Source organism: Helianthus annuus, chromosome 9 (assembly GCF_002127325.2).
Source record: "Helianthus annuus cultivar XRQ/B chromosome 9, HanXRQr2.0-SUNRISE, whole genome shotgun sequence".
Taxonomy (NCBI): Eukaryota; Viridiplantae; Streptophyta; class Magnoliopsida; order Asterales; family Asteraceae; genus Helianthus; species Helianthus annuus.
Genome location: NC_035441.2, coordinates 81,601,037 through 81,673,125, shown reverse-complemented (window position 1 = coordinate 81,673,125; position 72,089 = coordinate 81,601,037).

Genomic DNA, 72,089 nt, shown 5'->3' with positions numbered 1-72,089 from the left:
TTAATCAAGTATTCAGGGTCATTAATTTGAACTTGAAAACTTGAGTGGATTTCTAAAACTGATTGTATTAGTGTTTATTGTTTGAAAAGATAGTTTGTAATATTATTGATTGAGTAACAGGTTTGGACGATATTTCCCAACGGAGGAAAATTGCAAAAGCTTGAACCAGATATCTCAAGATTCCAGCATAATGAGAGGGGGAGTCAGTGAGAGGGGGAGTCTGGATCAAGAGCTAATGGGAAGCTTGTAGATAAAGCTAGAAATCAGTCCGGGAACCTGAGAAGAATGCTTAAAGATAGACAGAGTTGGTAAAAAGACAAAGACTAAAGACTACGGATCTGAAGATGCTAAAAAGACTACGTCAACATCCAAGGGGGAGTCTGTTGATGCACGGAATGTCTGTTGACTGCGTCTACAAAAAGTCTGAAGTCGAGATTGGTCTATAGGGGGTCAAAGTGTAAATATTGAGTGATATAGACTTAGGACTGCTTATGTGTCAATGTAATGATGTAGAACCGCTTTTGTGTCGTGGTTTAGTCTGGAACCGCTTTTAGGACATAAGGGAGGATCGCTTATGTGACAAGGTGCTGGATCGCTTATTGGACTGTCACATAAGCGATCCATGATCACTATAAATAGGGTTGAGCAGTTCATAATGTGTAATAGTGTGTGTATGTGCTAAGGTGCCGAAACTCTGCTGAAATTTTATCAGAAAGCAATACAAACACAAGGAATTGAAAGGATTAGCTGTTGTTACTTTACTTACGTTGATTCCGCCTTCGTATGTGAAGATGAACTACTTCGACTGACTTTTCGGGTCATAGAACGGTCCAACAATCCAAACCAACAAGTTAAAAATAAAAACAAAAGCAGAAAATAAAAATAAGCCAGGAAAAGTAAATTGATCAACACTTCGGTACGCAGGCCGGGAATTGTTTGATAGAAAGGGAAATTAACCTGTGGGCTCACCAACCGTCCACTCCTACTCCTTCTTCACCCTCCTAGTCCATGTCTTCATCACTGTCATCACCTCCTCCCCCATGACCCGCCATATACTCCCGGATGCTCCTGATGTCATCTTGGATATCGGTGATGTTTCTTTCAATGGCTCCGACCCGGTGGTATGTGTTGTTGGCAAGGTTGTAGGTGTTCCTGGTGCACATAAGGTTTTCCTGCAAAAGATCATGTAAACTCTGAAAGTTAGGAAAACCACCTCCTTGTGAGGAGGACTGCCCGGGATCACCGTGGGGTTGGTACTGGTATTGGGGAGGTGGAGCGTGAAGGACTAGCGCCTCTTGTGGGTTCCATGCATGGCCTTGCATCCTTTGAAAGCTTACCGATTCGTCTTCCGCCTCATAGATTAGGTTCATGGCGCGACAAATGTGCACATCAACCCGTCCTGACCATGGGCTCCTTTCAGAAGATCTAGGAATGCACGTGAAGTGCTTGAAGAGGCGGTACACCCATCCCCCATAGAAGATAGGGGTTGGTGCATGAGCAAGCCGGTTCAGATGCATGTTCCGGAGTAGGAGGAATGGAACATCGAGGGGTCTTCGGGTGTGAATGCAGTGGAGGACTACCAAATCTCTTAACCCAACAACGCCGCTGGAGTAAGTGAGGAGCCTATGAATGTAGCGATAAAGCGGATCCCTCAGCTTAGTACTCTTAGTGCTGCTCGGATTGTAGAACCCATCACCAATCTGAGCTCATGTGGCTTGGCGTTCATTTTCATCCAACTCTCGCATTCCCCCGGTGTTTTCTTCACTTCCCGAATCCTCTTCTGAGTACAGCCCCACTATTGCCCCGAATTGCGCCATAGAGATTGAGTAGCTAGTCCCACCACATCGAAATGCAACCCCCTCATTGTCGAACGGGTCACACCTTGAAGTGAAGGTGAAGGTACTGTAGAACTCCAAAGTGCATTCGTGTACCGATCGAATTCGAGTGGTTAGGGCAACCCTTAGTGGTCCGGTAACAAGGTTGTTGAACCGGTCAAGTTGGTTCACCATGGCTAAGAGGTCCGTGCATGCTTTCCTTGGGTATTCTTCGGGTCTTGTTTGAAGTATGTCATATCTAGCCCTAGCATCGAGCTCATTTGCGTTGAATCTTGTGAACTTCTGCGACATCTGAAAGAATACACCAAAAGTTAGCACGAAACAATGAGATTTTCGAAAGAAACTGCAAACAGTGAGCTGGACACGGCCCCTTGCTCGGCGGGCACGACCCCGTGTCCAGGCGTCTGTTACTCCAAAACTTCATTTTTCGACCCGGTCCCGAAAATCTTAAAATTTTTTGGCCAAGTAGGTACGGTTTCCCCCGAAGATGAAACCCCAAGTGCCGTTTTTCCCAAAACAAACCGTTACCCCTTCAATTTTATCTTTTTTAGTTCAAAAACAACGGTTTGGGGTTTTCGTGAGAAATCGGGCAAATCTATCAACAATACAAGTGTATTTACTTCCCATTACACTAATCTAAACTAATGCTAACAAATTATAACAAAGATTTGAGGTTTGATCCGGATGAACTTTAAGAACCCTAGATTTTCCCCAAATTTTTGATGTTTTAACTAAATGCAAATAACTAATCTAACTACTAATGATGATAGAATCATACCTTGATGTTGTTAGAATGAGAGGAGACGTCGAAAATCTGCGGAAAATCGCCTGGACCAGAGCGTTTTTCGGGGAAACGGGGCGTGTGGAATGGTGTAACTGTTGTGAAAAGAGGGTTTTATCCCGACAGTTGCGCGGACACGGCCCCGTGCCGAGCAAAGTTTTAAATTTTTTTTAAACTAGTGCACGTGTGAGTGCCCTGTTTTCCCAGAAACTTGGTTAGAAGACTTACCGAATTCGATGTTCACCCACTTGTTCGTAACATACCAGGTATGATGTGGATTCCTTTTATTCGTTGACCGTTTGGAGCGAGATCTCCTCCTCTTCATCCTCAATGGATCCTCGATAGAGCTTTAGCCGTTGGCCATTGACTTTGAATGGAATTCCATTTCGAGATTTAATTTCTACTGCACCGTGAGGAAAAATATGGGTGATGGAAAAATGTCCTGACCACCTAGATTTTAGTTTACCCGGAAATAATCGAAGTCGTGAATTAAACAATAGAACCAGATCTCCCACTCGAAATTCATTAGGTTTAATGTATTTTTCGTGTAAATTTTTTATTCTTTCCTTATAAATTTCTGAGTTAGAGTATGCATAATTCCTTAGTTCGTCTAATTCATTTATTTGACAAAATCGATTTTTACCTGCAATATCTAAATCTAAGTTTACATTTTTTATTGCCCAGTAAGCTTTGTGAGCTATTTCTACCGGCAAATGACAACTTTTTCCATAGACGAGCTTATATGGGGTTGTGCCTATAGTGGTCTTATAAGCAGTACGAAAAGCCCATAAAGCATCATCTAATTTATCGGCCCATTCCTTTTTATTTAAACCTATGGTTTTTTCAAGTATTCGTTTTAAACCTCTATTAGTCACTTCGGCTTGTCCGTTTGTTTGAGGGTGATATGCTGTTGAGACCCGGTGATAGACCCCATATCTTGCTAAGATTTTTTCGAGTTGATGGTTACAAAAATGGGTACCTCTATCACTTATTAATGCTTTAGGTGTTCCAAAACGAGAGAATAATTTTTTCAGAAATTGTACCACTACTCTTCCATCATTTGTTGGAAGTGCTGCGGCCTCGGCCCATTTAGACAAGTAATCGACTGCCACAAGTATATATTTGTTTCCTTTTGATGGTGGGAAAGGTCCCATGAAATCGAGTCCCCACACATCAAAAATTTCACAAACGAGAATGCCATTTTGTGGCATTTCATTTTTGGAAGAAATATTACCTGATCTTTGGCAAGCATCACATGTCTTAACAAGATTTTTCGCATCTTTGTAAATGGTCGGCCAATAAAATCCTGAATCAAATACCTTTCGTGCGGTACTAGCGGCACCATGATGTCCTCCATATGGACCTTCATGACAATGGCGGAGAATTCTTCGTGCTTCGTTGCCATGTACGCACCTACGGATGAGTTGGTCAGCACACATTTTGAAAAGATAAGGGTCTTCCCAAAAGTAATGCTTTACATCAGCAAAGAACTTCTTTCTTTGGTGATGTGGCCATCCTTTGGTGACTATACAGCTAGCTAAGTAGTTAGCGTAGTCGGCATACCATGGTTCTTGTCTACATTCCACCATTTCCAGGGACTCTGTTGGGAATTTTTCGTTGATTTGCTCGTCCCTGGTTGCTTCCAAAGCTGGGTCTTCTAGGCGTGAAAGATGATCTGCTGCTGTGTTTTCTACTCCTCTTTTGTCTTTGATTTCAATGTCAAATTCTTGGAGGAGTAGAATCCACCTGATCAAACGGGGTTTTGCGTCTTGTTTCTTGACGAGGTATCGGATGGCTGCATGATCTGTATAGACTACAGTTTTAGAAAGAACAAGGTAAGAACGAAATTTATCAAAAGCAAATACCACAGCTAGTAATTCTTTTTCAGTAGTTGTGTAATTTTCTTGTGCATCATTAAGTGTTTTACTAGCATAATAAATTGGGTGGAAATGCTTTTCTTTTCTCTGTCCCAAGACAGCTCCAACGGCAAAGTCACTTGCATCACACATGATTTCGAAAGGTAGTTTCCAATCGGGCGCTATCATGATAGGTGCATTGACTAGCATATCCTTGAGGGTTAGAAATGCTTGATTGCAATCCTTGTCAAAGATGAAAGGCGCATCTTTTTCAAGTAATTTTGTTAGAGGTCTTGAGATTTTTGAAAAATCTTTGATAAACCGTCTGTAAAATCCGGCATGCCCTAAGAAACTTCTGATTGCTCTAACGGAGGATGGTGGAGGTAATCGAGAAATTGTGTCAATCTTTGCTTGATCAACTACCATTCCTTCGCTCGAGATCTTGTGACCGAGTACTATTCCCTCTGTTACCATGAAATGGCATTTTTCCCAGTTAAGGGTGAGGTTAGTTTCCTCACATTGGGATAGCATTCGTTCGAGGTTATCGAGGCATTGGTCGTATGAATCTCCAAAGATAGAAAAGTCGTCCATGAAGACTTCCATTGTCTTTTCTATCATATCATGGAAAATGGCCACCATGCAACGTTGGAATGTAGCAGGGGCATTACATAGACTAAATGGCATGCGTCGATAAGCAAAAGTTCCGTAGGGGCATGTGAAAGTTGTCTTTTCTTGGTCTTCAGGTGCTATTGGAATCTGGAAGTAACCTGAAAAACCATCCAAGAAACAGTAAAATTTATGACCGGATAGTCGTTCTAACATTTGATCAATGAAGGGCAAAGGAAAGTGGTATTTCCTTGTTGCTTCATTTAATCGTCTATAGTCTATACATACTCTCCATCCTGTGACGGTTCTCGTTGGTATTAATTCATTCTTTTCATTAGTTATTACCGTCATACCTCCTTTCTTTGGGACTACTTGGACTGGACTTACCCATGGACTATCGGAGATAGGATAAATAAGTCCGGCGTCAAGTAGTTTGATGACCTCATTTTTAACCACTTCTTGCACATTTGGATTTACTCTCCTTTGTGGTTGTATCACTGATTTGTAGTCATCATTCATTAGAATTTTGTGCGTGCACATGGAAGGGTTTATTCCTTTTATATCTACAAGCTTCCAAGCGATCGCATTTTTATGTTTTTTTTCAAAAGTCTAATTAATTTTTCTTTTTCTATACTATTTAATTTAGACGAAATAATTACAGGAGAACCACCATCTTTGTCTAGAAAAGCATATTCCAAACCTTTTGGAAGTTCTTTGAGCTCAAGGGGTGGGTCTTTAGGAGACTCCTTATTTTGGGGCTCATCTAGATTAAGAACTTTAAAGGTTTGTTCTATGGCGACCTCTTCTTCAACAAAGTGGTCAATTTTTCTCATTATATCAGGTGGCTCATCTTCATCTTCAATTAGGGGGTCATTATTGCCAAAAGGATATTTCATTGAACGCTCAAGATCTATGCTCCTTTTGAATGCCCCTAATTGAAGAGGTAGATTATTAAACTTCCGGTTTTTCAAAGCTTCATGAGTTTTTACAAAAGGTCTTCCCAACACTAGAGGAGCGTCATCAAGGATGACAAAGTCGGTTGGAATAACCAATTGATTTGTTTTAACCAAGACGTCCTCCACTACACCGATTGACTTAATTACTCTCCGATTGGATAGAAAAATGGGTATTTGAAGTGGGGCAATATCACTAATACTTAATTTTTCGAAAATGTAATTAGGCATTATGTTAACACAAAGATCCTTATCAAAGGTGACGTTACTAATAAATGAGTTTTGAAAAAAACATGGAACCGGTGTAATGTTAATTTCAAAAGGGTCTTCTTTTATTAGCGAAGTTTGATCATTAGTTAACTTAACACTTACCATTTCTTCAATTTTAGTGTTAGTGTTTAGCTCCTTTAAAAACTTAGCATGAGTTGACACTAAACAGTGATTTTCAAAAGAAGGTGACAAGAGATTAGTTTCCTCAAAATTAGACTCTTCTTGAATTTTAACGTTATCGACCTCACCTCTTTCGTTGTTTAACTCATGTGTCGGTTTTTCACTTATTTGTTCTTCCATTTTTACATTTTCAACTATCTCTACGTTATTATTACAATTTAATTCTTCTCTTGCGCGGGACTCTTCTTCCCTTGCGCGAGATTCTTTTATACAACGTTCGATAGTTTTAATGTGTTCTATTATCCTATCGGCTATGTCAGTGATAGAGTAAGGATCGGGATCCTCAAAGCTTGAATCCGGTTGTTCGATCCTTGGTTCCTCATAGTACCCATATGAAGTAGATGGTTCACACCATTGTCCTTCATCGTAAGCATATGATGGATAAGGGTCGTAATTTTGTTCTTCATAGTACTCATATGAGGTGGGTTGTTCACGCCATGGTTCCTCATAATAAGTATATGAAGGTGGTGGTTTATATCTTGACTCCTCAAAGTATGAGTATGAAGGTTCATACCTTGGTTCATCAAAATGTGAGTATGAGGGGTAAGGTTCATACCTTTGGTCTTCATAGGATGTGTATGAAGTCGATGACTCGTACCTGGGTTCCTCATAATAGTTGTATGAATTGGATGGTTGAAATAAGTTACAATATTATACCGAGTGCGGGTCACCACAATTAGTGCAATAGTCTCTCATGTAATCATCCTCCTCATAGGTGTAGTTGTAGCCTCCTGAGTATTCATCCATAGGAATCACTTAACAGAACACAACTGAGTCTCGGGACCAGAAAACAGAAATAAAGACGGAAACAGAAGCTGGACACGGCCCCGTGTTTAGTGGACACGGCCCCGTGTTCAGGGTCTGTATCTGGGCGTTTTAATAAAAGTTACTGGTCTCGTTGAGCACGGGGGCGTGTTTAGTGAGCACGGCCCCGTGTTCAGACTTTGTATCTGGGTATCTAACTAAAAAAATGCAACACGGCCCCGTGTTCAGGCTACCGTAAATGCAAACTGAACTAAAATACTGAAAAAAGTGCGCGCGTTTTAAAAAGGTTTTGAAAAACTGATAGGCCGTCGATTTTAAGCTTTCTTAAAATCCTTGTGTCCCCAGCAACGGCGCCAAGAACTTGATGTGCGTAAGTGTGTATATATTTTAGATGTATATTTTAAGCCCTTTTTACACTTTTAGCCAAGTTTTAAATTTATAAAACACGATATTTACTAACACTAAACACACAAATGGGCAAGTGCACCCATCGTGGACGTAGTATAGTGTTGGTAAGATACCGAGGTCGTCCAAGGACACAAGAGCTTTTAGTACCGGTTTATCCTCAACGTCTAATCAAATCAAAATGTTAGAAAAGGTTTTTAAACTAAGAAAATAAAACTAACTAAAATGCTAAAAAATAAAATAAAAATAAAAACAGATAGACAAGATGAATCACTTGGATCCGACTCGTGTGTTAGTGTAACCTTTGATTATTTTCGCACTTTTGCACTTAGTTAAGAGATTATCTTAGTTATTGTAGTAGGCCCCTCTTTTGAAGGCGACGTTACCCTCAACCCAGTAGTTTGAGTCAGCAAGGTTACAATCCTAAAGGGTCGGATTATTGAAAGATAATTAATTAAGTTATTAATGCATAATGTGGTAGGCCCCTCTTTTGAAGGTGACGTTACCCTCAGCTAAGTAGTCTGAGTCAGCAAGGATGCAGTCCTAAGTAGCTGGGTTAAAGTTTTAATAGTAGTTTAACTTATGAGGAGATCAAAGAGTTTGGACCCCCGCCATCCAATACCTTTAGGTATTGAAGGAGGTCCTACTAAATTTGACCCAGGTCCTTTGCAGGATCTATACACTGAACAATGGCAAGACTCTCACCAAACCGTTCCCTTAAACCCCGACCAGGTGGCCAACATACCTCCATATAGACCGTGGAGATATGAATGGTGAAAATCTTTTATTTTATATAGACAGTAAAATAATGCCAAGACACCACGGACAAACGATAAGGAAGAATCACCTTTAACATAAGAAACTAGTAATTAAAGTCAATAATACAAAACCAATTAAAAAGTGCAAAAGATTAAAAATAAAAAGTATTACACTAAACACTTGTCTTCACCAAGTGATGTAAGAGACTTAGGCAAACATGGCCTTTGATTGTCAAGAACTCTTACGATCAATCTTGGATCCCGAGACAACTCACACACTCTATGATGGACAATGGATGATGGTGGTGGATGATGGTGTTATGGTGGTGGTGGGTGGTGGGTGAAGTGTGAGAGAGGTGGTGTGCCAAGGGATGAGTTGAAATGGCTCCAAACACTCCTATTTATAGGTTGAACAGAAGCTCGGGCACGGCCCCGTGCCCGCTGGGCACGGCCCTGTGTCCATCCTTGCCTCTCTCTTCATTAATTGTAATTCGCAATTACAATAAATGCGCCTGCAGGAAGTTGACCACGCCCCCGTGTTCGCTGGGCACGACCCTATGGTGGGCAGTAGAAGCTTCTAAAGGTTTGTCTTTTCTGCTGCTACTTGGGCACGGCCCCGTGCTCGCTGAGCACGGGGCGTGTTCAGTCTTCTGCTTTCTTAGTTTTGCTTGGGAAGATGCTGTCGTGGGGTCGGGCATTCCACTTTTGTTCCTTTTCTTGTATTTATGTTAGATTTAGCTGTCTTTTTGCTTCTTTTGTTAATTTGAGCTCATTTAATCCTGAAAATACAAAAGGAAGACAAAAGCACACTTTTTCCAACATTAGTACTAAAAAAGGGTTAGTTTTATGCCACAATTGATATAATTTATATGTTGCATTTTGCGCATATCAAATACCCCCACACTTGAATCTTTGTTTGTCCTCAAGCAAAACTCTTTATAATGTGGCTTTATTCACTCCCAAATGGAATGGGTAGAAGAGAAGGTTTTTGGGCTTGTCATAGAGTGTCGGGATTTCCAAGATTCTTTATTGAGGTTTTATTTTTATTTATTTACAATCCTATTCGGCATGATTTATTAAGAACGTTTCTTAAGATAAATTACTCAACACTCGGCCGAAGGTGTATTTTTAGTGAATCACTCGAGAGGGCATGGAACTTACTCCTACCATAAGTTTGCCAAGTAATCAATTCTCCTCCTTTTTAACTATATACCTTTGTAAATATCAAGAGGACTTTATGGGTGAAGGGTTAGGCTTGGGCTAAAGGTGGGTGGTTGAGTTAGTGGCTAGTAAAAAGGGCGAAAGGCGTAACAAACGTCGGTTTGAAAGACTTTTTATTTTTTTTCATATTTTTATTTTATTTTGATGAATTGTTTAAACAAAGTTATTTTTGATAAAATTTGTTTGTTTGTTTGGTTTCATCAAGATAAAATAATAATAATAATAATAATTATTTTATTATTATTATTATTATTATTAATTTTTTTTAAGTCATAAGAGAACCGAACGTGGTTACAAAAAAAAATTAAAAATAAAAAGGTTTAGGTGGGTAAAAAGGGTTGTTTTGGGTTAAGAAATGAAAAGGTTTAGGCTCAAAGGGGTTAACTTGGGGGATTTTGGGTAGGTGATAAAAAAAATGAAAAATAATGGTGTAGAATGAAAAAGGGTTAGTCCTAATGCCTCTATCATTTACTTACTCGGGTTTAAGTTGGTAAGGACCGGAAATGTATTGTTGTGGCAAGTTCTAGAGTCGTACGAACCAAGCGGCTATTCACACAAGAAACGAAAAATTAGCATTTAGTGTAAAGATATATTTTTATGCTCGTTAAAGGCTCAAAACTCACTTTTGTGGGAAAAAAGGTTTTTTTATGTGATCAAGTATATATAATCAAATTTTAACTAGGTTTGTCATGCCTTTTCATAATTTTCTTATGTTGGTTCTTTTTATCACGACGCTATCGGTTGTAAACTTGTAAAAATATAACCTTTTTTAGAACTTGAATCCCAACTTAAACTTAGACAAGTAAAAAAAAATGAAAATTTTTGGAAAAAAATTGGGGTGATTAGTGGTTCCAATAGAGTTTTGTGTAAGGCTTGTTATTAGGACTTGCAAAATTCAAGGTTTTAGCATCCCCCCACACTTAAATTACACATTGTCCTCAATGTGTCTCAAAAATAAGTTTCTAGGTTGATTGAATGTGTAAAATGGTGTTAAAAGCAAAATTTTATGTTACTGGCAGTCTGGACACGGCCCCGTGTTGGTTGGACACGGCCCCGTGTTCAGGTGCCAGTAACGAAAACTAATAGAAGTTGAACACGGGGGCGTGTTGGCTGGGCACGACCCCGTGTTTGGTAAAAATCTGCAGAAAACTTAAACAAACAGCAGGTCTGGGAGGTGGGCACGGGGGCGTGTCGGCTGGACACGACCTCGTGTGGACTGTCTGCAAGGCTGAAAAATAGGTTTCTTTCTCCGGTTTTCCTGTCCTGGCGTTAGTATACTAATGTTTAGCACTCTAAGCCTTGTTTGTACCTGTTTTATCAGTAAATACCACACCAAGCAATACCAAGCGTCCTAAATTACCATGTTAAGCATCCAAACCAACAAGTTAAAAATAAAAACAAAAGCAGAAAATAAAAATAAGCCAGGAAAAGTAAATTGTTCAACACTTCGGTACGCATGCCGGGAATTGTTTGATAGAAAGGGAAATTAACCTGTGGGCTCACCAACCGTCCACTCCTACTCCTTCTTCACCTTCCTAGTCCATGTCTTCATCACTGTCATCACCTCCTCCCCCATGACCCGCCATATACTCCCGGATGCTCCTGATGTCATCTTGGATATCGGTGATGTTTCTTTCAATGGCTCCGACCCGGTGGTATGTGTTGTTGGAAAGGTTGTAGGTGTTCCTGGTGCACATAAGGTTTTCCTGCAAAAGATTATGTAAACTCTGAAAGTTAGGAAAACCACCTCCTTGTGAGGAGGACTGCCCCGGATCACCGTGGGGTTGGTACTGGTATTGGGGAGGTGGAGCGTGAAGGACTAGCGCCTCTTGTGGGTTCCATGCATGGCCTTGCATCCTTTGAAAGCTTACCGATCCGTCTTCCGCCTCATAGATTAGGTTCATGGCGCGACAAATGTGCACATCAACCCGTCCTGACCATGGGCTCCTTTCAAAAGACCTAGGAATGCACGTGAAGTGCTTGAAGAGGCGGTACACCCATCCCCCATAGAAGATAGGGGTTGGTGCATGAGCAAGCCGGTTCAGATGCATGTTCCGGAGTAGGAGGAATGGAACATCGAGGGGTCTTCGGGTGTGAATGCAGTGGAGGACTACCAAATCTCTTAACCCAACAACGCCGCTGGAGTAAGTGAGGAGCCTATGAATGTAGCGATAAAGCGGATCCCTCAGCTTAGTACTCTTAGTGCTGCTCGGATTGTAGAACCCATCACCAATCTGAGCTCATGCGGCTTGGCGTTCATTTTCATCCAACTCTCTCATTCCCCCGGTGTTTTCTTCACTTCCCGAATCTTCTTCTGAGTACAGCCCCACTATTGCCCCGAATTGCGCCATAGAGATTGAGTAGCTAGTCCCACCACATCGAAATACAACCCCCTCATTGTCGAATGGGTCACACCTTGAAGTGAAGGTGAAGGTACTGTAGAACTCCAAGTGCATTCGTGTACCGATCGAATTCGAGTGGTTAGGGCAACCCTTAGTGGTCCGGTAACAAGGTTGTTGAACCGGTCAAGTTGGTTCACCATGGCTAAGAGGTCCGTGCATGCTTGCCTTGGGTATTCTTCGGGTCTTGTTTGAAGTATGTCATATCTAGCCCTAGCATCGAGCTCATTTGCGTTGAATCTTGTGAACTTCTGCGACATCTGAAAGAATACACCAAAAGTTAGCACGAAACAATGAGATTTTCGAAAGAAACTGCAAAAAATGAGCTGGACACGGCCCCTTGCTCGGCGGGCACGACCCCGTGTCCAGGCGTCTGTTACTCCAAAACTTCATTTTTCGACCCGGTCCCGAAAATCTGAAAATTTTTTGGCCAAGTAGGTACGGTTTCCCCCAAAAATGAAACCCCAAGTGCCGTTTTTCCCAAAACAAACCGTTACCCCTTCAATTTTATCTTTTTTGGTTCAAAAACAAGGGTTTGGGGTTTTCGTGAGAAATCGGGCAAATCTATCAACAATACAAGTGTATTTACTTCCCATTACACTAATCTAAACTAATGCTAACAAATTATAACAAAGATTTGAGGTTTGATCCGGATGAACTTTAAGAACCCTAGATTTTTCCCCAAATTTTTGATGTTTTAACTAAATGCAAATAACTAATCTAACTACTAATGATGATAGAATCATACCTTGATGTTGTTAGAATGAGAGGAGACGTCGAAAATCTGCGGAAAATCACCTGGACCAAAGCGTTTTTCGGGGAAACGGGGCGTGTGGAATGGTGTAACTGTTGTGAAATGAGGGTTTTATCTCGACAGTTGCGCGGACACGGCCCCGTGCCGAGCAAAGTTTTAAAATTTTTTTTAAACTAGTGCACGTGTGAGTGCCCTGTTTTCCCAAAAACTTGGTTAGAAGACTTACCGAATTCGATATTCACCCACTTGTTCGTAACATACCAGGTATGATGTGGATTCCTTTTATTCGTTGACCGTTTGGAGCGAGATCTCCTCCTCTTCATCCTCAATGGATCCTCGATAGAGCTTTAGCCGTTGGCCATTGACTTTGAATGGAATTCCATTTCGAGATTTAATTTCTACTGCACCGTGAGGAAAAATATGGGTGATGGAAAAAGGTCCTGACCACCTAGATTTTAGTTTACCCGGAAATAATCGAAGTCGTGAATTAAAGAATTGAACCAGATCTCCCACTCGAAATTCATTAGGTTTAATGTATTTGTCGTGTAAATTTTTTATTCTTTCCTTATAAATTTCTGAGTTAGAGTATGCATAATTCCTTAGTTCGTCTAATTCATTTATTTGACAAAATCGATTTTTACCTGCAATATCTAAATCTAAGTTTACATTTTTTATTGCCCAGTAAGCTTTGTGAGCTATTTCTACCGGCAAATGACAACTTTTTCCGTAGACGAGCTTATATGGGGTTGTGCCTATAGTGGTCTTATAAGCAGTACGAAAAGCCCATAAAGCATCATCTAATTTATCGGCCCATTCCTTTTTATTTAAACCTACGGTTTTTTCAAGTATTCGTTTTAAACCTCTATTAGTCACTTCGGCTTGTCCGTTTGTTTGAGGGTGATATGCTGTTGAGACCCGGTGATAGACCCCATTTCTTGCTAAGATTTTTTCGAGTTGATGGTTACAAAAATGGGTACCTCTATCACTTATTAATGCTTTAGGTGTTCCAAAACGAGAGAATAATTTTTTCAGAAATTTTACCACTACTCTTCCATCATTTGTTTGAAGTGCTGCGGCCTCGGCCCATTTAGACAAGTAATCGACTGCCACAAGTATATATTTGTTTCCTTTTGACGGTGGGAAAGGTCCCATGAAATCGAGTCCCCACACATCAAAAAATTCACAAACGAGAATGCCATTTTGTGGCATTTCATTTTTGGAAGAAATATTACCTGATCTTTGGCAAGCATCACATGTCTTAACAAGATTTTTCGCATCCTTGTAAATGGTCGGCCAATAAAATCCTGAATCAAATACCTTTCGTGCGGTACTAGCGGCACCATGATGTCCTCCAAATGGACCTTCATGACAATGGCAGAGAATTCTTCGTGCTTCGTTGCCATGTACGCATCTTCGGATGAGTTGGTCAGCACACATTTTGAAAAGATAAGGGTCTTCCCAAAAGTAATGCTTTACATCAGCAAAGAACTTCTTTCTTTGGTGATGTGGCCATCCTTTGGTGACTATACAGCTAGCTAAGTAGTTAGCGTAGTCGGCATACCATGGTTCTTGTCTACATTCCACCATTTCCAGGGACTCTGTTGGGAATTTTTCGTTGATTTGCTCGTCCCTGGTTGCCTCCAAAGCTGGGTCTTCTAGGCGTGAAAGATGATCTGCTGCTGTGTTTTCTACTCCTCTTTTGTCTTTGATTTCAATATCAAATTCTTGGAGGAGTAGAATCCACCTGATCAAACGGGGTTTTGCGTCTTGTTTCTTGACGAGGTATCGGATGGCTGCATGATCTGTATAGACTACAGTTTTAGAAAGAACAAGGTAAGAACGAAATTTATCAAAAGCAAATACCACAGCTAGTAATTCTTTTTCAGTAGTTGTGTAATTTTCTTGTGCATCATTAAGTGTTTTACTAGCATAATAAATTGAGTGGAAATGCTTTTCTTTTCTCTGTCCCAAGACAGCTCCAACGGCAAAGTCACTTGCATCACACATGATTTCGAAAGGTAGTTTCCAATCGGGCGCTATCATGATAGGTGCATTGACTAGCATATCCTTGAGGGTTAGAAATGCTTGATTGCAATCCTTGTCAAAGATGAAAGGCGCATCTTTTTCAAGTAATTTTGTTAGAGGTCTTGAGATTTTTGAAAAATCTTTGATAAACCGTCTGTAAAATCCGGCATGCCCTAAGAAACTTCTGATTGCTCTAACGGAGGATGGTGGAGGTAATCGAGAAATTGTGTCAATCTTTGCTCGATCAACTTCCATTCCTTCGCTCGAGATCTTGTGACCGAGTACTATTCCCTCTGTTACCATGAAATGGCATTTTTCCCAGTTAAGGGTGAGGTTAGTTTCCTCACATTGGGATAGCATTCGTTCGAGGTTATCGAGGCATTGGTCGTATGAATCTCCAAAGATAGAAAAGTCGTCCATGAAGACTTCCATTGTCTTTTCTATCATATCATGGAAAATGGCCACCATGCAACGTTGGAATGTAGCAGGGGCATTACATAGACCAAATGGCATGCGTGGATAAGCAAAAGTTCCGTAGGGGCATGTGAAAGTTGTCTTTTCTTGGTCTTCAGGTGCTATTGGAATCTGGAAGTAACCTGAAAAACCATCCAAGAAACGGTAAAATTTATGACCGGATAGTCGTTCTAACATTTGATCAATGAAGGGCAAAGGAAAGTGGTATTTCCTTGTTGCTTCATTTAATCGTCTATAGTCTATACATACTCTCCATCCTGTGACGGTTCTCGTTGGTATTAATTCATTCTTTTCATTAGTTATTACCGTCATACCTCCTTTCTTTGGGACTACTTGGACTGGACTTACCCCTGGACTATCGGAGATAGGATAAATAAGTCCGGCGTCAAGTAGTTTGATGACCTCATTTTTAACCACTTCTTGCACATTTGGATTTACTCTCCTTTGTGGTTGTATCACTGATTTGTAGTCATCATTCATTAGAATTTTGTGCGTGCACATGGAAGGGTTTATTCCTTTTATATCTACAAGCTTCCAAGCGATCGCATTTTTATGTTTTTTCAAAAGTCTAATTAATTTTTCTTTTTCTATACTATTTAATTTAGACGAAATAATTACAGGAGAACCACCATCTTTGTCTAGAAAAGCATATTCCAAACCTTTTGGAAGTTCTTTGAGCTCAAGGGGTGGGTCTTTAGGAGACTCCTTATTTTGGGGCTCATCTAGATTAAGAACTTTAAAGGTTTGTTCTATGGCGACCTCTTCTTCAACAAAGTGGTCAATTTTTCTTATTATATCAGGTGGCTCATCTTCATCTTCAATTAGGGGGTCATTATTGCCAAAAGGATATTTCATTGAACGCTCAAGATCTATGCTCCTTTTGAATGCCCCTAATTGAAGAGGTAGATTATTAAACTTCCGGTTTTTCAAAGCTTCATGAGTTTTTACAAAAGGTCTTCCCAACACTAGAGGAGCGTCATCAAGGATGACAAAGTCGGTTGGAATAACCAATTGATTTGTTTTAACCAAGACGTCCTCCACTACACCGATTGACTTAATTACTCTCCGATTGGATAGAAAAATGGGTATTTGAAGTGGGGCAATATCACTAATACTTAATTTTTCGAAAATGTAATTAGGCATTATGTTAACACAAAGATCCTTATCAAAGATGACGTTACTAATAAATGAGTTTTGAAAAAACATGGAACCGGTGTAATGTTAATTTCAAAAGGGTCTTCTTTTATTAGCGAAGTTTGATCATTAGTTAACTTAACACTTACCATTTCTTCAATTTTAGTGTTAGTGTTTAGCTCCTTTAAAAACTTAGCATGAGTTGACACTAAACAGTGATTTTCAAACGAAGGTGACAAGAGATTAGTTTCCTCAAAATTAGACTCTTCTTGAATTTTAACGTTATCGACCTCACCTCTTTCGTTGTTTAACTCATGTGTCGGTTTTTCACTTATTTGTTCTTCCATTTTTACATTTTCAACTATCTCTACGTTATTATTACAATTTAATTCTTCTCTTGCGCGGGACTCTTCTTCCCTTGCGCGAGATTCTTTTATACAACGTTCGATAGTTTTAATGTGTTCTATTATCCTATCGGCTATGTCAGTGATAGAGTAAGGATCGGGATCCTCAAAGCTTGAATCCGGTTGTTCGATCCTTGGTTCCTCATAGTACCCATATGAAGTAGATGGTTCACACCATTGTCCTTCATCGTAAGCATATGATGGATAAGGGTCGTAATTTTGTTCTTTATAGTACTCATATGAGGTGGGTTGTTCACGCCATGGTTCCTCATAATAAGTATATGAAGGTGGTGGTTTATATCTTGACTCCTCAAAGTATGAGTATGAAGGTTCATACCTTGGTTCATCAAAATGTGAGTATGAGGGGTAAGGTTCATACCTTTGGTCTTGATAGGATGTGTATGAAGTCGATGACTCGTACCTGGGTTCCTCATAATAGTTGTATGAATTGGATGGTTGAAATAAGTTACAATATTGTACCGAGTGCGGGTCACCACAATTAGTGCAATAGTCTCTCATGTAATCATCCTCCTCATAGGTGTAGTTGTAGCCTCCTGAGTATTCATCCATAGGAATCACTCAACAGACCACAACTGAGTATCGGGACCAGAAAACAGAAATAAAGACGGAAACAGAAGCTGGACACGGCCCCGTGTTTAGTGGACACGGCCCCGTGTTCAGGGTCTGTATCTGGGCGTTTTAATAAAAGTTACTGGTCTCGTTGAGCACGGGGGCGTGTTTAGTGAGCACGGCCCCGTGTTCAGACTTTGTATCTGGGTATCTAACTAAAAAAATGCAGCACGGCCCCGTGTTCAGCGAACACGGCCCCGTGTTCAGGCTACTGTAAATGCAAACTGAACTAAAATGCAGAAAAAAGTGCGCGCGTTTTAAAAAGGTTTTGAAAAACTGATTAGGCCGTCGATTTTAAGCTTTCTTAAAATCCTTGTGTCCCCAGCAACGGCGCCAAGAACTTGATGTGCGTAAGTGTGTATATATTTTAGATGTATATTTTAAGCCCTTTTTACACTTTTAGCCAAGTTTTAAATTTATAAAACACGATATTTACTAACACTAAACACACAAATGGGCAAGTGCACCCATCGTGGACGTAGTATAGTGTTGGTAAGATACCGAGGTCGTCCAAGGACACAAGAGCTTTTAGTACCGGTTTATCCTCAACGTCTAATCAAATCAAAATGTTAGAAAAGGTTTTTAAACTAAGAAAATAAAACTAACTAAAATGCTAAAAAGTAAAATAAAAATAAAAACAGATAGACAAGATGAATTACTTGGATCCGACTCGTGTGTTAGTGTAACCTTTGATTATTTTCGCACTTTTGCACTTAGTTAAGAGATTATCTTAGTTATTGTAGTAGGCCCCTCTTTTGAAGGCGACGTTACCCTCAACCCAGTAGTTTGAGTCAGCAAGGATACAATCCTAAAGGGTCGGATTATTGAAAGATAATTAATTAAGTTATTAATGCATAATGTGGTAGGCCCCTCTTTTGAAGGTGACGTTACCCTCAGCTAAGTAGTCTGACTCAGCAGGGATACAGTCCTAAGTAGCTGGGTTAAAGTTTTAATAGTAGTTTAACTTATGAGGGGATCAAAGAGTTTGGACCCCCGCCATCCAATACCTTTGGGTATTGAAGGATGTCCTACTAAATTTGACCCAGGTCCTTTGCAGGATCTATACACTGAACAATGGCAAGACTCTTACCAAACCGTTCCCTTAACCCCCGACCAGGTAGCCAACATACCTCCATATAGACCATGGAGATATGAATGGTGAAAATCTTTTATTTTATATAGATAGTAAAATAATGCCAAGACACCACGGACAAACGATAAGGAAGAATCACCTTCAACATAAGAAACTAGTAATTAAAGTCATTAATACAAAACCAATTAAAAAGTGCAAAAGATTAAAAATAAAAAGTATTACACTAAACACTTGTCTTCACCAAGTGATGTAAGATAGTTAGGCAAACATGGCCTTTGATTGTCAAGAACTCTTACGATCAATCTTGGATCCCGAGATGACTCACACACTCTATGATGGACAATGGATGATGGTGGTGGATGATGGTGTTATGGTGGTGGTGGGTGATGGGTGAAGTGTGAGAGAGTTGGTGTGCCAAGGGATGAGTTGAAATGGCTCCAAACACTCCTATTTATAGGCTGAACAGAAGCTCGGGCACGGCCCCGTGTCCATCCTTGTCTCTCTCTTCTTTAATTGTAATTCGCAATTACAATAAATGCGCCTGCAGGAAGTTGACCACGCCCCCGTGTCCGCTGGGCACGGCCCCGTGGTGGGCAGTAGAAGCTTCTAAAGGTTTGTCTTTTCTGCTGCTACTTAGGCACGGCCTCGTGCTCGCTGAGCACGGGGCGTGTTCAGTCTTCTGCTTTCTTAGTTTTGCTTGGGAAGATGCTGTCGAGGGGTCGGACATTCCACTTTTGTTCCTTTTCTTGTATTTATGTTAGATTTAGCTGTCTTTTTGCTTCTTTTGTTAATTTGAGCACATTTAATCCTGAAAATACAAAAGGAAGACAAAAGCACACTTTTTCCAACATTAGTACTAAAAAAGGGTTAGTTTTATGCCACAATTGATATAATTTATATGTTGCATTTTGCGCATATCAAGCGTATCGTGGATCAATATGGGTCGCAAAAGGTGCTCGGTCGAACAGTACCGGTACTGGATCAGGAAGTGGTGCAACAACAGGATCCTCTATCAAGGGTGGAGCATCAACATGAGCATCATCAACGTGATCATCCACCAACGGTGGAGCAATAATAGGATGATCGTCAATAGGTATATCATCAACAAAAGGAGCAACAGCAGGTGCATCGGCGTGAACAGGGTCATGCTCTAATGCGGGGTCAGGAGCAACGACTGGCTCAGGGGCCACAGCAGGCTCCGAATCATCAAACTCCATGTCAAAATCAGCTGGATCAGCAAACAAGGGATTGGCAGGGGCTACAGGATCCTCCAGGGGCTGGTCTAAGTGTATGAACTCAATATCATGGTCAGGATCAAAACCAGGTGGAAAAAAAGGATCGGGATCATCATCAACATCGTGATCGAACTCAAAACTGTGTGCGGGAGCAGGTGCAGCTGATGACGCCATGTCAGGGTCGGCGTCGTGTGAGTGGTGCTGCACTCACTGAGTGTGCGAAGGTGCGGACGCCACAGACTCAAAGGAGTCTAGAACAGGTGAATGAACAGGAGCCTCCTCTGCAGGAGCATCAGCAATGAGTAGGATATCATCAGCAGCAATAGGGACCTCACCCTCAAGGTCATCCTCAAGTGGGTCCTCCTCAAACAAATCGACGTCATCGTCGGAAACAATATCGAGGGGCATATCAACAATCGGATACGCAGCAAGGGTACAGGAGCAGGGATCACCGCGAGTGGTAAATCCCCAGCGAGATGGCCATCAGCAGGCTCGGCTATGACGTCAGGCAGCGCAAATGGCTGGAAGTCGTCATCGTCTGTGCTGGTAGTATCGGAAGTGTGGACCTCGTACTCCGATGAAACTCTGTCATCTGATATTATTGCGATGGGATCTGTAGTGTCTGAAACTCCAGTATCTGATGAAGGCATGATGTCTGTAACACAAACACACATATGCACAAACAATCAATCATATAATCAAATAATCATGTTAGTCACCAATAAGCAAGCAATCATTTCTTCCTAGTCCCACTAGACTACCCTCCCAGCCTCTCAGACTGAACCTCCTAGTCTCTCAGACTACCCTCCCAGTCTCTCAGACTGGACCTCCTAGTCTCTCAGACTACCCTCCTAATCTCTCAGACTAGACCTCCTAGTCTCTCAGACTAACTCCCTGGCCTCTCAGACCAAAACCTCCTAGTCTCTCAAACTAACTCCCTGGCCTCTCAGACCAAAACCTCCCCTATCTCACAGATTGGCCCCTCAGTCTACTTGACTGAACCTCCCAGCCTTTAGGGCTGACTCCCTCAGTCTCTAGGACTGAACTCCCCATAGTCATGGTGACTGAATCATAAATTTGGAAAAAGTGTTCATACTTTTTGTTTGTAAAAATGTTTTGTACCATGGATCTGGACGTAACGTATGCAATGTAAAAATGTTTTCATGAGAGCCCTAGTGATCATAGTCTAGACTCGAGAAGGAATCCTAGTTCGCTATGATCAAAGCTCTGATACCAAGCTGTCACACCCTGGCTTTGCGGAAGCGTGGGTTTATTTGGTGTGACTTCTTAATACCATAGCTTAATCACAACCAAGCTATATGAAAGTAAAACCATGATGATCATCCATTGATTCAAGTTTTAAAAGTAAAATACGACAACATTGTTTTCAAACGTCGACACATGCAACAAAAATACAACACAACAAAATAAAAACATTGTTCATAGGACGCAACCACAAACATGAAATAAACATAGTTTAAGACTTGTGACTCGTCCAGGAAAAAGTCACAACCCCTAAACTTGGATAACATCACTTCTCTACGCAGCATGAAGACATAGCATACCTCGCCAGACCCCTAATTCCCTGAAATACATGTAAGTTGAAAAATCAACAAAAGTTGAGCGAGTTCATGTAAAAGTGAGTATGTAAAAACCTTTGTAACATGTTTGTATGTATGAAAATCCCTGGTATGTAGCAAATAAGGAAAAATGAGATCACCATTGGTTTGCAAGGCCAATGATATGTGTGAAGTGCTGTAGGAAGACTCAAACCTAGCGATTTTTGCGTCGGGCTCAAAGTCACCCCGAGGTCCGTACAGTTGGGCCTAGAGTTGGGCTCGCTACAACTAGATAGATCTACCGCTAATGACCCTCGGTCCTACAATGAGGATTAATGGCCTCTAGTTTCCGCCTACCCATTCACATGATCTAAGTAGTAACCCTCCTTACGCTAACCATACCATGTATAAAAGTATCCGTAATCATTGTAACATGTATTCCACCCCCGAAGTATAAAAACTGAAAACAGTTAAGAGAAAAGGGGGACATGAACTCACAGAAGTGCGTCTCGAAATAATCCATCCCAAAATAACCTGCTGCGTGACAACCTACACGTACTAACTTCTATTAGACGGACGGCCGTGCCTTGGCTTAAGGTTTAACGTTTTTGGGAAATAGTTAGACAACTATTTCGTATTTACACTTCTTAATTATTTTGTAAATATATTCCTTCCCAAGGATGGGGGTATTAATACATGTGTGTGTTTTTTATAATTCCGAAAATATATTCTTAAGTCTCACTTGAAAATATATTTTAAATCACTTATCTAAAATATTCTGATTCCAAAATATACATATTTTTCCCAAAAATATTATATTTTATCTCATACAATTTCCCAAAATAATACTTTTATCAAAATACATATTTAAGAGTATTTTCCGAAAATACATAAGTTACATTTTAAGGTTCGCGTGGTAATAACAGTACCGGTGTAACTTAAATATTTATTTGTGAGGGCGTTGGTATTATTTTGGAGTCGTATTTTCATGATATTACAAGTAATATTATTTTTAGGGTAATATCTAGTTCACAAAATAATCATATCATCACACAAGCATTTTACTATGAAATATATATTCTGAATATATATTTAACAAGTTTTATTTACGAAAATCCATCTCCGACACTTGGTTATTTTGTAATAAAAATCATGGCGAAATTGTTTGGAAAAACAAGTCAAAAATATATTTATGAAAACTTGTCACAAAAATATTTCTAAGTGTTATATTTCTAGAAAATTTTCGCCAGAGTTTCCTCTGTAACTGGAGGTGGCCACGCTTACAAGTGTATCATTTTCTTTTCAAAATTCAATCAGACAGTTTATCAATCATCATCATACATCATTTAAACATCAAACTTGACAAATCAAGTCTAAATCACAAACTCATGAACATGCAAGTTGTGTAAAAATATGTAGTAACTTTTCTAACATATTTAGTGGATCTCGTCATCTTTAAAAATAAAATTAGTTTCATGAAAACTTTATTTTTAAAGAACTTGTAGTCTTACAACTTCTAGTCAATATTTGTCACACCCCCAAAATCCCACACGCGGAGTACCACCGCTTGGGAGCGTGACTGACCAGGATCAAGCCATCAATCATATCAAACATAGCATTTAATAATAAAAGTAATCAATGTAAATCATCATGACATGATTGATGTTCCAAAACCAAACATCGTTTAAATAGCGGAAGCATAGTATGTAATCTCAAAATAATTATACGAGTTATGAGTTCAAATAAAGTTCACGATCCGTATCCCACAACGACCTGCTCCTCCCTGTGCAAGCTCCATAAAGTACCTAAGGTCCTGCAAGGTATGCAGCAAATAATCAACAAACTAGTTGAGCGAGTTCACAGAAAGTAAGTTCATAACGTAGTGTATAAGTATAGCTAGTGGGGGCTTCCCATACTAGTGTGTACTAAAGGTGGGGGCTTCCCAAACCTTGTGTTCATATTACTGGTGGGGGCTTCCCATGTTTATCCTGGCTAATGAGGGCTTCTCATTAACGGTACTTACTAGACTAACTTCTGACCATGTGTTCTTCTTTACCGAGAACAGGAAAACGTACAGGGTCACGTAGGCTTTACGTGACGTGCCCTTCCCCGAGGACAGTGGTACGCGTGGGGGCTACGTAGGCTTTACGCAGCGTGGCCTTCCGACCTGGAAGCCAGTAGATGGTATTGGGTTACGTAGGCTTTACGTAACGTGTCCTCCCGACCCGGGAGACAAATGGCAAATAAACTGGGTTACGTAGGCTTTACGCAACGTGTCCTGACTAACCTGAGGACGATGGTCTATAGTCTAGAGAATGCGTAAGTACGAGTAACTCTTTTAACAATAACATATCCAACCCAATTCCCAACCCGGGAATCCCATGCCTTGGCTGTGTGAACTCACCTTGGTTTGCTCGGCAGATACACAAAGGAAAGAGGGTTCTTGAACTAACAGTGGTCAACCACGTCCTAATAGGGTTACCACACAAGTCAGGTTCGGTTCAAGTAATTCACGTATATATATCATAGCAACACGTAATGCACGTAAACAGTCAATCATGTCGTAAACATCACTTGTGATTTGAATGTCTAACCCAAACTATACCCGGTCCAGAATTATACAAGTCCAATCATAAAGGTCTCGGCCCAAATAATATACGCAGTCCAATAGCAAACAGTCCACAAATTCGATCGTTGGGCCTAATAGATTGGGCCCGTGATAATGAAGGCCCAAACAGTGTACGTGCATTAACTCGTCTCGAGTCGCAACCGGCGATCTCGAGTCGCAACCGGAGATTACGAGTCGCAACAGTTGGTTACGAGTCGCAATGGTGATCTCGGTTCATCATGGTCTGGTTACGAGTCGCAACGGGACTCGCAACCGTGGTTACGGTTCATGCTGCTGTGGTCTCGAGTCGAGACTGTGAGATTTCGACTCGCAATCTGAGTCGCAACCGTGTGTGTAACTGGTTTCCATAATTCCTGCATTGACTTATCCGTGATTCTAGCAAACATCTAAGGCAGTTTCGAAATCAGATCAATCACAGAAATTTATCAACAGTTTCATATCAACAATAGATCATGTTCATAGCATTTTCATATTATTAAGAACAGTAACAATCCATTCAAACCCCATGCAATCGGAATACCACACAAGCCTTATACCGAATCCTTAACTATCATGCATCCTAGCCGATTAACAACATATTCTCGGCAATTCAATCAGTAATCAGCCCATGAACATCATTAACTTATGAACCGTATCATCATACTAACATGCCACTTAAAACACATGTGCAAATAGAATCATCACAGCCGGTTACAAACATCAATACGAATCGAATAACAAATCACTCATGCAACCTATTACGTATGTAATCATGATCACCCTTTACAGAAGTCGATTCACAAGAACACAATCAACATACACACAAACAATTTCAAACATGACAAGTACTAACCGAATTAGAGAAGAAGAGAGGGTGATCCGAGTTGTGGAGGCTCCGAGTTGTGGAGGCTCTTGCCGTCGGGTTCCAAGCAAACGAGAGGGAGATAGAGAGCAAGTAGGGTTGTGTGTGTGGTGTTTTGCAAAAGTAGTAAAACAAACCCCTAGTCCCGGTTTTGTGTTGCGAGTGGGGAAGTGGGCCGAGCCCATCCGGTTATCTAATGGAGCCCGATTTCAAAGTGTGGCCCAAAGGGCTTGTGTGACCGGTTATAATGTGCAATCGGGTTTTAGCGTGTGGTTTGGGTTCGTGTACACACAACATACATACACACATAAGGCACATAACATCATAACATTCAATAGCATCAAAGTTTGTAAAATCATAACACGTTCACGTATGTTACACAATGATAGGTCTAAAGTTCGAGTTGTCACATTATCCCCAACTAATTGGAAATTTCGTCCCGAAATTTGGTATGCACTCACTGAGGAAGCTAGGTAAACTGCATTGTTCACTGATTTTCCTGGGGTGTCACATCCTCCCCCCGTTGATCTGGAATTTCGTCCCGAAATTCCGAAGTAGTAGCTTCAGCCTCAGTAGTGGTAGCATTGGTTTCGAATAACTGGGGGTACTTTTCTGTCATCCTGTCTTCGCGTTCCCAGGTGTACTCTGGACCACGTTTGGAGTTCCAACGAACTCGAACAAGAGGGATTCTCTTGTGTTTGAGGACCTTCACATCCCGGTTCGTGATTTCAACTGGTTCCTCGACGAACTGCAACCGCTCGTCGATCGTGAGTTCCTTAAAAGGAATGATGAGGTTTTCATCTGATAGGCACTTCTTTAGGTTCGATACATGGAAGACATTGTGAACTGCCCCGAGTTCAGCTGGTAGGTTCAACTTGTAGGCTACCTTGCCAATCTTTTCTATGATTTCGAATGGTCCGACGTACCGCGGATTTAGTTTGCCCCGTTTGCCAAAACGAACCACACCCTTCCAGGGTGAAACTTTCAATAAAACCCGGTCCCCGACCTCAAATTCCAATGGCTTTCTACGCTTGTCCGCGTAGGCTTTCTGACGGTCGCGTGCTGCCGCCATGCGTTGTCGTATCTGTGCTATCTTTTCCGTGGCGTCCACTACAATCTCTGGACCCGTAATCTGACTATCCCCCACCTCTGCCCAGCAGAGGGGTGACCGGCATTTACGCCCGTACAATGCCTCGAATGGAGCGGCTTGAATGCTGGTGTGATAACTGTTATTGTATGAGAACTCCACCAAAGGGAGGTGCTTTTCCCAGCCGTTGCCGAAATCGATAACGCATGCCCGAAGCATGTCTTCGAGAGTTTGAATCGTTCGCTCAGACTGCCCATCCGTCTGAGGATGATATGCTGTGCTCATGTCTAACCTTGAGCCGAACGATTTATGCATCGCTTGCCAAAGTTCTGACGTGAATCGTGCATCGCGATCCGAAATGATAGATGTGGGCACCCCGTGCCTCGAAACAACTTCTTTAAGATAGACGTCTGCGAGAGTGGAGAACTTATCCGTTTCCTTTATAGGTAGGAAGTGTGCAGACTTGGTGAGTCGATCCACGATCACCCATATGGTATCATTCCCACGCTGGGATCTAGGTAGGCCTGTAACAAAATCCATGGAAATTTCTTCCCATTTCCACTGAGGTATCTTAGGCTGTTGAAGTAGGCCAGCTGGTTTCTGATATTCAACCTTGACTCTCGCACAGGTCAAACATTTTCCAACGTACGTAGCGATGTGGGCCTTCATGCTAGGCCACCAATAAGTAGTGCTGATATCGTGGTACATTTTATCCGACCCTGGATGTACCGAGTAGCGAGACTTGTGAGCTTCGTCCATTACAAGTTCGCGTAGACCGCCATAAAGTGGGACCCAAATACGGCCCGTTACATAGTAGGCGCCGTCTGCCTTCTGTTCCATTCGCTGTCGTGAGCCGCGTAAGGCTTCAGCCTTGGCGTTTTCTGGTTTCAGTGCTTCTGTCTGAGCAGCTCGTATCTGTGCTGGAAGGCTAGACTGAATCGTAAGCTGTAGCGCTCGCACGCGCCGTGGTAGAGTGTCTTTCCGACTAAGGGCGTCAGCCACCACATTGGCTTTGCCTGGATGGTACTTGATAGCGCATTCGTAATCGTTCAGTAATTCAACCCATCTTCGTTGACGCATGTTCAAATCCTTCTGCTTAAGAATATGCTCGAGACTCCTGTGATCGGTGTATATCGTGCACCTGGTACCGTACAGGTAGTGTCGCCATATCTTAAGCGCGAAAACAACAGCTCCCAGCTCTAAATCGTGCGTCGTGTAGTTGCGTTCATGAACCTTGAGTTGACGAGAGGCGTAAGCGATAACCTTGTCGCGCTGCATTAACACACATCCAAGTCCCCGAATGGATGCATCACAATAAACTACGAAGTCGTCTGTGCCCTCTGGCAATGAGAGGATAGGTGCACTGCAAAGTCTATCCTTTAGGTGCTGAAAAGCAGTCTCCTGGGGCTCTCCCCAACGATAAGTAACACCCTTCTGTGTCAGTAACGTAAGCGGCTGAGCAATCTTCGAAAAGTCTTTAATAAACCGTCTGTAATAACCTGCCAGACCCAAGAATTGGCGTATTTCTGTCGGCGTACGCGGTGCAGGCCAGTTCCTGATCGAATCTACCTTGGATGGATCGACATGGATCCCATCCTTGTTCACTACGTGGCCTAAGAAGTGGACTTCACGAAGCCAGAAGTCGCATTTAGAAAGCTTGGCGTACAACTGTTCCTTCCGAAGGAGTTCCAATATAAGGCGAAGATGCTGCTCGTGCTCCTCCTGACTCTTGGAGTAGATCAGGATGTCGTCAATGAATACTATGACGAACTTGTCAAGATAGGGTTTGCAGACCCTGTTCATAAGATCCATAAATACAGCAGGCGCGTTCGTTAATCCAAATGGCATGACAAGAAACTCGTAGTGGCCGTATCGAGTTCTGAAGGCTGTCTTGGAGACGTCCTCATCCCGGACTCTCAACTGATGGTACCCCGACCTCAAGTCTATCTTCGAATAGTAGCACGACCCTTGCAACTGGTCGAATAAGTCGTCGATGCATGGAAGAGGATAACGGTTCTTCACCGTCACCTTGTTGAGTTCACGGTAGTCGATGCACATCCTGAACGTACCGTCTTTCTTTTTCACGAAAAGTACTGGAGCTCCCCAAGGCGAAGAGCTTGGACGAATAAAGCCCTTTTCTAAGAGCTCTTGCAGCTGTTTTGACAGTTCCTCCAATTCCGATGGAGCTAGACGATATGGTGCGCGAGCTATGGGTGCTGCTCCTGGAGCGAGCTCGATCTGAAATTCGACCTGACGATGAGGCGGTAAGCCAGGTAAGTCTTCAGGAAACACCTGAGGAAAATCACGTACGACTGGTATATCCTCCAGTCTCTTTTCTTTTACTGAAGCATCTGAAACAAGAGCCAGAATGGCCGTGTGACCCTTACGTAAGCATTTCTGAGCTTTCAGGAAAGAGATGATTCCAACCACGGCACCACTCTTGTCGCCTTGAACTTCTAGAGGTTCCTGACCCGAACGAGGAATGCGAATAACCTTCTCGCTGCATAAGATTTCTGCCTGATGTTGGGATAACCAATCCATCCCAATCACGACGTCGAAACTACCCAAAACTATGGGAATGAGATCGATAGAGAAAGCTTGACCAGCTAGGATAAGATTACAACCCTGAACTACGTGCGTGGCTTCTAGACTTTTACCGTTAGCTAACTCTACTACATGTTTGGTGGGTAAAAGTGTTGGTGCACGTTTTAGCAGTTGACACATTTTCACAGACATATAGCTTGTATCCGCACCCGAATCAAACAAAACAGTAACGTAAATATTGTCGAGGAGAAACTTACCCATAACCACGTTGGGATCGTTCACTGCGTCGCCTCGACCTAGTACGAATGCACGACCACGAGCTTCATTGCCGTTGTTGTTGTTGTTGCCCTGGTTGTTGTTGTTGCGATTCTGGTTCAACTGAGGACAATCGCGTTTGAAGTGACCTTCAGCCCCACACTGGAAACATCCCCGGTTTCCACGCTGTGGCTGCTGTTGTTGCTGTTGGTTCTGTGGAGCTGGTTGCTGAGGCTGCTGATTCTGATTCGCAGGACGAGGGCTCCTACAGTCTTTGGCCTCGTGACCCATCTTAAGACACCTTTGACAACGACCATTGCTACATGGGCCGTGGTGATGCCTGTTGCAGTTGTGGCACCTAGGTTGACTACCCTGATATCTCCTCTGTCTATGACCACCAGAGGATTGCTGACTGGGACTCTGATAGTGATCGATCTTCTGCTGCTGAGCTTGTGGCTGAACAGTCGCTGAACCTTTACTCGAATCTTCATCCCATTTCCTTTTACTGTCACCAGATGTAGCAGGAGTAATTGAGGTGGTGACGTTAGCAGTAGCATTAACACGCTTGGGCAGTTTATTCTGATCCACTGCCTGATCGGTGATTCGGTGAGCGAGGCGCTGAATTTCCTGGATGTTTTCGAGGTTAGCCGACGTCACGTGGCTCTGAATCTCTGGCGCCAATCCCTTGAGATACAACTCGATGCGCTTGTAGGGAGGGTCCACCATAGTAGGACACAGAACGGCCAGCTCGTTCGACCGTTTAGTATACGCTTCGATTTCTGATCCAACCATTTTCAGGTTATACAGCTCGTCTTCCAGCTTGTGAATATCTTCACGCGTACAGTACTCACGCTTGATGAGTTCCTTGAAATCGTTCCATGGGGTGGCGTTAGCAGCTGCCAACCCTAAGATTTGAACTTGGGCGTTCCACCAAGTTAACGCTATTCCTTCCAAAGTGCCAGTAGCAAACTTGACCTTGCGAGCCTCAGGGCACTCGCACATTTCGAATACTGATTCTAACTTTTCAAACCAATGGAGGAGTCCCACTGCCCCCTCAGTGCCACTGAAAGAATTTGGACGACAGTCCATGAAGTTCTTGAACGTGCAGACAGGCTGCTGCGCGTGTTGACCTATTGTGTACGAATAGGACGAAGTTAAATACGAGAGTTAATGTAGGATCTAAAGATCCTAGTGTGTGCCTATACTGCAGGATATACTACCTGCTTGAGCTGCTGCAACTGCCGCAGCAACTTGAGCTTGAACGAGAGCCTCTAGCTGGGCTTGTGTCATGTTGATTCGTCCAGACATGATCTTCTTAGTAACAAGTAGCATACGTAAGAATGGTTCGCGAGTAGGGCGATGACAGAAAAGTGTAAGCACGTAGGGATTCTCATGTTATGGTATCATGTGTATCTAAACGTAATGCGAGCAAAGTTCTAAACAGTTCTAGCAAACAGGCAATAAACGTAAACCTTATTACCTAGGATGTCGAGTCTTGCACGTGGAGCGAAGCGTCGTTGTGGATCGTTGAGAGCACTGTTCTGGTTATAGTCCGGTTTTAATAAAAACGTTTTCCCATATTAAAACCAAGTTCTCTATAACCAATGGCTCTGATACCAATCTGTCACACCCCCAAAATCCCACACGCGGAGTACCACCGCTTGGGAGCGTGACTGACCAGGATCAAGCCATCAATCATATCAAACATAGCATTTAATAATAAAAGTAATCAATGTAAATCATCATGACATGATTGATGTTCCAAAACCAAACATCGTTTAAATAGCGGAAGCATAGTATGTAATCTCAAAATAATTATACGAGTTATGAGTTCAAATAAAGTTCACGATCCGTATCCCACAACGACCAGCTCCTCCCTGTGCAAGCTCCATAAAGTACCTAAGGTCCTGCAAGGCATGCAGCAAATAATCAACAAACTAGTTGAGCGAGTTCACAGAAAGTAAGTTCATAACGTAGTGTATAAGTATAGCTAGTGGGGGCTTCCCATACTAGTGTGTACTAAAGGTGGGGGCTTCCCAAACCTTGTGTTCGTATTACTGGTGGGGGCTTCCCATGTTTATCCTGGCTAATGAGGGCTTCTCATTAACGGTACTTACTAGACTAACTTCCGACCATGTGTTCTTCTTTACCGAGAACAGGAAAACGTACAGGGTCACGTAGGCTTTACGTGACGTGCCCTTCCCCGAGGACAGTGGTACGCGTGGGGGCTACGTAGGCTTTACGCAGCGTGGCCTTCCGACCTGGAAGCCAGTAGATGGTATTGGGTTACGTAGGCTTTACGTAACGTGTCCTCCCGACCCGGGAGACAAATGGCAAATAAACTGGGTTACGTAGGCTTTACGCAACGTGTCCTGACTAACCTGAGGACGATGGTCTATAGTCTAGAGAATACGTAAGTACGAGTAACTCTTTTAACAATAACATATCCAACCCAATTCCCAACCCGGGAATCCCATGCCTTGGCTGTGTGAACTCACCTTGGTTTGCTCGGCAGATACACAAAGGAAAGAGGGTTCTTGAACTAACAGTGGTCAACCACGTCCTAATAGGGTTACCACACAAGTCAGGTTCGGTTCAAGTAATTCACGTATATATATCATAGCAACACGTAATGCACGTAAACAGTCAATCATGTCGTAAACATCACTTGTGATTTGAATGTCTAACCCAAACTATACCCGGTCCAGAATTATACAAGTCCAATCATAAAGGTCTCGGCCCAAATAATATACGCAGTCCAATAGCAAACAGTCCACAAATTCGATCGTTGGGCCTAATAGATTGGGCCCGTGATAATGAAGGCCCAAACAGTGTACGTGCATTAACTCGTCTCGAGTCGCAACCGGCGATCTCGAGTCGCAACCGGAGATTACGAGTCGCAACAGTTGGTTACGAGTCGCAATGGTGATCTCGGTTCATCATGGTCTGGTTACGAGTCGCAACGGGACTCGCAACCGTGGTTACGGTTCATGCTGCTGTGGTCTCGAGTCGAGACTGTGAGATTTCGACTCGCAATCTGAGTCGCAACCGTGTGTGTAACTGGTTTCCATAATTCCTGCATTGACTTATCCGTGATTCTAGCAAACATCTAAGGCAGTTTCGAAATCAGATCAATCACAGAAATTTATCAACAGTTTCATATCAACAATAGATCATGTTCATAGCATTTTCATATTATTAAGAACAGTAACAATCCATTCAAACCCCATGCAATCGGAATACCACACAAGCCTTATACCGAATCCTTAACTATCATGCATCCTAGCCGATTAACAACATATTCTCGGCAATTCAATCAGTAATCAGCCCATGAACATCATTAACTTATGAACCGTATCATCATACTAACATGCCACTTAAAACACATGTGCAAATAGAATCATCACAGCCGGTTACAAACATCAATACGAATCGAATAACAAATCACTCATGCAACCTATTACGTATGTAATCATGATCACCCTTTACAGAAGTCGATTCACAAGAACACAATCAACATACACACAAACAATTTCAAACATGACAAGTACTAACCGAATTAGAGAAGAAGAGAGGGTGATCCGAGTTGTGGAGGCTCCGAGTTGTGGAGGCTCTTGCCGTCGGGTTCCAAGCAAACGAGAGGGAGATAGAGAGCAAGTAGGGTTGTGTGTGTGGTGTTTTGCAAAAGTAGTAAAACAAACCCCTAGTCCCGGTTTTGTGTTGCGAGTGGGGAAGTGGGCCGAGCCCATCCGGTTATCTAATGGAGCCCGATTTCAAAGTGTGGCCCAAAGGGCTTGTGTGACCGGTTATAATGTGCAATCGGGTTTTAGCGTGTGGTTTGGGTTCGTGTACACACAACATACATACACACATAAGGCACATAACATCATAACATTCAATAGCATCAAAGTTTGTAAAATCATAACACGTTCACGTATGTTACACAATGATAGGTCTAAAGTTCGAGTTGTCACAATATTTACGAAAATATTTCTTTGTTAAATCTTTTTGTTACACAAGTGTCTACACACTTGCTTCTTCACTAAAATGCTTGTAGTCTATGTAAGATCCGGGTTTTAAACAAGACTTGCATTTTACACTTGGTTCTTCCCAAAAACCACTTGTAGATCTTTAGATCTACTAGTTTAGAACCTTATTTCACTAGAAAAATTACATTTACACAAGTTCATGTTTCATGAGTGGAAGAGTTCATCATCTTTTACAACTTTTACACTAACATGCTACTAGTTCATGTTTTTGAACATGATCTAGTATGGTTAGATGATGATCCATCCCACTAATAGCAACAAACAACATAAAATAATCACAACTAACCAAGATTTACATGATTTACACAACTAGTTACTCTTTATCCAACATATTCATCTTACTTTCAAGACATTAAGTTATGATCTTATGTGTTCTTGAGTTTTAGCCGTTAAAGCACTTATTAACCACTTTAAACAAGAACAAGATGGTGTTTAGAAGCACTTACTACTAGCTCGGGGCTAGGGAAGAAACAAGGCGTAAACAAGGTGGATAAAAGAAATATAGAGAGGTTCCCGAGTGCACCGGGCTTGCTTGAATGATCTTTAGCACACTTGTATGTACGTAAAATAGCTAGATCGAAACTTGATGGTGGTGGTGGTGGTGCTAGTGTTCTCGGCCGAACACTCAAAGGAAGGAGGAGAAGATGGTTGTTTGGTGTTGTGTTGGAAGTGAGAGATGGGTGATCTTAAGGTTATATTTATAATCCATATTAGTGTTTTATCCAACATGTAATGTGCTTTCAAGATATTAGACAAGGCTTATTAAAATAATCAAGAAATGTGGGGAGTGGGTCACCACATGGTGACCGTCAATTGAGGGGGGGGTATGGTTGGGTTTTGATGACATAGTTAGGATCTAGTTAAGTTGTAATGGCATTAGTTAGAGTATTATGTGTGTGTTATAATACAAAGGGTGTTAGGGTGTTCAGGGACCCTAACTAGCTCAGAAAAGTATAAACCATGTCTTTGACAATATTTTTATGTTCTGGGTAAAGTCCGGTTGTTCGGTTGGATATTGATCCGTTAAAGTGTCAAGTAAAGCCTTAAAGTGTCTCTTATAGTGTTTTTAGTGACACAATAAATTCCCGACACTTTGGAAAGTGTTTAGTATTATTTTTCCATGTTTTTGCACTTTACTAGTTAAGTTAAATGCTGAATTTTTGCACAAAGTGCAGAATTTTGTAATTAAAGCATATTTTTGGCACATCCGGTCACTATGACTATCACCTAGTGACGCAGTTTTATAATCCTCACCTCCCTACACTCCCTACCAGTGTAGTAATCTATTCCCGGCTCATACTGGCCTCAGAGACAGTGTCTGTCTAGTGCTGGCTATGTCAACATGTTTACTGGGTTATCCGTTCATTGTGCTAACTGTGCTTTTGTGCATCAAGTTTGTCACTATAGATTGTGTGTAATAAATGGAGTGACAATAATAAAGTATGATGCATGAACATGTATGTATCAGAAAACAGAAAGCCGTTTGTTCGTAATTGTAATCAAGCACAATAATTAAGCATTAATTAAATATTAATTAATTTGTATGGATACCTGTTTTGGTGAGGGTTGTCACAGTGCATGTGTATCGTACTAGTACTATAAGAAACCAAACCGATACCGATCCAATACTCGCGATAACATACCGCCGCAAGGCACGGTGAAATACCCTAGTTATACATATGAATTTAGAGCCTTCATGAACAGTACCATATATTTTAGTTCTTTTATTAATTTTATAATTATCAAAGTATTTTATAAGAAGAAGATTATTGATTGTTATTATTAGAGTTAAATGCTTGGTTGGTCCCTGTGGTTTGCAAAAATTTCATACTTGATCCTAGTGGTTTACTAATTACATGCGTGGTCCCAAAAGTTGTCAAAAATGAACTCGGTTGGTCCCCCGACCTAACCTCTGTTAAATTTCTCAGTTAATTATGTGTGAAATGACTATATTACCCTTGAATTTCTCAATTAATTTCTCAGTTAATTATGTCCCCTGACCACAACCGGCAACTACCCCCCCTCTATCTCTCTCTCTCTCTTTAGAATACATTACCCAGCTTCCATCTCAAAGATTAATTCCATCCCCAAGCTTCAATTTCTATTTGAGTTCTAAAGTTTCGTGGTTTAAATTCTTTGCAAATGATACAAAACCTAAACAAAAAAATAAATCCATTAGAAATCACACTGGTATATGTCACTGGCACGCAATTTCGGCAACAACACAGCCGTCCGGTTAGTGATGGATGGTGTTGGTGGTGGTTTTCTGATCTCCGATAGGGATTGTGGCTAATAGTGGTGATGTCAGTTGGGATGGTGGCTGATGGGGGTGATGTCTTGGTGGTGTCGTGGTGTGGAGTCAGATGGTGGCTGGTGGTGGAGAGGACTTAGAGCTCGTGACATTCCTGAAGGTGGGTGATGGTGGTGGTGGGGTGTGATGGTGGTGGGTGGTTACTGGTGGGGATTGTAGAGAGAGGAAGTAGAGGTGTAGTGTTTATGTGACGGGAGTAGTGGTGGTGGGTGTCGGAGATGGGTGACAGTGGTGACAGTGGTGAAGGTGGGTAACTGGTGGTGTCGTGATGTGGAGTCAGATGGTGGTGGAGGTAGTTGCAGGTTGTGGTGGGTTGTGAAGGTGGAGACAACCAATCATTATAGATGACACCACCGATCGGATCAGAAACTCACTTTCATCACACCGTAAATCATGAGCTCTTACGATCCTTCTAGATGAAACCGTAGGTGGCAATAATCTGACAACGAATCAAAACCCTTTCTGTTGTAGAGATTGTGTCTCTGTTTTATTGTTACAATTGGACAAGATCATGGTGTTAGTTTTTTTAGAGAGAGAGGTTGAAGAAGATGAGCAGTGGGCCTTTTTCTTTATATATTTTTATTGTTTTTAATTGTTCAAGGGTAATATAGTCATTTCACACATAATTAACTGAGAAATTTAACAGAGGTTAGGTCAGAGGACCAACCGAGTTCATTTTTGACAACTTTTGGGACCACGCATGTAATTAGTAAACCACTAAGACCAAGTATGAAATTTTTGCAAACGACAGGGACCAACCAAGCATTTAACTTTTATTATTAAGATGTTAGGTGGAACTTTAATAATTAATTATAAACATATGTTAATGCTAAATACGAATGAATAGAGACTTTTAATATTTTCTTTTATATTTTTAATATTAATTGCTTTATAATTTAATTTGATTATTTTGCTAATAACTTGCATTTGTTAAGTTGTTAAAAAACTAAATACGTAGTTGTGCTTATTTTTTTCTCGACAATTTGGTATAAATTTTGTTGGAAACGAAGTTGGATTCATAATAACGCATTATTTTGTATGGTAAACTATACATATATCAAAACCATATTAGTACCATGACAACTTCGACAAAACAACATTGGTACCGGTATCGGTAGTATCGAAACCGATATAAATTTTTATGGTTTTCGATTGATGTAAAATACGAAACGAACCCAACCAACACTAACAGAGTTCCCGCCGGGTAGCGCGGGGGAAATACATTACTTATACATATGAAAAGCAAGTCTCCATGAATAGTAATCAAAGATTTTTATAATATTGTTTATAATTTTGATTGTTTAATTAGTTAATTGATTTTTATTGGATAGATATTGATTCGGTTTATTGCGGTATCAGTACGATATACGCACTCGATATAGAAATTAACATATGCTTACATCGGTCAAAAATGATAAAAGCAAACACTGGTACCAGCACTGATGTTGTTCAAATGTGACACCCCAGGAAAACTAGTAAACCACGCAACTTAACTAGCTTCCTCAGTAACCGCATGCTAAATTTCGTGACAAAATTTCTTTCAAGTTGGGGATAATGTGACAACTCGAGTTTCCAAGATTTCCATCTTCACGTTAATTGCACGTTAATTGTTTAGTTGGTTACTTACACGAATTGTTTGCCTTGTAATTGTACACGTTGGATTATATGTTGAGATGTTTGTTTGATATGTTATCTATTTAATGTGATAAAGGTGTTTGGTGGTATATCATGTAACCTGTTTGAAAAACTTAAACCATTTAAACTTTGAATGAGTTCGACGAAACTCAAAGGTTTGCCATTAACCACTTCGACGAAACAGAGGTGGGTTTCGCCATCCTCATCACGACGAAACGGAGTGTTTTGCCGGCCCACAATTACGCCGAGGCCCAGTAAAGGCCCAGCTCGATTATATAACAATATAGGGTAGCACTAGGACACGTATTTGGCTGATTTGCAAACCCTAGCTTTCTTTTCCTCTCTGTTAACCGACGGCAACCATCACTGTCATCCTTGAAGACTTCCAAGTCCTTCGTTCTAATCCCTATACCTTTTGGTTAGTTATTTGCTAATATCTAATTGCTTATGAAATTATTATGTATATCGTGATGATCCAGGAATGCATGACTCGTATGCTTGCTTGTTAACAGTTCGATATAGGATAGGGTTTAATGATGATAGATAGTGACGAATGTTTGTGAGCATGACGATTTGATTAGTGATTAATTAGAGTTCTTGTTGCTGTTGATCCGTATACGAGGTTGATCGATGAGATAGGTTGTTTGGTATTGTTAAAGTTGTGAATTTGTGTTCATGTAATGGCCATTGTATGTGATAGATCGTTTAAGATTAATGCATGTTTCTGTTGTGATTGAATGATTATTGTATGATTTCCGTATGATGATGATCGGCGGTGAGGGTTTCTGGATAATCATCAGTTACTCGACGTAACTGACCAAATGGACGAAACGCCATTCACGGCGAAACAGGCAAGACGAAAAAGGGGAGTTTCACCGTGGGTAATCACGACGAAATAGGGGATGTTTTGTCGAAGGGGATTCACGACGAAATGAGTGTGTTTCGTCGAGTTATTAAACTACACAGTAAACTCAGTTAAGTCTGTTAACGATTAACTAGGTTAGTCATGTATTGTTAAATGTAAAGTATGGTTGCATGAGCCTGTATAACTGATAAATGCTATGTGTTAGTTGTTACCTACATGTACGTGATGATCCTGACTGTTAGTCAAACTTTGTGAATGTCAACTGATTGTGTGTACGTGCCAAATATAGGCCTTGATTGATTAATTGTGGGCACATAGTTTAGCATACCGAGCAAACCAAGGTGAGTTCACACTTCTAAGGCATGGGATTCCCGGTGGGTTGGGAATGGGATTGAATAACCACGACAGAACTTGTATATTTACCACTACTAGACTACTTACCACTGTCCTCGGATTGGGAAGGACGCCAGCGCTAAACCTACGTACCCGCTACGTACCACTGTCCTCGGATTGGGAAGGGCACTTACGTAAAACCTACGTAATCTCATACTTACCACTCTCCTCGGATCGGGAAGGGCACTTACGTAAAACCTACGTAATCTCATACTTACCACTGTCCTCGGATTAGGAAGGACCCATAGATACAACTAGTCTAGTAATATACAACATGGGAAGCCCCCACTAACTATGGATATGTTTGGGAAACAAGGATACTGGGTAACACATGATTCTGAAACGAACTATGATTTCTGAAACGAACCTAATAACTGAACAATCAACCGTGAACTCGCTCAACTTTGTTGTTGACTTGTTGTTACATGCCTTGCAGGTCGATAGGTACTCATGGAGCTTGCACAGGGAGGCGCGGTCGTTGTGGGACATGGACAGTGGGTGCCATGTTAAAAACATTATAACATTTCAAACTTAATACTTATGTTGGGTTTTCACATTTATGCTTCCGCTAAACACTTAACTATGTTTTGTTTTGAACACTTTTCGCATTGTTGGCGGATAGCGCGATAAGGCAGTTACACTCCTCCGCCTGGATTGAATTTTTATTTATTACTTACAATGTTCAATATGATTGGTGGCTTGATCCTGGTCAGTCACGCCTCCAAGCGGTGATACTCCGCGTGTGGATTTTGGGGGTGTGACAGATTGGTATCAGAGCCATTGGTTATAGTGAACTTGGTTTTAAAAAGGGGGAAAACTTTTGGATAAAACCAGACTATAACCAAAACAGTGCTCAACGATCCACAATGACGCTTCGCTCCACGTGCAAGACTCGACACTATAGGTGATGTGGTTGATGTTTATATTACCTACTTGTTAGTTACATAGAACATTACTCATGGTATGCATAGATAACGTAGTAACTATTGCTTGAAAACTTTGTGTGTTCACTCTCTTCTGTCATTCCACACTTGCGTATTGATACGACGCACATCTCACTCGTGTTTTCTCTATTGTGAAGATCATGAGTGGACGAATCAACCTCACACAAGCCCAGCTCACGGCTTTGATCAACGAACAAGTTGCTGCGGCACTTGCAGCCGCTCAACCAGGAGGTATACTCTGCAATCACAACTCACTCCAGGATCTTTAGATCCTACCCTCATAAACCAACTCTTGTGTTTAACTTTGTCCTGTTCTTATACACAATAGGTCAGAATGCTCAGCCACCTGTATGCACTTTCAAGACGTTCATGGACTGTCGTCTTAGTACTTTCAGTGGCACCGAAGGAGCCGTAGGACTCCTCCACTGGTTCGAGAAGCTCGAATCGGTCTTTGAAATGTGTGAATGCCCTGAGGCTCGTAGGGTGAAGTATGCCACTGGTACTCTCGAAGGCACTGCGTTGACTTGGTGGAACGCACAAGTTCAAATGTTAGGGCTGGCAGCTGCTAATGCCACCCCATGGAACGACTTCAAGGAACTGATCAAGCGAGAATACTGTAATCATGATGACATCCACAAGCTGGAAGTGGAGTTCTTTAACCTGAAGATGACGGGGTCAGAGATAGAGGCGTATACGAAGCGGTCCAACGAACTGGCAGTGTTATGCCCAACTATGGTGGATCCTTCCATCAAGCGTATCGAGCTGTATCTTAAAGGCTTAGTACCAGGGATTCAAAGCTATGTGACCTCTGCCAACCTTGCTACCATCCAGGATGTTACTCGTCTTGCTCATCGTCTCACAGACCAGGCAGTGGAACAGAACAAGCTGCCCAAGCGTATCGGTGCTACTACCACTACTACTACTTCTGCTATTCCCAGTGACAACAAGCGAAAATGGGATGGAGCCTCCAGCAAGGGTTCGACTACGGTTCAGTCCCAGGCACAGCAGCGAAGTGCAACAAATGGTCAGCAATCTTCTGGTAGTCAAGGGCAGGGTAGATATCGAGGAAACCACCCAAAGTGCAACAAATGCAACAGACACCACAGTGGTCAGTGCAACAAGGGACGTTGTCAGAGGTGTCTCAAGATGGGCCATGAAGCCAAGGATTCCAGGAGCTCAAGGCCTTCAAATCAGAATCGTCAGCAGCAACAGCAAGCACCGCAGAATCAGCAACAGCAACAGGGCAACAAGGGATGCTTTCAGTGCGGCGCTGAAGGTCACTTCAAGAGACATTGCCCACAGTTAAATCAGAATCAGAACCACAACCAAGGAAACGGGAACAATAATGGGGGCCACAATGGGGGAAACAATGATGGCAACGGTGCTAGGGGTCGAGCGTTTGTGCTGGGTCAGGGTGACGCAAGGAATGATCCTAACGTAGTGATGGGTAAGTTCCTTCTCGATGACTTTTATGTTACTGTTTTATTTGATTCGGGTGCCGATACCAGTTATGTGTCTCTAAAAGTTAGTCAAATGCTCCAGTGCACACCAACACTTATGAACACCAAGCATGTCGTAGAGTTAGCAAACGGTAAAAGTGTAGAAGCCACACACGTAGTTAAGGGTTGTAATCTCGTCTTAGCTGGTCCGACCTTCTCCATCAATCTTATTCCTATAGTTCTGGGTAGTTTCGACATCGTCATTGGGATGGATTGGTTATCCCAACAACAAGCAGAGATCCTGTGCAAGGAAAAGATCGTTCGTATTCCCCGTTCTGGTAAAGAACCTCTCGAAATTCAAGGCGACAAGAGTGGTGCTGTGGTGGGCATCATCTCCTTTCTTAAGGCCCAGAAGTGTTTGCGAAAGGGCCACACCGCTATTTTAGCACTTGTTACTGACGCATCAACGAAAGAGAAGAGAATAGAGGATATTCCAGTAGTACGTGATTTTCCTCAAGTGTTCCCTGAAGATTTACCTGGGCTACCGCCTCATCGCCAGGTCGAATTCCAAATCGAGCTAGCTCCTGGAGCAGCGCCCATAGCTCGAGCACCTTATCGCTTAGCTCCAACCGAACTGGAAGAACTGTCCAAACAATTGCAAGAACTCTTGGATAAGGGTTTCATTCGTCCTAGCTTTTCGCCCTGGGGAGCCCCAGTATTATTTGTGAAGAAGAAAGACGGTACCTTCAGGATGTGTATCGATTACCGTGAACTCAACTAGGTGACCGTGAAGAATCGCTATCCTCTTCCACGCATTGATGACTGATTCGATCAGTTGCAAGGGTCGAGCTTCTATTCAAAGATTGATCTGAGGTCAGGTTACCATCAACTGAGAGTCCGGGATGAGGACATCTCCAAAACAGCATTCAAAACTCGCTACGGCCACTACGAGTTTCTGGTCATGCCTTTCGGGTTAACAAACGCACCTGCGGTTTTCATGGATCTTATGAACCGAGTGTGCAAACTATACCTGGATAAGTTCGTTATCGTACTTATTGATGACATTCTGATCTACTCTAAAAGTCAGGAGGAGCACGAGCAACATTTGCGACTTATCTTGGAACTTCTTCGAACATAGCAACTTTATGCTAAATTTTCCAAATGCGACTTCTGGCTTCGGGAAGTCCATTTCTTAGGCCACGTGGTAAACGGGAATGGGATTCACGTTGATCCATCAAAAGTCGACTCGATCAAGAACTGGCCTGCTCCGCGTACACCAACAAAAATCCGCCAATTCTTGGGTTTGGCGGGCTACTACAGAAGGTTCATCAAAGACTTCTTGAAGATTGCGCAGCCGCTTACTCTACTGACTCAGAAGGGTGTCACCTATCGTTGGGGTGATGCTCAAGAATCAACATTCCAACATTTGAAGAGTAGACTTTGTAGCGCACCTATTCTCTCATTGCCTGAGGGCACAGAAGATTTTGTGTTTTATTGCGACACGTCCATCCAGGGACTTGGTTGTGTGTCGATGCAACGTGACAAGGTCATAGCCTACGCATCACGCCAACTTAAAGTTCATGAAAGAAATTACACCACACACGACTTGGAGCTGGGAGCTGTTATTTTCGCACTTAAGATATGGAGACATTACCTGTACGGTACCAAGTGCACCATCTACACCGATCACAGGAGTCTTGAGCATATCTTCAAGCAAAAGGAGTTGAACATGCGACATCGTCGATGGGTCGAACTATTGAATGATTACGAATGTGCCATCAAGTACCATCCGGGCAAAGCCAATGTTGTGGCCGACGCCCTCAGTCGAAAGGACGCTATACCTAAACGCGTGCGTGCGTTACAACTCACCATTCAATCGAGTCTTCCTTCCCAGATACGAGATGCTCAGGTAGAAGCATTGAAACCAGAAAACGTCAGGGCTGAAGCCCTACGCGGCTCAAGGCAGCGGTTAGAACAAAAGGAAGACGACGCCTACTACGTGACAGGATGCATCTGGGTCCCACTCTATGGCAATTTACGAGAACTTGTAATGGATGAAGCACATAAGTCTCGTTACTCGGCACATCCTGGTTCGAATAAGTTGTACCACGATCTCAGAACTACGTATTGGTGGCCTAGCATGAAAGCTCTCATAGCAACTTACGTTGGCAAATGTTTGACTTGTGCGAGAGTCAAGACTGAATATCCGAAACCATCGGGCCTACTCCAACAACCAGAAATACCACAATGGAAATGGGAGCAAATTTCCATAGATTTTGTTACTGGCCTGCCTAGATCTCAACGTGGGAATGATACTATTTGGGTGATCGTGGATCGACTCACAAAGTCTGCACACTTTTTGGCTATCAAGGAAACGGATAAGTTCTCCACCTTAGCAGATTTTTACCTTAAGGAAGTTGTCTCGAGGCACGGGGTGCCAACCTCTATTATTTCCGATCGTGATGCACGTTTCACTTCAAAACTGTGGCAAGCGATGCCCAAATCTTTTGGTTCTGGATTAGACATAAGCATAGCTTATCACCCGCAAATAGATGGGCAGTCTGAACGCACCATCCAAACTCTAGAAGACATGCTTCGTGCTAATCGATTTCGGCAACGGCTGGGAAAAACACCTCCCTTTGGTGGAATTTTCGTATAACAACAGTTACCACACTAGCATCCAAGCCGCTCTGTTTGAGGCACTGTATGGGCGTAAGTGCCGATCACCTCTTTGTTGGGCAGAAGTTGGCGACAGCCAACTCACTGGCCCAGAACTCGTAGTCGATGCTACGGAAAGGATTGCCCAGATACGACAACGCATGGCGGCAGCTCGTGACCGTCAGAAAAGCTACGCTGATAAGCGTAGGAAACCTCTAGAATTTCAGGTCGAGGACCGGGTTCTACTTAAAGTCTCACCCTGGAAGGGTGTCGTTCGCTTTGGAAAAAGGGGCAAACTCAATCCGCATTACGTCGGACCGTTCGAAATCATAGAGAAAATAGGCAAAGTGGCCTACAAACTGAACCTACCAACAGAACTCAGTGGAGTTCACAACGTTTTTCACGTGTCAAATCTGAAGAAGTGTCTGTCAGATGAGACCCTCATAGTTCCTTTGAAGGAGCTCACTATCGACGATCAGTTGTGATTCGTCGAGTAACCAGTCGAAATCACAGACCAAGACGTGAAGGTTCTCAAGCGCACCAGAATACCTCTTGTCCGAGTTCGTTGTAACTCCCATCGTGGCCCAGAGTTCACCTGGGAACGAGAAGACCAAATGAAACTCAAGTATCCCCAGTTGTTCGAGAACAATGCAACTACTGAGGCTAAAGCTACTACGGAATTTCGGGACGAAATTCCAAATCAACGGGGGGATGATGTGACACCCCAGGAAAACCAGTAAACCACGCAACTTAACTAGCTTCCTCAGTAACCGCATGCTAAATTTCAGGACGAAATTTCTTTCAAGTTGGGGATAATGTGACAACTCGAGTTTCCAAGATTTCCATCGTCACGTTAATTGCACGTTAATTGTTTAGTCGGTTACTTACACGAGTTGTTTGCCTTGTAATTGTACACGTTGGGTTATATGTTGAGATGTTTGTTTGATATGTTATCTATTTAATGTGATAAAGGTGTTTGGTGGTATGTCATGTAACCTGTTTGAAAAACTTAAACCATTTAAACTTTGAATGAGTTCGACGAAACTCAAAGGTTTGCCATTAACCACTTCGACGAAACAGAGGTGGGTTTCACCATCCTCATCACGACGAAACGGAGTGTTTCGCCGGCCCACAATTACGCTGAGGCCCAGTAAAGGCCCAGCTCGATTATATAACAATATAGGGTAGCACTAGGACACGTATTTGGCTGATTTGCAAACCCTAGCTTTCTTTTCCTCTCTGTTAACCGACGACAACCATCACTGTCATCGTTGGAGACTTTCAAGTCCTTCGTTCTAATCCCTATACATTTCTGTTAGTTATTTGCTAATATCTAATTGCTTATGAAATTATTATGTATATCGTGATAATCCAGGAATGCATGACTCGTATGCTTGCTTGTTAACAGTTCGATATAGGATGGGGTTAAATGATGATAGATAGTGACGAATGTTTGTGATTATGACGATTTGATTAGTGATTAATTAGAGTTCTTGTTGCTGTTGATCCGTATACGAGGTTGATCGATGAGGTAGGTTGTTTGGTATTGTTAAAGCTGTGAATTTGTGTTCATGTAATGGCCATTGTATGTGATAGATCGTTTAAGATTAATACATGGTTCTGTTGTGATTGAAAGATTATTGTATGATTTCCGTATGATGATGATCGGCGGTTAGGGTTTCTGGATAATCATCAGTTACTCGACGTAACTGACCAAATGGACGAAACGCCATTCACGGCGAAACAGGCACGACGAAACAGGGGAGTTTCGCCAAGGGTAATCATGACGAAACAGGGGATGTTTCGTCGAAGGGGATTCACGACAAAACGAGTGTGTTTCGTTGAGTTATTAAACGAGTCTGTTAAGGATTAACTAGGTTAGTCATGTACTGTTAAATGTAAAGTATGGTTGTATGAGCCTGTATAACTGATAAATGCTATATGTTAGTTGTTACCTACATGTACGTGATGATCTTGACTGTTAGTCGAACTTTGTGAATGTCAACTGATTGTGTGTACGTGCCAAATATAGGCCTTGATTGTGTCACACCCCTATTTTCCACGTGTCACCGGTGGGCCCGGTGGGGGTTCCATGACGTAGTTGATATCGTCATAGTCAAACAATACAAAATATAAATGCACAGCGGAAGCAAAAGAAAGATTTATTTTAACCAAATAAAATTGTAATATCTAGTATCACAAACAGTTGAAATAGATCCACAGGCGGATCAAAACAAAGAGGAGACTTTCTCAACAGACTTCATGCATCCTAAGCTTGCGAGACTTTTATTGATGCTAAGGAGTGGCCAGCCTATTACGCGTAGTACCTGCACTTAGCCTTTTTGGAAAATACGTCAGTTTACACTGGTAAATACAATTTAACTGACTCATTTTGAAAAGGTTTAAAAATTGATTTGAATGCCCGCGGCACAAAACTTTTTATAAGTTGGGATCATTATTTGCTTATAATCTTGTAAAAGAATTACATGTTTGTTATGCGTTCAGTTGTCCGGGTCGTACCGGGTTAAAGATTAATAGACACACCACATAGTATAGTTCCGCCGCGAGATTTCTTCTCATACCGACTGTTATACTTTATTGATTTAATGCACTACGGGTGTACGCCTACACCCGTGCGCGAAGGTCGTGGCCATTCTTTGAATGATGCCAAGGATATCCTGGACATGGTCATTAAACCCCCAAAGGCGTTAAACAAACAAAACAACATTTTCAAACGGGTCATTTTGACAACACTTAACCACCGACCGGTTAAGGTCAATTACCCGACCAAGCGGTATTTTATATATCGTACCCCAAGCCCGTATAGGGAAAATAAGTTAAAAGTATTTACCTGAGCTAAATATAAAATTTAATCCCAGCCGTATCAAATCAGCAAGTACAGATAGCTTTTACTGGGCTCCTATATCTGGAACGAAGGTTTTTAATAACCTATTAGAATCCTAACGGGTCTTTTAATTTAGCCTAAGCTTAGACCGGTTAGTTTAAAACGACGATCACGGTTTAAACGCACGATAAGGCGAAAACCGTTCTAGAATGTGGTTTTGACCCAACAATCTTGCATACTTGTTTAATATGGGTAACTTAATCACATTCTGGATTTTGAGACAAAAATGATATGGTTTCACCCGTTTCGGCTAAAATGGGTAAACTAGTTACATAAGCCGATCCGAACGCGTAAAGTGCGTAACGAGTAACCATATGAATCATATACAAGTTTCCTAACTTAATATGTCTTAAACATGTTGTGATATCAGAATGATACCTTCCATTATGCCCCAAATGGTTTTAAAACCCAAACTATGCCTTATAAGGGTATTTTGGTCATTTCAAAGGGTGTAAAAGAGTTTAAATAATAACCTGAGTTACAGGTCTGAATAAATCAGCAATTATACTTTTTTTATTAAGTCATAATAGTAGGGTATCATATATATGTGAAATTTATTACTTAAAACCATACTATGCTCCGTAGGGGCATTTTGGTAATTTCACATAGGCCTAAAGGTCACAACTGGAATTCTGAGTTTAAAAGATTCACCTACTGTTAAAATATAAATTTTTACTGAATACAATCAGTAGATACCATCCCCATATGTTTAAAAAGGTTTTATTACATACTATGCGTTAAAACGCTTAAAAAGGCAATTTGGAGCCATTTCCGGGTTTGGTATAGAAAGCTGATATTTTTAAAATTCCAGAAGGCTCAAAATACTTTATTTAACATATTAGATCAGTAGAAAAAGGTTTGGGGTCAATAGGGTTTATAAAACTCATTTTATAGCCCAAAAGGGCAAAACCGGCATTAGCCGAATTAAGCTTAGAACACTAAGTTATGCTCAGCCTAAAATTGAATAAAAATCTTTAAAATTCCCAAAATATTATTTTATAATAGTGGGTACAAAGTTTTGTACAAAAATTTGGGTTTAGATAGGCTATATGTAATTTACGCCATTTAATTACTAAAGAAGCTTCTAATTACGCTAATGAGCATAACTCTTAATCTATACCTCAAACTGATCTCAAATTTTAGGTGCAAGCTTATAAATCAGTAGCTAAGGTGTCTATCCTTTTACATTTTCAAAAATCATATTTTAAGGTCATTTGGGCATAATGGTCAACATATAAGCATTTAATGGAAACATGCATGTGCATAGGATGTCTAATGAACCAAGTTGTATAATCATAGAGGGTTATACTAACATGAATATAGGTCCAAAAGAAGCTCTAAGGCAATCCTAAACTTGGCTTAAACGGGTCAGAACTGAAAGTCAAAGCAAAAGTCAAACTATGCGACTTTCGGTTCCAAACCGAACCTAAACTGAAAATTGTCGAGTTGAACATGCTGGGGCATGTTCTTACATCAATTACCAAGTTATTTTAATGATCAAACAGGTTGCATGTATCCTACATTGCTAATTATGCATTAATTTGAAAATAAGCATTCTGTTGACTTTTTAAAGTAAGCTTTGACTCGGCAATTAACATAGTTAAAGTGGGAATTTGGAAATACCCTTTTAAGGGTTTATTACCCACATAATTACCTACTTATAGGTATTTTTAATTCGAGATTTGACTGAGTAATTATTGACTAATCTCGAAGTCAAACCTTAATTACGACGGTTTGACTTTTAGCTAATTAACTAGGCTAAAACGAATTAAGAAGGGTTAAGGACACTTACAAGAGTCCTAATTATGCTTAGGGATCACTAAGAAGGTTGCTTGCTGTCCAGAGAGCTCCAAAGAGTAAGTTGTAAACTTGGAAGGTGAATGCACAAAATGGTCACAACTTAGAGCTCCTTATATATTGATTCTAATCTCACAAGATGATGCCAAGCAATCCTACTGATGATATGGGATCATTACATGTGCCCCCTATGCATGAAATACCATTGCGGCAGCCCCTGGTATGTAAAACAAGAGATTTAAGTCGGTTAACAACCTTAACAGGCACCTGTCCACGTTTTCTGATACTGGCACTCTCACGCGGGCCGCGTAAGCCCATAAGGGTTTCTTACGCGAGCCGCCTGGCCTGCTATGACCAGCCAAACAAGTTTCAAACTTTGCACTTTTGGTCCCTGGTCCTTTGTAACGTGGTTTTAAGTCCTATTTTTGCACTTTTGACCTCTTAACCTTATTTTTAAAGGCTTTAGGACTTTTACTAACTTAGTTAAGTCCTTGACTAACTTTGAGATCATCCAAAAGGCCTTGAATTTCAATGTTGACGCTTTTAACCCCTCGTACACGAATTTGATCATAACTTTCTCATACGATAACGAACCTTCATGAAATTTTTACCACATATTCTAGTGAGTATAATTTATCGTTACAAAGCTTCGGGTCTGCTATAAGGTCACTCAGAGGTATACTTTACACATGTTGACACATTTAGCCCCTGTGGTTTGTAATTTCTCACTTTCTTTCATATTTAGCTTCGTATGATCCATGATTTATTCGTTTGAAGGTATAAACATCTTGTGGGGCTATTTTAAATATAATTATCCATCGTTGACACTTTGGACCCTTATATTCATATAATTTCCCCATTTGTCCACATTAGTCCCTCTAAAGTTTTCTTTCACACGTTCAGTGCTTATGACACGTGTTCATACACTATTGGATATAAATTTTCAAGGTGTTACATCCTCACCCCCTTAAAAGAAATCTCGTCCTCAAGATTTATGGAAACAATTGAGGGTATTTATCTTTAATTGTGGACTCTAACTCCCACGTATATTAAGGACCTCTACGGGCATCCCACTTCACTTTGACGATAGGCACAAGCTTCCTTCGAAGCCATTTTACCTGTCGATCCTCAATCGACATAGGTTTCTCCACAAATTTCAAGCTCTCGTCTATATGCACATCTGTGTGTGGTATGACTAGTGATTCGTCAGCTAAACATTTCTTCAGATTGCAGACGTGGAATACATTATGAATACCACTGAGCTCTTCAGGTAAGTTTAACTTGTAAGCCACTGACCCTATACATTCGATGATCTCGAATGGTCCTATATACCTCGGGCTTAACTTACCTTTCTTACCAAATCGCATCACCCCTTTCCAGGGCGATACTTTGAGCAAAACTTTATCGCCAACCTCAAACTTGAGAGGTTTTCGCCTTTTATCAGCATAGCTCTTCTGCCTATCTCGGGCAGCTTTTAGGCAGTCGCGAATCTGGACGATCCTGTCCGTTGTCTCAAAGACTATATTAGGACCTGATAATTAAGTGTCTCCTATTTCTGCCCAACAGATGGGCGTTCTGCACTTTCTACCATATAGTGCCTCAAAAGGTGCAGCCTGAATGCTGATATGGTAGCTATTGTTGTAGGAGAATTCGACCAGAGGTAGGTGCTTATCCCAGCTACCACCTAAATCAATCACATACGCACGCAGCATGTCTTCCAAGGTCTGGATGGTATGCTCACGCTGCCATCCGTCTAAGGATGGTAAGCCGTACTAAAATTCAATTACGTGCCCAGAGACTGCTGGAAACTTTTCCAAAAGTGTGACGTGTATATGGTATCTCTGTCAGAGATAATAGCCACTGGTACTCCATGTAGAGACACAATCTTATCAACGTATAATTGGGCTAACATGTCAGAACTGTAAGTTTCCTTAATGGGCAGGAAATGTGCTGACTTAGTCAGTCTATCAACTATGACCCATATAGTATCATTTCCTTTCTTCGTCTTTGGCAGCTTGGTGATGAAATCCATCGTCACCATTTCCCATTTCCAAGTGGGAATTTCAAGCTGTTGTAGCAAACCTGACGGCTTCTGATGTTCAGCCTTGACTTGAGCACACGTCAAGCATTTAGCTACATAAGCAGCTATAGACTTCTTCAAGCCTATCCACCAATAGTTTGCCTTTACGTCTTGGTACATCTTGTCTACTCCAGGATGAACGGAATATTTGGAACTGTGGGCTTCCTTGAGGATAACATCCCGAAGTCCTCCATAAACAGGAACCTATATACGTCCATTTAACCTTAAAATTCTGTCTTTACCATAGGATAACTGTTCTTCAGTTACTCCTAACTTTTCCTCAGGATAGTTAGCTTCCAACACACCTTCCATTTGTGCAGCTAACGACCTTTCATTCAAACTGTTCTTGATTTCAATGCTCTTGGCATTGATTCTTATCGGCTTTACTCTTTCTTTTCTACTTAAGGCATCTGCGACTACATTAGCCTTTCCTGGATGGTATCTTATTTCACAGTCATAATCATTCAGAGTTTCCATCTAGCGTCACTGCCTCATGTTCAAATCCTTCTGATTGAACAGATGTTGAAGGCTTTTGTGATCAGAATAGATCACACACTTAGTCCCATACAGATAATGCCTCCAAAGCTTTAGTGCAAATACAACGGCACCTAACTCCAAGTCATGGGTGGTGTAATTCTTCTCGTGCACTTTTAATTGTCGTGAAGCATAGGCAATGACCTTGCCTTTTTGCATAAGCACACACCCCATCCCGGTGTGTGATGCATCACAGTAAACTACAAACCCATCAATCCCATCAGGCAATGTTAAAACAGGAGCATTGCTCAACTTCTGCTTCAAAATATCGAAAGATTCTTGCTGCTTAGGCCCCTAATCGAACTTGCTATTCTTGCGAGTGAGTAGAGTCAGGGGTGCTGCAATTCTTGAGAAGTTCTCGATAAAGCGTCTGTAGTATCCTGCCAATCCTAAGAAACTGCGAATCTCCGTAGGCGTCTTCGGCTCTTGCCACTTCATGACCGCTTCAACCTTAGCGGGATCTACTTGGATACCACGCTCACTCACAACATGTCCAAGAAATTGGACTTCTCGAAGCCAGAACTCACACTTAGAAAATTTGGCATAGAGCGTTTCTTGATGAAGCAGTTTCAGAATGCAACGAAGATGTTTCTCGTGGTCAGCTTGATTCTTTGAGTAGATGAGAATGTCGTCGATGAAGACGATGACGAATTTATCTAAATAAGGCTTGCAGGCGCGATTCATGAGATCCATGAATGCGGCAGGTGCGTTAGTGAGCCCAAAAGGCATCACTAAGAACTCATAATGACCATAACGAGTCCTGAACGCGTTCTTGTGCAAATCTTCATCCTTGACCTTCAATTGATGGTAGCCTGACCTTAGGTCAATCTTGGAAAAGTAGCTCGCTCCTTGTAGCTGATCGAATAGATCGTCGATCCTGGGCAAAGGATACCTATTCTTGATAGTGACCTTATTAAGTTCACGGTAATCGATGCATAAACGCATCGCACCATCTTTCTTCTTGACGAACAAGATTGGCGCTCCCCATGGAGATGAACTCGGTCTAATAAAACCTTTGGCTAGCAAATCATCTAGCTGCGTCCTTAATTCCTTCATCTCTGTTGGTGCTAATCTATAAGGTGCTCTTGCAAAAGGTGCAGCTCCTGGAATGATGTCAATCCTGAATTCCACTTGCCTATCTGGTGGCAAACCAGGTAGCTCTTCCGGGAAAACTTCAGGGTAGTCAGAAATGACAGGTGTATCTTCAATCTTAGGCTTCTCCTCATCAATGGTTACTTATGCCGTATAGATGACACAACCATTCTTCAGACATCTAGATGCCTTGACCATAGTCACTTGCTCAGGCAATCCATGTTGAGTATCTCCCTGAATGATGAGTGGCTCACCAGACGGAGCCTTGATCACCACTTGTTTCTTGTTGCACATAATCTGGGGTTGGTTATGCGATAACCAATCCATGCCTATCACTATATCAAAGCCAGCTAGCTTAAAAGGTAATAAGGATAAAGGAAAAGAGTGGTTCCTAATGGATATGACACATCCATCTAATACAGTCGAATCGGTTTCTATGGTTCCATCAGCTAATTCCACTTCATATTTCACACTTCAGTTTTTAACAGGTAATTTCAATAACTCACAGAACTTATTATCTACAAAGGATTTATCTGCTCCAGAATCAAAAAGTATCCTTGCATAGATATCATTTACGAGGAAGGTACCTGTTATCACATTGTCCTCTTGAATAGCTTCCTTTGCATCCATGCGGAAGACCCTTGCGTTGGTCTTCTTTCCCTCCTCAGCCTTCTTCGCAAGCTTTGGGCAGTTGGTCCTCAGATGCCCCTTTTCATTACAGTTATAGCACGTGGCATCCTTGATTTTCTTACAATCTAGTGCCTTGTGGTCCAATGACTTGCAAATCCCACACGCTTTTGGCTGGGACTGGGACTTCGACTCATACCTGCACCTCCCAAAATGGTGCCTCTTACAAACTTTGCACTTGGGTTTATCACCCGTCTGCTGATCACCTTTCTTGGATCCTGACCCTTTCTTGTGGTCGTTGCTTCCCTTGCGCTTCTTGTCTGAACGCCGTGAACCATCATCTTCTCGTTTCCTTTTCTCGGCATCCGCAGCTCTCAGCGATCTCTGTCTAATAGCGTCCAGCGTGAGGGACAGAGATATGTCAGCTGCTGATCTGAATGTAGTGGGCCGAGAGGCCTTGACACTTGCTTTTATTTCTAGGGCAAGACCCCCAATAAAACGGGCTATTCTTTTTGGTTCAGGTGTCACAAGGTAAGGAACCAACCTCGACAAAGTATTGAAGCTTGTAAGATAAGCCTGGCAATCCAGGTTCTTCATGACCAGGGATAGAAAATCAGATTCTATCTTTTCAACCTCATGCTGAGGGCAGTAGTTTTCTTTGATGAGGGTAACAAATTGCTCCCAAGACATGTTGTACAATTGTACCTTCCCGGTGGCTTGAATCAACGATCTCCACCATGCTAGGGCTTCACCCTTGAAAGACTGTGACACAAACTTCACGATATCTCTTTCAGCACAACCACTTATGTCTATGACCGTGTCCATCTCATCCAACCAAGTCATGCAATCCACTGCCCCCTTCTCCCCAGTAAAATCCCGGGGCTTACAAGATACAAAATATTTATACGTACAGGACTTGGTACGTGGGGCATCATCAAACACTATCTTCTTATGTGGAACACTGTTATGGTTCGAGGAGTGTCTATCATCATCTTTCTTAGACTCATCCTTCTTAGACTTGGGTTGGACAGAGGGTGGCTTGCTGTGACCTTCCGAATGAGTCTTTGACTTTGTGTGTGGTGTAGACAGGGTCCTACTCTGAGTCTCAGAAGACTCACTGTTCTGTCGATCTAAAGCCCTTGTAACAACGTTATCAACTAGTGCTTGCAACTCTGCACCAGTCAGCTGTATTCTAGCGTTCTCGTGGTTCTCCACCGGGCGACTATTCACTTCGTCCGACCCCGCCATGTAGCTTCAATTGCTACATAAAGACATAATAGGCAAGGTTTTATTTAGAAGCTTTTACAGAGATTTATAATTTATTAACCATGGTTTTATATAGCCATTACTGGTTAATTTGTTAATTATTTATTTATTCAGGACCTTTATTAAAATCCTATCACATTTTATTATTAGCATAAAATTCTAGTCCCAATGACGGTTTATAACCAGGATTTTTTTACAGAATCGAGGTATTCGGATCTGAATCACAGTTCACTATCCTTTTCTAGACAGTGAGTTACAGACTTCTACTGTCTTTTAGTCCCGGAGGACGTTAATTATTACCCGTAGGCACTTCATCCTCAAGGATGGTTATATAAATACAGGGAATTTAAATTAACCCAATTTTAAAGATGGCCTGTGTGATTTTTACTGCATCACAGTTTGCTCAGCATGCTAACATACTTACAGATGTTAACAAAATTTTTGGAATCTTTTGGACAGGTTCTACCATTTTGGCCATGTCTACAATGACACGTGGCTTGGTTTTACCCCTAAGATTCTTTTAATATTAAACGCAGAACAACCCTAAGTTGAGATGTTAATTATGGATCTGAATCTAGTTATGGAGATACCATCTTGGCCTTGTCTTAAAGTGACACATGGCTAGGTCTTGTTTAGATTTTGCCATTTTAATAATAATGGTAGATCTTTTACAGGAATGTTATTTTCATTCTTTAAGTTTATACATATACTTATTAATAAACAAATATGAAAATTTAAATTCAACCATTCCATTATAAAATAAAACAGTACAACATTTGCCCTAAACGGGACTTCTACAAAATAACATGCCCGCGCAGGGGCGAAATACAAACAAGCAAACCCACGCAGGGGTTAACTAAAAGACATGCCCACGTAGGGGCAGAATACTGAAAGACAAGCCCACGCAGGAGCTGAGTACAGAAACAAAAAGTCCACGCAGGGACTTGATTATAACTAAATAAAATAAACAACAAAGGTCTTTAATAACCCCTTCTCTTAGACTTCCCTTTGAGTAGGTCTGACAGACCCTTGAAGAAGCCTTGACGTTCCCTGTGGTCTTCTCGAACTTCTTGCTCAACTTGGTTCAACCTATCGAGAACCTCTTGTTGGCGTTCCGGCGGGATTAGTTGTGGCTGCGGCGGCTGGTACAGAGGTTGAGGAGGTGGCGGATGCTGGTATCCATAAGTTGGGTAACCAGTGGTCCAAAGACCACCATAGGGTCCCTCTGGGTGACGAGCATTGTAGTCCCATGCCTCCTAATATGGGTCCACATTGGCATAGTCGTACTGGGTATGAGCCGGCTGCTCAAAAGGGTTATATGCCGCTGAACCGGCGTAGGCAGGAATTGGGTTATCAAAACCCAATGGTGGCGCCATAGGCGCAGAGTTGATCTCTGGGATGGGGTTTGATGGACCCCCCATTTGCGGGTCTTCTTCCTCCTGGAGTGGCAGGTAATGACTGCCACTCGAGGGCTGAGGAGTGCTGATGCGGACTCCTCCTCGCACGGACATCCGTGCGTTTGATCTTCTCCGCCTCGGTAGCTCCGGAGGCGGTTGCTGTTCCACTGGTGGTGGCGGTGGTGGAGTGACTGCCACAAATCGAGAATCCTCGGAAGGATGCTGCTGCTGTTGCTGCTGCTGCTGCTGGTATAGGGACAAGTGGTGAGAGGGAGTGAAATACCAGTCCCACTGGTTAAACCTCGCCTGGTAGCTGTCAGGACCACGGTAAGGTGATCCATGAAATGATGACCGATCGGAGATTTCGATGGGGTGGTTCGGGGTCCCCGTTGCAGGCTCCATGGGATCCATGTCATCAGCGTGATCCCCTGAAAAATGATCCTCAGGTCCTAGTAGGTTAAAACCCACGGGTTCTTGAATGATATTAGCCGGGTTGAACCGGCTCTGAAAAACGGGGGTAGGGTTACCAAAGGAATGGTGCGAGTTCGACCTCTGCAACGGCATGAAGGAAGGCGGAGGGTTGTCGGGCTCGTTTTCGGATTGCGGCCCGAAAGAATGCAAATAAGACGGTGAAGAGCTTAAGGAGACTGATCGCCTCCCGGGTTCAACATAAACCCTCCATGGCTCCTGAGGGCTAGTGCTCATCTGATAGACGGGGTACGCCGGTATGAAGGCCCGGCTTCATGGTCGTGGCTAGTGAAAGGTGTCTTTCCCCGTCCGCGTCTCATTCTTGGCGGCATGGTCGAACCTGTCAACAAAAGAATGATACAACAACAAATATATAATAAAATAAAGACCAAATAAAACAAAACAAAACAGAGTTTGTCCTATGTTCTTTGTCTAGACTCGGAACTCGAGGAATGTGCATTTATTTAACTGAGATTAAACACAAAAGGCTAGTGTTTAATTCACTCAGTGTTGGCTCTGATACCAACCTGTCACACCCCTATTTTCCACGTGTCACCGGTGGGCCCGGTGGGGGTTCTCTGACGTAGTTGATATCGTCATAGTCAAACAATACAAAATATAAATGCACAGCGGAAGCAAAAGAAAGATTTATTTCAACCAAATAAAATTGTAATATCCAGTATCACAAACAGTTGAAATAGATCCACAGGCGGATCAAAACAAAGAGGAGACTTTTTCAACAGACTTCATGCATCCTAAGCTTACGAGACTTTTATTGATGCTAAGGAGTGGCCAGCCTATTCCGCGTAGTACCTGTACTTAGCCTTTTTGGAAAATACGTCAGTTTACACTGGTAAATACAATTTAACTGACTCATTTTGAAAAGGTTTAAAAATTGATTTGAATGCCCGCGGCACAAAACTTTTTATAACTTGGGATCATTATTTGCTTATAATCTTGTAAAAGAATTACATGTTTGTTATGCGTTCAGTTGTCCGAGTCGTATCGGGTTAAAGATTAATAGACACACCACATAGTATAGTTCCGCCGCGAGATTTCTTCTCGTACTGACTGTTATACTTTATTGATTTAATGCACTACGGGTGTACGCCTACACCCGTGCGCGAAGGTCGTGGCCATTCTTTGAATGATGCCAAGGATATCCGGGACATGGTCATTAAACCCCCCAAAGGCGTTAAACAAACAAAACAACATTTTCAAACGGGTCATTTTGACAACACTTAACCACCGACCGGTTAAGGTCAATTACCCGACCAAGCGGTATTTTATATACCGTACCCCAAGCCCGTATAAGGAAAATATGTTAAAAGTATTTACCTGAGCTAAATATAAAATTTAATCCCAGCCGTATCAAATCAGCAAGTACAGATAGCTTTTACTGGGCTCCTATATCTGGAACGAAGGTTTTTAATAACCTATTAGAATCCTAACGGGTCTTTTAATTTAGCCTAAGCTTAGACCGGTTAGTTTAAAACGACGATCACGGTTTAAACGCACGATAAGGCGAAGACCGTTCTAGAATGTGGTTTTGACCCAACAATCTTGCATACTTGTTTAATATGGGTAACTTAATCACATTCTGGATTTTGAGACAAAAATGATATGGTTTCACCCGTTTCGGCTAAAATGGGTAAACTAGTTACATAAGCCGATCCGAACGCGTAAAGTGCGTAACGAGTAACCATATGAACCATATACAAGTTTCCTAAGTTAATATGTCTTAAACATGTTGTGATATCAGAATGATACCTTCCATTATGCCCCAAATGGTTTTAAAACCCAAACTATGCCTTATAAGGGTATTTTGGTCATTTCAAAGGGTGTAAAAGAGTTTAAATAATAACCTGAGTTACAGGTCTGAATAAATCAGCAATTATACTTTTTTTATTAAGTCATAATAGTAGGGTATCATATATATGTGAAATTTATTACTTAAAACCATTCTATGCTCCGTAGGGGCATTTTGGTAATTTCACATAGGCCTAAAGGTCACAACTGGAATTCTGAGTTTAAAAGATTCACCTACTGTTAAAATATAAATTTTTACTGAATACAATCAGTAGATACCATCCCCATATGTTTAAAAAGGTTTTATTACATATTATGCGTTAAAAACGCTTAAAAAGGCGATTTGGAGCCATTTCCGGGTTTGGTATAGAAAGCTGATATTTTTAAAATTCCAGAAGGCTGAAAATACTTTATTTAACATATTAGATTAGTAGAAAAAGGTTTGGGATCAATAGGGTTTATAAAACTCATTTTATAGCCCAAAAGGGCAAAACCGGCATTAGCCGAATTAAGCTTAGAACACTAAGTTATGCTCAGCCTAAAATTGAATAAAAATCTTTAAAATTCCTAAAATGTTATTTTATAACAGTGGGTACAAAGTTTTGTACAAAAATTTGGGTTTAGATAGGCTATATGCAATTTACGCCATTTAATTACTAAAGAAGCTTCTAATTACGCTAATGAGCATAACTCTTAATCTATACCTCAAACTGATCTCAAATTTTAGGTGCAAGCTTATAAATCAGTAGCTAAGGTGTCTATCCTTTTACATTTTCAAAAATCATATTTTAAGGTCATTTGGGCAGAATGGTCAACATATAAGCATTTAATGGAAACATGCATGTGCATAGGATGTCTAATGAACCAAGTTGTATAATCACAGAGGGTTATACTAACATGAATATAGGTCCAAAAGAAGCTCTAAGGCAATCCTAAACTTGGCTTAAACGGGTCAGAACTGAAAGTCAAAGCAAAAGTCAAACTATGCGACTTTCGGTTCCAAACCGAACCTAAACTGAAAATTGTCGAGTTGAACATGTTGGGGCATGTTCTTACATCAATTACCAAGTTATTTTAATGATCAAACAGGTTGCATGTATCCTACATTGCTAATTATGCATTAATTTGAAAATAAGCATTCTGTTGACTTTTTAAAGTAAGCTTTGACTCGACAATTAAGTCCTTTTTCAAACTTTGCACTTTTGGTCCCTGGTCCTTTGTAACGTGGTTTTAAGTCCTTTTTTGCACTTTTGACCTCTTAACCTTATTTTTAAGGGCTTTAGGACTTTTACTAACTTAGTTAAGTCCTTGACTAACTTTGAGATCATCCAAAAGGCCTTGAATTTCAATGTTGACGCTTTTAACCCCTCGTACACGAATTTGATCATAACTTTCTCATACGATAACGAAACTTCATGAAATTTTTACCACATATTCTAGTGAGTATAATTTATCGTTACAAAGCTCCGAATCTGCTAAAAGGTCACTCAGAGGTATACTTTACACATGTTGACACATTTAGCCCCTGTGGTTTGTAATTTCTCACTTTCTTTCATATTTAGCTTCGTATGATCCATGATTTATTCGTTTGAAGGTATAAACATCTTGTGGGGCTATTTTAAATATAATTATCCATCGTTGACACTTTGGACCCTTATATTCACATAGTTTCCCTATTTGTCAACATTAGTCCCTCTAAAGTTTTCTTTCACACGTTCAGAGCTTATGACACGTGTTCATACACTATTGGACATAAATTTCCAAGGTCTTATAGATTGGGAAGGACGCCAGCGCTAAACCTACGTACCCGCTACGTACCACTGTCCTCGGATTGGGAAGGGCACTTACGTAAAACGTACGTAATCTCATACTTACCACTGTCCTCGGATCAGGAAGGGCACTTACGTAAAACCTACGTGATCTCATACTTACCACTGTCCTCGGATTGGGAAGGACACCCATAGATACAACTAGTCTAGTAATATACATGATGTGCACAAAATGTAACATATAAATTACATCAATTATGGCTTAAAACTAACCCTTTTTTAGTACTAATGTTAGAAAAAGTGTGCTTTTGTCTTCCTTTTGTATTTTCAGGATTAAATTAGATCAAAATAACAAAAGAAGCAAAAACACAGCAAAATCTAACATAAATACAAGAAAAGGAACAAAAGTGATATGCCCGACCCCCCCCCCCCCCCGACAGCATCCTCTCAAGCAAAACAAAGAAAACAGAAGACTGAACACGCCCCGTGCTCAGCGAGCACGTGGCCATGCCCAAGAAGCAGCAGAAAAGACAAACCTATAGAAGCTTCTACTGCCCACCACGGGGCCGTGCCCAGCGGACACGGGGGCGTGGTCAACTTGCTGCAGGCGCATTTATTGTAATTACGAATTACAATTAATGAAGAGAGAGAGTGTCAGATGGACACGGGGCCGTGCTGTCACACCCCAACCGATGGCGGAAACATCGGGATGAGACGTACAAACTGTTCAAAGACATCATAACACTAAATGCGACAATATAATTAAATTCCATTTATTAAAAATCCCAAAGTTTCATACAATGTCATAAAAAGGAAATAACAAACATCAAACATAGTTTATTTCAAAGGTGGGTTTCTAGGCCATCCTATTTATTTCTTCAATCTTGATTCCTCATCCTGCAGTATGCATTTAAAATAAAGTCAACAAAACATGTTGGCGAGTATACAAGTTTGAATATAGCATAATATGTTTGAAATAGCTTAACATGATCAAATCCACGTGAATACATGAGTTCATATTAACAGTTATACTCGTAACGATGAATCTATGTGTTCAAACCAAAGTTTAACGCAATTAACATAGCCTAACCCTAGAAGGGTGGTAACATAGAATAAAAACCTAACAATACCCATAATAATATGGGAGGGGCGTTACAACCTACAGCGCTGCCATTGTTAGGGGAGGCTTGCAAAGTTAAAGAACACACAGTCATAAATGTTTAACATTAGCATAACATGATTAACATGAGTCAAATAGATTCACAAGATATGTGGATAGATAGTGCAAAAATGTTTAACATAGTGTTTTTGATATAGGAAATGCATACTACACCCAAAAGTGTAAAATAGAAAATGGGTCATGTATACTCACCTTAGGTTGCGTTGCGTTTTTCTTGGAATAGATTAAGAACAAGATTTCCCAAGAGGATGTGCACAAGAGAATTACCCTATTAATTTGAGGATTTGTTAATTATTGGGAATTTAGGGGTTACTTGAATAACAAGGCATTTAAAAAAAATAAAAATAATATAAACATGTCTAAAATATTAATCATGTGTTTCATTTTTAATATTTGGTAATTAACGAAATAAATAACATTTTATTTATAAATAAGTGAACAATAATAAATAATATTTCTAAGATTCTAGATTATATAGATTATTTATTTCTAATATATATATTTAAAAAAAATTCTGATTTTAAATAAAGTAATAAATCGGAATAATTAAAGAATAATAATTCACATTTAATTAATAATAAAAATTCTGTTATATAATAATTCTGATTTTGTAATTCTGAAATAATTCTGATTTAAAAATAAATTTCTGATTTAAATAATAAATCAGAAAATAACAATAATTCTGTTTATTATATATAAAAATTCTGATTTAAATAAATTAAACTAATAAATCTGATATATATATATATAAAATGTTAATTCTGATTTAATAAAAATAAAAATTCTGATTTTCAAACTATAAATTCTGATTTAAAATAAATAATATAGATTTTGATTAAAATAAAATTAAATTCTGATTTAAGTAAATAATAAATTCTGAATTAACAGAAATGATAATTCTGTTATAAAATTTAAAATACATTAACATTTCTGTTTAATATTAATAATAAATAATCTGTTTAGAATAATAATGCTTATAACAATAATATTAATAATAATAATAATAATAATAATAATAATAATAATAGAAATAAAAGAAACTGTAAACGAAAAAAAAAAAAGAGAACGGAATCGGAAAAACGGTTACCGGACGGCGAAGGTGGAGGTGCGGTGGTTCTCCGGCGGCGAGGTGGTGGCTCCGGGATTCCGGCGAGAGTGCGAGGTTCCGGCGACGGGAACGAAGAGCGATTCGGTTACGGTTTAGCTTCGGTTTGGGTTTCGGGGATCGAGAGGAAGGAACGATAATGATGAAATGTGGTCGGATATATATAGGGGATTTCAGGTGTCGGTTATGGTCCTGAAAGGTCGGTGATCTCCGGTTACAAGTCCAAAAGCCGGAGGAAGAAGGAGGTGAACAGTTCTTGGGCGGTTACTTTTGATTTGAATTCAGCGTCATTAAAGTCATGTTAAATGAATTACGGGCTCATGTTTCATCGGATGAGGCATTCCCGGCCGGATGATTAGGTTGTTGTTTGTTAAGGGTGAGGTCGCGGGTTCGAATCCGGTTCTAAGCGGTTTAACCCATTTTTTTGTTTTTAGATAACAGTTAACTGAACTAACTGTGGTTTCTAATCCAGTTAGTGATCCCTTAATAAAAACTAACCTAGTTAGCCATAACTAGGTTATCTACAATGTTTCAAAGGATTTGTTAACCTAGTTAGTTAATATTTAACTAAAATTCAATAAAAATCATTTTTTTTTATTTATAATACTAATTTATTTAATTTTAATTATTACTTTATTTATTTAAAATATTAATAAAATAATATAAAAATCATTTTAACCCAAATTTTGATATTTTTACCGAATTAACGTATAAATTCCCAATTTTTGTACGGTTTAAGGTAATCTCTTGGCAATGATGAATTTGAGAGCTGAGATTAAGATGTAATTTCAATGTTTTTACGTGTTTAACATAGTTTCAACATGTTATCAATTGTTTCAACAATACATAGCATTCAAACACAAATATGGATAAAATCATGCATTTTCATTATGATTTCAAGTCTCGAGTACAATTTGGGAATAGAATCAAATACCACAAGGGTACAACTTACAAAAATAGAAAGTACAAGTAGACTTGCCAAAAATGGAAAGATTGAAAATACGAGATGTCACAGTCTCCCCTACTTTAGGAGATTTCGTCCTCGAAATCTTAAGAAGAAGACTGATTCGTGTTCCCAAACTTGAAATGAAGATAACGCTCAAATATAAAGTTTCGTTGAAAACGAAAAAAAGTTGGCAACTACCTCTGAGGTAAGGAAATCACCCCTGGCTCATTGGTGAAGTTGCAAATTCAGAGAAGCTAATCGTCAAGGTAAGGAAATCACTCCTATCTTGATGATATTAGCATAAGATTTAGAACAATCCACATGACACACTTAGTTAACAAGATTAATGTATCACTGGCATGTGAATAAACATGTCAACCCATCGTGTACCACAATTGAAAGACTTAACATGACCACTAGAATACGGGCGGGCGCTACTCCTATAGCACTACGCATAGTGCTATACATGTTAAGGTGTGGGTTAAAAGACAAGTTCATCACATAAGAATAACCCAGTAATCACGAATCCAGTATAACATATTAGTATGCATGCATTAAATTGAAATTATATAACGTACAAATATAGAACACATGAAGAAAATGAGATAGCATAAAAGAGATTTAACGTAAAACATAATAATTGAGATAACATAAAAATAGATTTATCATAAAAAAAACATGGATTGTCACGGAACGTAACATAAGACTATTCCAAAGTGAATCGAAATCCTTTTCGAATTAAGGAGACGTGCTTTGGCCTAATAGACAAACACTCTCATCGAGGAGCGACTAACGATGTTTGTCCTTCCAGTTACTACACGTCCTTAATCGATTGGGAAAATCGAAACTTTGGCGAGATCGAAAATCAAGGAATGGGACTAGTTAACAAGATGCGAGTTTCACCTCTAACTTGATAACATCGTACCCTGATGTGGTTGGTACTTATCCTAAGATAAGGGTCCACTAGAATATGAAATGGAAAACTTCCAACAAGGTTTGGATATCACTCCTAACTTGAGGGTAGATTTCGTGCGAAAATCAAAGTATAGCTGAGTGAAAATCATCACCAAGTGTGGGAATCACCCCTATCTTGATGAATCATTTCGATTGTGTTGTAAGAGTGTCTTCAAAGCTTCCATGTGTGTATTGTGTTAGCCTTAGGAAAGGCTTGTATTTTAGAAGTCCAAAAGAATAGAGGGAAGCAAAGAAGATAGAAAGGAAGTTGTTTTAAGCAACACATAGTGAAAAAGCTCCTAAACTATAGACTAGGCAAGGCATTCCTAATTCCCTATAGTTATGGCTCTGATACCAATCTGGTATCAGAGTACTCCTACTATGGCTCTGATACCAATCTGGTATCAGGGTCTTCCTACTATAGACTAGGGAAAAGTAAAGCAATTCTACCTAATTCCCTATAGTTATGGCTCTGATACCAATCTGTCACACCCCAACCGATGGCGGAAACATCGGGATGAGACGTACAAACTGTTCAAAGACATCATAACACTAAATGCGACAATATAATTAAATTCCATTTATTAAAAATCCCAAAGTTTCATACAATGTCATAAAAAGGAAATAACAAACATCAAACATAGTTTATTTCAAAGGTGGGTTTCTAGGCCATCCTATTTATTTCTTCAATCTTGATTCCTCATCCTGCAGTATGCATTTAAAATAAAGTCAACAAAACATGTTGGCGAGTATACAAGTTTGAATATAGCATAATATGTTTGAAATAGCTTAACATGATCAAATCCACGTGAATACATGAGTTCATATTAACAGTTATACTCGTAACGATGAATCTATGTGTTCAAACCAAAGTTTAACGCAATTAACATAGCCTAACCCTAGAAGGGTGGTAACATAGAATAAAAACCTAACAATACCCATAATATTATGGGAGGGGCGTTACAACCTACAGCGCTGCCATTGTTAGGGGAGGCTTGCAAAGTTAATGAACACACAGTCATAAATGTTTAACATTAGCATAACATGATTAACATGAGTCAAATAGATTCACAAGATATGTGGATAGATAGTGCAAAAATGTTTAACATAGTGTTTTTGATATAGGAAATGCATACTACACCCAAAAGTGTAAAATAGAAAATGGGTCATGTATACTCACCTTAGGTTGCGTTGCGTTTTTCTTGGAATAGATTAAGAACAAGATTTCCCAAGAGGATGTGCACAAGAGAATTACCCTATTAATTTGAGGATTTGTTAATTATTGGGAATTTAGGGGTTACTTGAATAACAAGGCATTTAAAAAAAATAAAAATAATATAAACATGTCTAAAATATTAATCATGTGTTTCATTTTTAATATTTGGTAATTAACGAAATAAATAACATTTTATTTATAAATAAGTGAACAATAATAAATAATATTTCTAAGATTCTAGATTATATAGATTATTTATTTCTAATATATATATTTAAAAAAAAATTCTGATTTTAAATAAAGTAATAAATCGGAATAATTAAAGAATAATAATTCACATTTAATTAATAATAAAAATTCTGTTATATAATAATTCTGATTTTGTAATTCTGAAATAATTCTGATTTAAAAATAAATTTCTGATTTAAATAATAAATCAGAAAATAACAATAATTCTGTTTGTTATATATAAAAATTCTGATTTAAATAAATTAAACTAATAAATCTGATATATATATAAAATGTTAATTCTGATTTAATAAAAATAAAAATTCTGATTTTCAAACTATAAATTCTGATTTAAAATAAATAATATAGATTTTGATTAAAATAAAATTAAATTCTGATTTAAGTAAATAATAAATTCTGAATTAACAGAAATGATAATTCTGTTATAAAATTTAAAATACATTAACATTTCTGTTTAATATTAATAATAAATATAATCTGTTTATAATAATAATGCTTATAATAATAATATTAATAATAATAATAATAATAATAGAAATAAAAGAAACTGTAAACGAAAAAAAAAAAGAGAACGGAATCGGAAAAACGGTTACCGGACGGCGAAGGTGGAGGTGCGGTGGTTCTCCGGCGGCGAGGTGGTGGCTCCGGGATTCCGGCGAGAGTGCGAGGTTCCGGCGACGGGAACGAAGAGCGATTCGGTTACGGTTTAGCTTCGGTTTGGGTTTCGGGGATCGAGAGGAAGGAACGATAATGATGAAATGTGGTCGGATATATATAGGGGATTTCAGGTGTCGGTTATGGTCCTGAAAGGTCGGTGATCTCCGGTTACAAGTCCAAAAGCCAGAGGAAGAAGGAGGTGAACAGTTCTTGGGCGGTTACTTTTGATTTGAATTCAGCGTCATTAAAGTCATGTTAAATGAATTACGGGCTCATGTTTCATCGGATGAGGCATTCCCGGCCGGGTGATTAGGTTGTTGTTTGTTAAGGGAGGTCGCGGGTTCGAATCCGGTTCTAAGCGGTTTAACCCATTTTTTTGTTTTTAGATAACAGTTAACTGAACTAACTGTGGTTTCTAACCCAGTTAGTGATCCCTTAATAAAAACCAACCTAGTTAGCCATAACTAGGTTATCTACAATGTTTCAAAGGATTTGTTAACCTAGTTAGTTAATATTTAACTAAAATTCAATAAAAATCATTTTTTTATTTATAATACTAATTTATTTAATTTTAATTATTACTTTATTTATTTAAAATATTAATAAAATAATATAAAAATCATTTTAACCCAAATTTTGATATTTTTACCGAATTAACGTATAAATTCCCAATTTTTGTACGGTTTAAGGTAATCTCTTGGCAATGATGAATTTGAGAGCTGAGATTAAGATGTAATTTCAATGTTTTTACGTGTTTAACATAGTTTCAACATGTTATCAATTGTTTCAACAATACATAGCATTCAAACACAAATATGGATAAAATCATGCATTTTCATTATGATTTCAAGTCTCGAGTACAATTTGGGAATAGAATCAAATACCACAAGGGTACAACTTACAAAAATAGAAAGTACAAGTAGACTTGCCAAAAATGGAAAGATTGAAAATACGAGATGTCACACGTGCCCAGCGGGCACGGGGCCGTGCCCGAGCTTCTGTTCAGCCTATAAATAGGAGTGTTTGGAGCTCTTGCAACTCATCCCTTGGCACACCACCTCTCTCATACTTCACCCACCACCCACCACCATCACAACACCATCATCCACCACCATCATCCATTGTCCATCATTGAGTGTGTGAGTCGTCTCGGGATCCAAGATTGATCGTAAGAGTTCTTGACAATCAAAGGCCATGTTTGCCTAAGTCTCTTACATCACTTGGTGAAGACAAGTGTTTAGTGTAATACTTTTTATTTTTAATCTTTTGCACTTTTTAATTAGTTTTGTATTAATGACTTTAATTACTAGTTTCTTATGTTGAAGGTGATTCTTCCTTCTTGTTTGTCCGTGGTGTCTTGGCATTATTTTACTGTCTATATAAAATAAAAGATTTTCACCATTCATATCTCCACGGTCTATATGGATGTATGTTGGCTACCTGGTCGGGGGTTAAGGGAACGCTTTGGTAAGAGTCTTGTCATTGTTCAGTGTATAGATCCTGCAAAGGACCTGGGTCAAATTTAGTAGGACCTCCTTCAATACCCAAAGGTATTGGATGGCGGGGGTCCAAACTCTTTGATCCCTCATAAGTTAAACTACTATTAAAACTTTAACCCAGCTACTTAGGACTGTATCCCTGCTGACTCAGACTACTTAGCTGAGGGTAACGTCGCCTTAAAAAGAGGGGCCTACCACATTATGTGTTAATAACTTAATTTATTATCTTTCAATAATCCGACCCTTTAGGATTGTATCCTTGCTGACTCAAACTACTGGGTTGAGGGTAATGTCACCTTCAAAAGAGGGGCCTACTACAATAACTAAGATAATCTCTTAAACAAGTGCAAAAGTGCGAAAATAATCAAAGGTTACACTACACACGAGTCGGACCCAAGTGATTCATCTTGTCTATCTGTTTTATTTTGATTTTATTTTTCAGCATTTTAGTTAGTTTTATTTTCATAGTTTAAAACCTTTTTCTAACATTTTTTATTTGATTAGACGTTGAGGATAAACCGGTACTAAAAGCTCTTGTGTCCTTGGACGACCTCGGTATCTTACCAACACTATACTTCGTCCACGATGGGTGCACTTGCCCATATGTGTGTTTAGTGTTAGTAAATATCGTGTTTTATAAATTTAAAACTTGGCTAAAAAGTGTAAAAAGGGCTTAAAATATATACCTAAAACATATTACACCTAACACGCATCAAGTTTTTGGCGCCGCTGCCGGGGACACAAGGATTATAAGAAATTTAGGAATCAACGGCCTAATCATTTTTTTATTTTCTTTTTATTTTTTAGGATTTTCTTAATTTTTCAGCTTCTGCAGAACTCAGCACGGGTCGTGCCTGCTGAACACGCCCCCGTGCACAATCATTGGAACTGGCAATCTTGTTTTAAGTCAGACAGTAAGCTAAATACGGGGCCGTGCGCAACCAACACGCCCCCGTGCCCAAGATTCAGTTACTGAAAATAGAACCGTAAGATCCCGACGATTGGTAATTTCTGACACAAAAATGAGTGACAATGATCTTTTTTTTCTTTTGGCACTCTTATGGTACGTGGTGTCAATTATGTGGAGGCGGTCATAAAGAATTAGAATGTTATTTTCTAAATTATAAGCCCCACTATATAGACCCATCGTTTGCCGGTATCCTTAAGAGGGGCGAAGGTAAAAATAATCCTTATCTCTCCCTCGAAGGCGCCCAACCAGATATTCTAGGAGAAATGCTTCTTGATGAACTATTTCAACTAGAAGATCTAGTTCTTAATTGGATAAACGAACTTAAGATGGATTTCCTTGATTCATCTCAAGACGATTACCAAGAAGAAGTGTTGGGGTCGCATTCAAACAACCTCGCTGCTCCCGATAATACCTTCAACTCTAGCGAAGACTTAGACGATAGTCGTCCCTGTGCCGATTGTGCCGTGAAGGACTCCCCATCGACTTCGTTCGGTGCATACATAGACCTGAGCGATTCGGCATACACCTTCTTTAACGAGAGCCCGGAAAAGGGTTGGACTTGTCCACCTACATTTAGCATAGGAATCACCCTCACCGACAACCTCTTGCGTTCTCGTCTTAATCTAGATCAATTGAGGTATCTTAGGCACTTTGGGGTTGTTCCATCCAGTAAGGAACCACCCGATCCGGATAAGTTCCTTTAAAATAAGTAAACTCGATAAGACAGCTTCAAGACACGGGGCCGTGCCAAGGTCAACACGCCCCCATGTCCGCCTAAAGATTCTCTTCTGATTTTATCAGAATACAGACAAAAATGTGTCAGGATTCTATCTGCACACGGGGCCGTGTCCAGCAAACACGGGGCCGTGTCCAGCGTGTTGTCGTTTTCTATAAATGCAGCATGATTCCTGCTCATTTGGACCACTTCTGTCACACCCCAACCGATGGCGGAATCATCGGGGCATGGCACTGAGCGAAACAGATTGTTCAAAAGTTTCCATAACAACTATCTATATAATCCAGTTAAAGATACGTCCCATACCGTATCCCGAATAAACAAATACATTATTACAGAAAACATCCAAACAAGTAGTACTGTTCCGACAACTCAGATTTAACATAAATAAATATTGTTCAATGCTTCTAAGACCCAGCCTGACAAGATCTACAGACAACTATGCCCTAGTTGCTTGTTCCTGATAGACAACTATTTGTTGGGGGCCTCTAAGGCTTTATTCTAGCTTCACTTCCCTAGCAAGCAAATATCCTAAGCACCTGTCACATACGTTAAAATAATGTCAATACATAAAATGTAAAGGTGAGCATACAAGTTTAATAATAGCATATAGAGTTCGAATAGTTTACGCATAACCAGCACGTACACAGAGGGAAATGATGCATGTTAATTATCGACATGGACCTATTGATACCAACGACTGCGGGTTGACTGTCCGAGACAGTTCGCAATACATGATTACCACCGTAATCCATGCAAGTAATTGTCCTTAACAACCCCCGTGTGAATGGGTGCTGAGTCCAAACTATAGTACTACGTTGCTAAGGCAGGTAGACATCATTCCACGTGTAAACATAACAACAAGCATACATTTAGTCACGTAATACATGCAATCGGTTAGCGTTCAAATAGTTTGAATAGTGTGTTCGATTGTGATTTTGATAAGTAACGTATGTAACACCTAAAAGTGCTAAAGCAAAAAGGGATTCGAGTATACTCACAGTGATTGATTATGGATTGAAGGGAGCGCTGAGAGTAGGGTTAGCCTGAATAGTTCGATAGCATAATGATGAGTAACACGGAAATCTAAACAAGTGTGAATGGATCAAATAGCCTGGTCGATCGAACAGCAGGTTCGATCAAACGGGTTGTTCGACCGGCTTGAAAGTCCGTTTGAACAGTCCTGTCCGATCGGCCGGTAGGCTCGATCGGCTGGGCCATTCGAGTGGATTGCTTCTTCCTCTGATGTGTTTGTGTATGATGGTTTGAACTTTTGAAGTTTTCGTTGTAGTATTTGAGAACACTGAAGTGTTCTTACCTTTCAGGTCGATCGATCGAACGGCCTGTTCGATCGGCCAGCTAAACTGATCGGCTAGGAACTTCAGAAGTAGTTCTCAGCAGGATGTCACTCGATCGAACAGCCTGTTCGATCGGCTGGCACTCCATACTACGAACGAGTTGCAAAATCGATTAAGTGCTGAAGCATAGTATCTCATGATTCGAAGAGTAATGTTTACCAATCGATTAGCATATTCGATCGAACATCACCTCGTCAATAGCATACTTCATGAAGTTTGAAAAAGTGAAAAGTGTGGAACCATGTTCTAGCCGATCGGCTGGTATGTCCGATCGGCTGGGCTGTTCGTTCGAACAGCCTAGCCGTTCGACCAGCAAAGTCTGACCTGGTCGGCCTTTCGTCTAACACTTGGCTGTTTGATTATTTGTCATGATTTTAAGGTATTTTGACAGCGAGCTAAACCGTAGAACGTGGGTTCTTAATTGCTTCACCGGTTCGGACAGGAATCACCCAAGTCCGGTCGGTGAACTTGTTCGGAACGGTAGTTTGATGTTTAACTCGAAATCGGTGAACCTCGTAGATAGAATCCGAATCCGAATCCTGAACCTCTTGACTGTTAGAATGATTAGTTAGTTGGTTCGAGCTCCGTTTCTATCGGTTTTAAGGTTTCGAGTGTAAAAGATTGAGAAAACTTGTATCTATTTCTTTCAACTCTTTTATCCTCCTGAAAGGGTTTGGATTTATGTGAAAATGTTTAGATCTATGAAAGATCTCCTTGTTTGTTTATGTGGAAATCAGTTAGATCCAAGTTATTCATGGTTGAATGAGGCCAAAGTATGATGTTCTTCAAGAACACCATGATGACATCACCCAAGAACACTTAGATCTTGGTGATTTCATGGTTAGAAATCAAGTTTTGAAAGATAGAAAGGTGTAGAATCGTGTAATGATCAAAAACGTACAAGAATTAGAGTGAAAACTTACCGGAGTTGAGAGAAATCTGAGAAAAAGTGAAGAATAAGGGCTGGTTCGGTCAGAGCTTTCCAAAAGTAGAAATAGTGACAATGACAGGGCTATTTATAGGCTCCAAAAGGGGAAAGTGTCAGCCGATCGGCCAGGACCTCCGATCGGCTTGGCTGCTCGATCGAACAGCATGTTCGATCGGCTAGCCTGTTCGATCGGTGATTCTTGTTCGATCAGGAACACCTTCTTGAGTGTTTCGCGACGATTTTCGATATTTCGATTTCGATGGACGATGATACGAATACGATAGAGTTCCTAGTCAAATTACTTTCAGTCCCAACTACTATATCTAACATACAATCATCTATAATTCACCGTTCGACTTCGATTTCGATTGAGTTTGATTGCTTTTCGAGTTTTGATTCGAGTTTCGATTGATTCGATTGAATACCACACAAAACATAAAGTAAACATGCACAAGTAACACATAAGGCACACACACACATATAGCAATACCAAAATTCGCATAATTCGAGGTTCGAGTTCGATTGATGAGTCGATTAACTTGATTATTGATTGATTAACTTTATCGCATTGTTACTTCCTACTATTCACAGTCGTAAATCGGTCGGATTGATTAAATATTCGATTATTTCATTTAGACAACACTTACTCCACATATACAAAAGCGAAAAGAAACATTAACAGTCAAAGTAGTCAAAGTTGACTTGGACTTTGACTTTGACTTTGACATTCGAAGACACGGGGTGTTACAGCCTCCCCTTGTTTAGGGAATTTCGTCCCGAAATTAGGCTCGAAGCTGCACATCACCGTGAGTTATTTACCAATTTGACGTTTCAGATCTTTATTCAAACAGTTGTGGGTGCTTGGCCTTCATGTCGCTTTCGAGCTCCCAAGTGAACTCCGCGCCTCGCTTGCCTTCCCATCGGACCTTCACAATAGGGATGCGCGAGCGCCTGAGTTGCTTGGTTTGGCGATCCATGATTTCGACAGGCTTTTCCATGAAGTGTAAGGTTTCGTTGACCTGAAGATCGTCGAGCGGTACAATTAGATGATGATCAGCAAGGCATTTTCGGAGGTTAGACACATGGAAGGTCGGGTGGACGTTACTGAGTTCCTCCGGTAGTTCGAGTCTGTAGGCGACATTTCCGATCCTTTCCAGAATTTTAAAAGGTCCAACATATGGAGGCGCTAGTTTCCTTTTCTTGCCGAATCTGACTACACCCTTCCAAGGTGATACCTTTAGGAGTACGTAGTCGCCAACGTCAAATTCAAGGGGCTTGCGTCTTCTATCGGCATAACTTTTCTGTCTGTTCCGAGATTTTACCAAGTTGTCTTGAATCTGGTGGATTTTGTCAGTCGTTTCTTGTAGAATCTCGGGACCGGTTTGTGACAACCCTCACCAAACCAGGTATCCGTACGAATTAATTAGTATTTAATAACTGCTCAATTACTGTGCTTGCTTACAATGATAAATAAACTTCTACATGATTTCTGAAAGAGTAAATTACGTTTTTGGCCCCTGTGGTTATATCACTTTTACTATATTAGCCCAAAATAAGAAT